General features: G+C 44.1%; 1 protein-coding gene across 2 annotated transcripts; it reads left to right on the plus strand.

Moving 5' to 3' along the window:
* The first annotated feature begins 13,652 nt into the window (after window positions 1-13,652).
* On the plus strand, window positions 13,653-58,572 carry MPPED1 (metallophosphoesterase domain containing 1). Of its 2 annotated transcripts, XM_075855989.1 has the most exons (8): window positions 13,653-13,836; window positions 15,501-15,565; window positions 26,054-26,321; window positions 39,669-39,850; window positions 41,582-41,807; window positions 52,131-52,246; window positions 56,383-56,496; window positions 57,810-58,572. In XM_075855989.1, the coding sequence occupies exons 3-8, from the start codon at window positions 26,170-26,172 to the stop codon at window positions 57,926-57,928; spliced, it is 909 nt and encodes a 302-aa protein (XP_075712104.1). In that variant the 5' UTR covers window positions 13,653-13,836; window positions 15,501-15,565; window positions 26,054-26,169; the 3' UTR covers window positions 57,929-58,572. The 2 variants fall into 2 exon arrangements, with proteins under 2 accessions (XP_075712104.1, XP_075712103.1); XM_075855988.1 differs by lacking the exon at window positions 15,501-15,565.
* Window positions 58,573-62,036: the final 3,464 nt, after the last annotated feature.

Consider the following 62,036-nt stretch of genomic DNA (forward strand, 5'->3'; position numbering starts at 1 on the left):
TGCATAATTGGTATCGTCGCGTCCGTAACGGTCTGAACTATAAAAACATAATGTAATTTATCACGCACGGTGACTGCCATAAAAAATAGAATACAAAACTATACCGGAATCGCTATTTTTATTTACTTCAGCTCCCAAAAAATGTAATAAATAGGGATCAAAAAGTTGCATGTACCCAAAAATGGTACCAAAAAACAATCCCTCACACAGCTTTCTTGATGGAAAAATAAAAAAAGTTGTGGCTCTTAGAATATGGCGACACAAAAACAAAATAATTTTTTAAAACCGTGATTTTATCGTGCAAACACCGGAAAACATAAAAAACCTATATACGTATGGTATCGCCGTAATCGCATCGAACCATAGAATAAATTGAATATGTCATTTATAGCGCACGGTGAACGCCGTAACAAAAAAGAATAAAAAAACAATAGAAGATTTCACGGCTTAATTACACTAAATTCAACAAAAAACCTATGGGATCAACATACTCACTATACCCCTAGATAAATTATTTTTAGGGCTGTAGTTTCCCAAATGGGGTCACTTCTGGGGGATGTCCACTGTTTTGGTCCCTCAGGGGCTTTGCAAATGCGACATGACACCCAAAAACCAATCCAGCAAACTTGAGCTCCAAAATCCAAATGGCGCTCCTTCGTATCTGAGCCCTACCGTGTGTCCAAATAGCCATTACCACATATGGGGTATTTCCGTAATCAGGAGAAATTGCTTTACAAATATTGGGGTGCTTTTTCTTCTTTATTACTTGTAAAAATTGATAATTTCTACGTTTTATTGGGGAAAAAAAAATTGATTTTCATTTTTACAGACTAATTCCACAAAATTCAGCAAAATACCTGTGGGGTTAAAATGCTCTGTACCCCTTGATAAATTCCTTGAGGGGTGTAGTTTGCCAAATGGTGTCTTTTTTCCACTATTTTGGCACCACGAGACCTCTTCAAACCTGACATGGTGCCTAAAAATATAGTCTAATAAAAAGGAGGCCCCAAAATCCTCTAGGTGCCCCTATCTTTCAGAGGCCGGTGCTTCAGTCCATTAGCACACTAGGGTCACATGTGGGATATTTCTAAAAACTACAGTATCTGGGAAATAAATATTGAGTTGCGTTTCTCTGGTAAAACCTTGTGTGTTACAGAAAAAAATGGATTGTCAGAAAAAAAAAAAAAAATTTGGTAATTTCCCCTCTACTTTGCTTTGCTTTAATTCCTGTGGGGTTAAGAAACTTTCTAAATGCTGTTTGAATACTTTGAGGGGTGCAGTTTTTCAAATTGGGTGACTTATGGGGGTTTCTAATATATAAGGCCCTCAAAGCCACTTCAGAACTAAACTGGAACCTATAAAAATAGGTTTTGTAAATTTTCTTGAAAATGTGAGAAATTGCTGCTAAAGTTATAAGCCTTGTAACGTCCCAGAAAAATAAAAGGATGTTCAAAAAACTATGCAAACATAAAGTAGACCTATGGGAAATATAAACTAGTAAGTATTTTGTGTGGTATTACTATCTGTTTTACAAGTAGATACATTTAAATTTAGAATAATGCTAATTTTTGCAAATTGTCTCTAAAATTTGGTGGTTTTCACAAACAAATACTGAATTTATTGATCTAATTTTTCCACTAACATAAAGTACAATATGTCACGAGAAAACAATCTCAGAATCGCTTGGATAGGTAAAAGCATTCCCAAGTTATTACCACATAAAGTGACACGTCCGATTTGAAAAAAAAATCGGCTGCGTCCGCAAGGCAAAAACAGGCTGCGTCCTGAAGGGGTTAATGTTGATGATTATGGTAACAGATAATGAAAACCCAAAATTGAGTCTCTCAGAAAATGAGAATATTGGGTAAAAGTAGAAGATTGTCGCCTCGTTGTGTGACACTCTAATCAGCGAATCAACACAAAACACCTGCAAAGGTTTCCTAAGCCTCTACAAGGACTGGTCTGCTGCTCAGTGTCCAGAGTCCTGTTCTCAGATGAAAGTAAATTTTGCATTTCATTGGGAAATCTCGGTCCCGGAGTCTGGAGGAAGAGGGGAGAGGCGTCAATCCAAGTGTCTTGTGGTCCAGTGTGAAGTTTCCACAGTCAGTGATGGTTTGTGAGCCGTGTCATCTGCTGGTGTTGGTCACTGTGTTATATCAAGTCCAGGGTCAGCGCAGCGTCTAGCAGGACATTTCCCAGCACTTCATGCTTCCCTCTGCTGACAAGCTTTATGGAGATGCGGATTTCATTTTCCAGCAGGACTTGGCACCTGCCCACACTGCCAATACCTGGTTTACTAGCCACAGTATCACTGCGCTTGATTGACCAGCAAACCCGCCGACCTAAACCCCATAGAGAATCTACCGGGTATTCTCAAGAGGAAGATGAGACACCAGACCCAACAATGCAGACGAGCTGAAGGCCGATATCAAAGCAACCTGGGCTTCCATAACACCTCAGCAGTGCCACAGGCTGATCACCTCCATGCCACGCCGCATCCATAACACCTCAGCAGTGCCACAGGCTGATCGCCCCCATGCCACGCCGCATTGATAACCCCTCAGCAGTGCCACAGGCTGATCACATCCATGCCACGCCGCATTGATAACACCTCAGCAGTGCCACAGGCTGATCACCCCCATGCCACGCCGCATTGATAACCCCTCAGCAGTGCCACAGGCTGATCACCTCCATGCCACGCCACATTGATAACACCTCAGCAGTGCCACAGGCTGATCACCCCCATGCCACGCCGCATTGATAACCCCTCAGCAGTGCCACAGGCTGATCACATCCATGCCACGCCGCATTGATAACACCTCAGCAGTGCCACAGGCTGATCACCTCCAAGCCACGCCGCATTGATGCAGTAATTCATGCAGAATCGGAGCCCCGACCAAGTATTGAGGGCAGATACTGGACATACTTTTCAGTAGGCCAACATTTCGGTATTAAAAATCATTTTTGAAATTGGGCTTCTATAATATTATAATTTTCTAAAACACGAAATTTGGGGTTTTCATTAACGGTTAGGGCCGGCCTTAGGGGTGTTCGAGCGCACAGGGCGCTGCACCCTCCCAGCATGTAGGGGGCGCCACTGGGCTCTGCCTCTACTCTGTACTCTGTTCTTAGTTACACACACGGAGTAAATAATAACGCAGACACGCACCAAACACTGATGACACAGAGAACTGAAACGCGCGCGAAACGCTGCGTTTTTTACGCACGTTAAACGCACACGTTCGTGTAAATAAGGCCTTAGGAAGAGAGGTAGGTGGTGAGCAAGGAGTCAGACTCGTTATCAGCAGAGCTTTTAAGTTGCGAGTTGGCGCTAGGGAAGTCTCAATATGAACCCAGTGTCGTGAAGTATCTCCCCTCCACAAGTATTTTAACTGAGAGATCGGAGTAGCTAAATAATAATGATGTATGTTCGGTAAGCTCAGACCTCCAACCTTCTTGCCTTTGTTCAGTATTCTAGCCGCGACACGTGGTTTACCTTTTTTTCCAAATGTAAGGCTGGGTTCACACGACCTATTTTAAGACGTATTGGAGGCGTTTTACGCCTCGAATTACGTCTGAAAAAACGCCTCCAATACATCGGCAAACATCTGCCCATTACTTTCAATGGGTCTTACGATGTTCTGTGCCGACGACCTGTCATTTTACGCGTCGCTGTCAAAAAACGGCGCGTAAAATAACAGCCTCGTCAAAGAAGTGCAGGACACTTCTTGGGACGTAATTGGAGCCGTTTTTCATTGACTCCAGTGAAGAACAGCTCCAAATTACGTCCGTAAAAGACGCGGTGAAAAACGCCAGTACATCCATTTTTCTCCTGAAAACAGCCCCGTAATTTCAGACGTAAATGCAGTTATCGTGTGCACATACCCTTCGAGTTAAGTAATTTATGGGCGTTAGTAAAGAAAGAGGAAGGTAGCTTTATCGGTAGTATACAAAATAAATATAATAATTTCGGGAGTACAAGCATTTTAAATGCTGCTTTTCTGCCTATCCATGAGACCTCATGAGACGCTAGACCCGACATATCCTGTTCCATTATCGACAGCAGAGGGAAATAATTCGCCTGATACAGACGGGAGGTCTTGGAGGTAATATTTATCCCTAAATATTTAATTTGGCTTTGTTGCCAATCAAGAGAGAAGCGGTTCTGCAAAGACCTCAGATCTACTGATGAGCAACGTAAAGCCAAGGCCTGCGACTTACCCCAATTAACTTTGTATTGTGACAGAGCGCTAAATTTCTCTATGAGAGTAAAAGCCGCCCCCAAGGATTGTTCCGGATTCCCCACGGTCAGTATTAGGTCATCTGCATATAAAGAGATGCAGAGGGAACGTTCTCCTATCCGAATACCATGTATCTCTGAATGGCTTCTAATGGCTTGTGCCAGCGGTTCTATAGAAAGGACAAAAATTAAAGGGGATAGTGGGCAACCCTGTCTGGTCCCATTAGTCATTGAGAACTCATCTGAGATGGTCCCATTGACAAACACCCATGCTGAGGGAGAAGCATATAGGGCTTTAATGTCATTTACAATAGAACCTCCAAATCCCATCTCCTCTAAGACCGAAAAGAAAAAAGACCAATTCACGCGGTCAAATGCCTTCTCCGCATCCAGTGTGACCACAACAGCCGGTGTCTTTCCATCAAATGATCTACAATATTAAGGATTCTCCTCGTGTTGTCCGGTGCTTGTCGGCCTTTCACAAACCCCGCCTGATCTTGGTGTACGAGGAAAGGTATTATGGGGGCTTAGGCGCCTGGCCCAAATTTTAGCAAAAATTTTTACATCAGAATTAAGGAGGGATATTGGTCGGAAGTTTTGAGGTGAATCAGGTGGTTTGCCTGGTTTAGGGAGCGTTATTATGACTGCATTCAACATTTCTTTAGGGAAGGAACCCTTTACTATGGCATGTTGTAAGGTATTATATAAATGGGGCAAGAGAGACTCTTCGAAAGTCCTGTAGTATATTCCCGAAAGGCCGTCTGGGCCAGGTGCTTTAGGTAGCGGGAGAGAGCGGATTGTCTCGGAAATTTCCGATTCGGTAGGGGGAAGGTTTAAATAATTTCATTGATCCGACGAGAGTCGTGGGAGATCTAAAGTAGTTAAGAAATCTTTAATGGATTGATGAGTCCTGTACGATTCAGTCACCCCCATAGTAATGGCGGCATGGTCTGACCATTTAATCAGCTCAATGGTAGAATTTTCAACCTTTTGTAATAAGGATCTAATATCACCAGTTCTCCCCGTTTTATCTTGGCAAATACCTTATGGAGAAAATGGAGCTGATGGGTGTTCGGAACATAAACTACCACTACAGTAAGCAAAGTGTTATTAAATTCACCTACTTGAATGATAAATCTCCCACACGGGTCTATTAAGGATGTTAGGGGGGGGACGGGGGACGACGACGCTACTGTGTTTTTAATGGCCAAGAGCACACCCCTGTGTTTTTTATTATGATGGGATAGAATAACCCTAGAGGACTGGGGGTGTCTGACTCTGGGGATCTCTCTCCAAAATGTGCGTCTCCTGCGCACAGAAAAGGTCACACTTCAGGAGAGCTTCCTTCCACATACAAGCCAGTTTGTGGGGGCTATTCAAGCCTTTAACATTTAATGAAGGAAACTTAATCATCGTGGAATATTATATAGAACGCTGTGAAATTAAAGTGTTCAATACAGTAACAAACATTTCCAGTATCATAATCCCGATGAGCATCCTTATGCCCTGTTCACACAGAGTTATTTTGCAGGCGGAAAATTCCGCCTGTAAAATCTGCTCCAGGCGTTTTTTGTACAGTGGTTTGACCAAAACGCGTCAAAACAAAACGTCAAGGCGTTTTATTTCCGTCTCCCATTGATTGAAATGGGGTTTTGGCGGTGGAAACCGCCTCAAGATAGGTCATGTCCTCCACCTCCCATTGAAATCAATGGGAGGCATTTTCGGACGTTTTTTGGCGCGTTTTCTCGCATCAAAAAACTCTGTGTGAACAGGGCCTAAGAAAGGGGACAGATATATATAATATAAGCTAACAAGGTAAATCTCCCACACCTTGTACACGAAGTCACAGTGAACCTCAGAGCAAAATATGGTAACATATGCCTAGCCGTCAAAAACATATGTAGTTAAAAAGACAGATATGACCCATAGGTACGGGTCGAACCAACAAACTGAACATGTAACACACATAGACAGCTCTATAAGCAGTAGAAAAAAAAAATGGAGTGTCACTTAGGGCTTGTTACCCAAAGACATGATCGAGCTCCCGTAGGCACTCACTGCTCGATATATCAGCTCTTCAGCGGTTGTTCCTTCTACGAGGCGTCACCACCTGCCACTCAGATTCCAGGCGCTGCGAAACGGTAGGTCCATCATCTGTGATATCTGGAAGCGGGAGATTCAACAACTTAAGAAACTTCTTCTTGATGCAGGACTATCAGTATGTTAGATGGAAATAAAACGTGGACACCACAACACTACTCCGGTTTTCTTTATAAATCTTTACTTAATTAATAACCGTATAAACAGATGAAATCAGCAACAGTATAAGTTCAACAGTCTATTTATCTTTAAATGGCTCCGCCTGATATCAGTCTCTGTCCTTTACGCGTCTCCGGACGCTACGGGGTAATAGCGGCGGGCCTGGCAGGGGTTCTGTAATCGGCTGACGGCTCAACTTGGCAGTATGCGCGGTGTCCAGTTAGTCCACTCTTTGGATCGTTGAGCCGAGGGTGCTTCTCGCGTGTAGTAGCAGCAGCCTGGTCACCGTTGCTCCCAGTCTCTCACTCAGGGTACCAGATAGCAGTCTGCTGGATAGGACTCCTAGGTTCTTCATTTACTCACACCAGTCTGGAGTTTCTTATCCTGCTGCTCTCTCTTTCTTGCTGGTTTACTTTAACTTTCAATATCTCTTCCCTGAGCTCATATCTCATGCTCCTTCTCTCTCTCCTACCACATGGCAGCCCCCTCTCCACTTGCTCATCCCCCTGTTCCGTTTTTAGCTCCTCCCCCTTTAACCCCACGTTTTCATGTCCAGTGTAATCTGTCCAGCAACTCACTGCAACTGCTCTACCACCATCTAGTGGTCACTAACGATAGAACAGGCATTATACAATAAGTAACAAACAATGCTTCAACCTCCTACACAAATAGGAGGAAGGGGGGGGGGGGGTAAGTAGACAGACACCCAAGGGCTGACAAAAGGGGGGAAACAAAAGGGGGCTGGGACCCCTGTGACCGACGTTGGGAAGGGGGCTATTACCCCTATCGTACAAGGGGGCAGGGACCCCTACGATATCGTGGGTATGATGGGGGCTGATACCCCTATCACCCAAGCGGGCTGGAACCCCCATAACTGGTCTGGTATATGTGGGGAGTGGGACCCCTTCCACAGCATGGGAGCTGGAACCCCTCCTACACACCTCCCTTGTGGAATTAGCCCAGTCCCCGGCACTACAATCAAAGTCTCTGTACCGGGCAGGTAGAGTTCCTCTGTTCTCTATACGGGGGTAACGACTTGGCACTTCTCTTCCAGAGACAGTGGGCTCTTCCTGACCTTCCTCGCCTGTTGCCAATGATGGGGCATCTACTACTGAGGCCACTACCCACCATTCAGTATCCGCTTCAGCGGTGGTGGTATCAGGTGGTGTGTCCAATACCACTTCTCTTGTTGGCTCCATGGGGAATGAGCAGGGCCGCAGCAAGTCTCGGTGCAGCTTCCGCACCCGGCCGTTCCCATCTTCTCATTGTAACTCATATACCGCAGGCTGGTTATCTGATCTCCAGATGACCACATCAGGTATTCGCTCCCACAGGGGTTCCAATTTACTAGCTCGTTGGGCTTGTTTGTTACAGACCAGCACTCGGTCCCCTGGATGGAAGGGTCCTACGCGGCGGCTATTAACTGGGGTCTGCTCTTGTTCTGTCGCTTCTTGGACTCGATCCCGAGCCCGCTGGATCCTGCGTCGGTGCTCTACTATCCACTGGGAAGGAGTACGGACACTATTTTCTTTGGGCTGTTCCATGAGCAGAGCCATGGGTAAGCGTCCCATTCGGCCAAACATGAGATGGTAGGGCGTGTGTCCCGTAGTACGGTGTATGGTGTTATTATACGCCCACACCACATCTTCCACATGTTCAGGCCACTGTTCATGGTGATCGTCACCTAAGGTTCTCAGCATGCCCAAAAGAGTCCGGTTAAAGCGTTCACATGCCCCGTTGCCCTGCGGATGATAGGGTGTCGTTCATGACTTCCTTATGCCGTGTAGCACACACAATTCGTGGATCAGTTATGACTTGAAGTTCGGGCCCTGGTCGGTTAACAGTCTCTGTGGGCACCCATAGGGCTGGATTATGTGCGTCCAGATCAGTTTGGCCGTGGTGAGTGCGGTCTGATTCCTGGTGGGGATGACAACTGCGTATTTGGAGAAATGGTCCACGCACACCAGAGCGTACTTGTATCCAGAGGTTACTTCTTGGACGGTAAGGAAATACATAGTCAATAGTTCGAAGGGCTCTCCTGTCTGTATTGTTTGTGGCACGGTGGTCTGTTCTAATCCTTTTCTGGATGGCATAACTGGCGCAAGTTCGGCATACCTGTTTCACCGTCTCAATTGGGGGCTGTGGAAATAACCTCGGATCAGGGCCTCTGTCTTTACGGCACAGAAATGTCCTCCTACCTCATGCAGGGTTCGACAGACGGCGTCTACTTCTCTGGCTGGTAACACCAACTGCCATATGACTTGCTGTTCTTTTGGCACCCAGAGACAGCCATAGATAACCCCATCACGAATGGCCAGCTGCTCTTGTTGTTTGGCAATCTGGTATCCCCTCGGGGTAAGCTGCATACGTTCGGCCTCGGTGGGCCGCCGTCTTGCTCTGAGCCATCCATGTAACCGTCGCAGGGCCTGGTCAGCCCGCTGTTTCTCTTGTCACTCTGGGCGACTGTATAACTCGCCCATTCCGGGCTCTCCACTTCTGGCCTCTAATCGTGTGGCCCTGCTAGCCACCCGTATTGGCGGAATCTCCACCTCTTCATCGTGATCCCCGATGGGGTCAGTTGTCGGGTTTCTGGACAAGGCATCTGCATTGCCATTTTTGCGACCAGGCTTGTAGCGGATGATGTAATCGAATAGGGCAAGGCATGCCACCCAGCGCTGTTCTAATGCACCCAGTTTTGCGGTGTGCAGATAAGCCAGTGGATTGTTGTCGGTGTAAATCTCGATTCGGCTACCTGTTAGATACTCTGCGAGTTAGATGGAAATAAAACGTGGACACCACAACACTACTCCGGTTTTCTTTATAAATCTTTACTTAATCAATAACCGTATAAACAGATGAAATCAGCAACAGTATAAGTTCAACAGTCTATTTATCTTTAAATGGCTCCGCCTGATATCAGTCTCTGTCCTTTACGCTTCTCCGGACGCTACGGGGTAATAGCGGCGGGCCTGGCAGGGGTTCTGTAATCGGCTGACGGCTCAACTTGGCAGTATGCGCGGTGTCCAGTTAGTCCACTCTTTGGATCGTTGAGCCGAGGGTGCTTCTCGCGTGTAGTAGCAGCAGCCTGGTCACCGTTGCTCCCAGTCTCTCACTCAGGGTACCAGATAGCAGTCTGCTGGATAGGACTCCTAGGTTCTTCCTTTCCTCACACCAGTCTGGAGTTTCTTATCCTGCTGCTCTCTCTTTCTTGCTGTTTACTTTAACTTTCAATATCTCTTCCCTGAGCTCATATCTCATGCTCCTTCTCTCTCTCCTACCACATGGCAGCCCCCTCTCCACTTGCTCATCCCCCTGTTCCGTTTTTAGCTCCTCCCCCTTTAACCCCACGTTTTCATGTCCAGTGTAATCTGTCCAGCAACTCACTGCAACTGCTCTACCACCATCTAGTGGTCACTAACGATAGAACAGGCATTATAAAATAAGTAACAAACAATGCTTCAACCTCCTACACAAATAGGAGAAAGGGGGGGGGGGGGGGGAGTAGACAGACACCCAAGGGCTGACAAAAGGGAGGAAACAGAATGGGGCTGGGACCCCTGTGACCGATGTTGGGAAGGGGGCTATTACCCCTATCGTACAAGGGGGCTGGGACCCCTACGATATCGTGGGTACGGAGGGGGCTGATACCCCTATCACCCAAGGGGGCTGGAACCCCCATAACTGGTCTGGTATATGTGGGGAGTGGGACCCCTTCCACAGCATGGGGGATGGAACCCCTCCTACAGGTATTTGGTATGTCCATAAATGCCGTCGTGACTAACGACGGTATATGGGGGGAGTAGCATGATTACTTACCTCCGCATCCTGAGGGATCTGATGGTGAAGTTTAGGCCCCTGCTTCGCAGTACTCACTGAGGAAGCCGGCCGCGTGGTGAGTTTGGTGCCCAAAGATTCCGTGGCTTCCGCTGCAAGAGGGCTGTATCTGGAGCCCGGGACCACCACAGATTTATCAGACCGAGGATGGTCTAAGACTGTCGGATGGCTGTCTCCTCCACGTGAATAGCAGGAGGAGAGTGGAGAGGCCGGTTTCCCCGGACTTGAGGTATGTGAGCGGGAAGCGGTGCTGGAGGTGCCATCATCCCCGTCATGGTCCTTATCGAAATAAAACTCCAATTTGCCCTGCTGTTTAAGGCTTCTCTTTCCTCTGGTCATCATTAGCAGTGGAATCAGCGTCTTCCAATGGCCAATTATGGGGATTTGGAGAGCCGTGCTGTCAAAATAGCTGCTATAGTGCCGGAGCTCGAGAATCAAGCGGCCATGTCTCCCGGCTGCCAAGCCACACCCCGTCATTTTTAATTTCACCTGTGGTGGCGCTGCAGGAAGTTTGAACACTTGCTGTCAGGTGCCTTCACAGATTACAGCTGATCGCTGAGGGTTTCAGAAGCAGAATATCAGATTATAATCAGGGGATCTTTCTAACAAGAAGGGATTGCCTAAAGCGGACAACCCCTTTAAGATGATCGTTGAAAGGATTACCGTTTCTTGAGATCTATCGATCCAACATATATTAAATCCTGCAATTTAGGGACATGCTGATCAGTTGCTGGACAGGAACATTTCAGGACCAAAGAGGGACAGAAGGATTAGGTTTAAAGGTTGGGACTGTAAGGGTATGTGCACACACACTAATTACGTCCGAAAATAGCGCCTCAATAGCGCTGACAAACATCTGCCCATTGAAAGCAATGGGCAGACATTTGTCTGTTCACACGAGGCGTAATTTACGCGCCGCTGTCAAAAGACGGCGCGTAAATAGACGCCCGCGTCAAAGAAGTGACCTGTCACTTCTTTGGCCGTAATTGGAGCCGTTATTCATTGACTCCAATGAATAGCAGCGCCAATTACGTCCGTAATGGACGCGGCGTTCAAGCGCCTGCACATGCTGTTACGGCTGAAATTACGGGGATGTTTTCAGGCTGAAACAGCCCCGTAATTTCAGCCTTTACGGACGCCCTCGTGTGAACATACCCTAAATGTTACCTGTAGGACGCTATATACGTAGTCATTCCATATGGAAGGTGCAGTACCACTGCTTTGTCAGGAGAGGGCAGCAAAGATGTAGAAAGCCTCTGATTTTCAGTCGTTTTTTAAGCATCTGGCGGTTTTTGATGCATTTTTTACGGCTGTTTTTGGAGCTGTTTTTCTATTGACCCAATGAAAAACGTCTCAAGAAGTGACATGCACTTCTTTTTTACGGGGGGGGGGGGCGTTTTTTTACACGCCGTTTTTACAAACGACCGCTTAAAAAAACGCCCCGTGGGAACGAAATGACGTTTTTCCCATTGAAATCAATGGGCAAATGTTTGGAGGCGTCCAGCCTCCGTATTTTTAGCCATTTTTGGGGTGTTTACGGCCGTGTAAACATACTCTTATTGTGCAAAAAAACAGAGACCCCTTTATATGTGGGTGACACTGATGGATCTCCATGACTCTGTGGACAATATCGGTGTCATCTGCTATGCAGGACTTGATTACCACACTACACCATCGGTTCCCAGCATGGGGGTGATGTTATAGGATAAGGTACTTGAGCTTTAAAGACTCCTGGGTTGTGGTAATGGATAAAGAATGAATGTTCCTCTAGGACAGCATAAAAAATCCTAAATAATATTTTGTGTCATGAAGTGTTGTGCCATATGACAATCTCAGCTCTGCTACATCTGACATTCTCGCATTCTGTTAAATAAAACCACACTATGGTAATTCACTCATTCTAGGTGCTGGGTGCACTTCACTTAAACGAAGATGAGCTGCAATACCAGACACAACCTTTGTAGAAGAGTGGCACTGTTTCTAATCTTCAATTATTTTATAATCTTTAATATAGTGTATCTAGAGGCACTGATAGTTCTGATAAATAAATGTATAAATAATCCAATACTTCTGTATATACTGACTTGTATGAATCGGGCTCAGGTACTGGAGTTGGATGTAGACCTGCGCCGGACACAATGCTACTATACAGTACCGGCAGAACTGTGGAATTACCACTGACTTCATCATATATCATCATTAAAACAGCGCCATTCCTGTCCTTGGGCTGTATCTGGCATTACAGAATTCATGTGACTGGGGATGAGCTGCAATACCATAAGCAGCCTGTGCACAACAGTGGCGCTGTTTCTGCAACAACAAAAAACAACAGAACTTTTAACTTTTTTCTGATCTTATACAACCCCTTTAATGATCTAACATATTCTTTTACGAAACTGGAAAGACAAGCAAACGGAGCAGTGTGACCCCCCCATATAAAAAACTGACTATGCAAAACCATAGGCAAAAAACCAACGAAGACGACAGATCAGCCCCGTAACACCTGGTCTTCATGTCGGTCATATGGAGCCCCTAACTACTACTCCCATAGTTAAAGGGCCACTAGGGATTGATCTGGACTTCCTGTCTGCCATCCAAGCAAAGACAACTACAGTCAGCCTGAAATGGCTGATAACAGCGAACAGTAGATTGAATTTACCTGCCCCATATTAAAGTGGCTCAAGTGAGGCAGGCAATGTGTTTCAGACTTCCTTGGGAGCTACGTAGCGGAGCTGTAGTCACGGATCATAGCTGTGCCCTAAAGGAGCAAAATAAAAAGTCCAGAACAGAAGGAGATCAGAATATCAGGTGCGACCCAAATTCTACTTCAATAATAACAATGACACAGACACAGACACAGACACAGACACAGACACACACGTAGCAGAGCTGAGATGGTCATTGGCACAACTCATGATGATATAGCAATGTGATAAAACTTCTCACTCAAGCACATGTGTAGCAGAGCAGATTTGCTAATTTGGCAGAACTCATTGTGATAGAGCGATGCGATGATATAGTAGAGCTGAGTTGGTCATTGTGATCTCCTGATTTTGTTTGCGCTGAAGCACAGATGTAGCAGAGCTGAGTTGTTCATGTAGCAGAACTCATTGTCATATAGTGACATCTTATAATTATCCAGACTTTTATTATGCAGCCGTAAAGGGCGCAGTCACAAATTCGGCTCTGCTGCATCTGTAGTTATGCCCACTGCTTTATTTTCCTTAACAAAAATCGATGTATCATATGCCCCCCCCCCCCCACACCCTGTATAAGTGAGCGGCATCTATTGGTACCATTGTGCTCAACTAAACGGGGTGCATTGGGACCGGTGTCAATCATTCCTGGCAGACACCCCCACCCCGTATACAGACGTCCAGCAGCACCGCCGGTAACCAGCGCTCTCCTCCAGCGCGCACATGAGACTATAGGAGCGCACACCGGCGTCTGTCAGCGGGGAGCGGAGCGGCTGTCTCGTCTCCCGGATCCGGCATTGTACTGAGGTCAGTGCCCAAGGGGGGGGGGGTCTCTTGTTTTATTGTGTCTTGGGTTGGGGGGTGCTCAGATCTGGAGGGGCCTCGAAATGACTTCATTCTTCCCGTAACCCCATTGTATGTGAGCAGCTCAGTGCGGGACATTCCAATACTGCCCGCATCCCAGAGGGTAATCGGTGCAATCAGGTCTTATGCCACAAAGTGTAAAACCGCTGCAAAATGACGGATTAAGTGACCGCGGGCAAAGTGCAGAATGTGAACAGTCCCAGAGAATTATTATGGCAGCGCAGGTCCATCCTGTGACTGCCCTGCCTCTAGTTTGTGTCTGTGGGTCATTGTCTTTACATGGGCACAGTGCGACGTCTGCCAGGAGAGGTGCCAGTCTGTAATTATATTATTTAAAGAAACATCACCCGAAATTATAAAATGACCTGGAAATGGGAGTCGTTCACATGTGTGAAATCTTGAAATATTCGATTCGGCTGTTTCTGAGTTATCTTGGTCTCCTGCTGACGGCCATTATAATGCTCATAGAGGTTGTCACCCAGCTTTCTTAGGACCCTGAGTGGCATCTGACTTTATCCTGTTATGTAGAGTTGAGTTTCAGAATAATACTAAATTATTTGTCTTTCTATAGCAAACTGTGTGAATGCCACTAATGGTAGCCTAGGGGTTGTCACTCATCTTTCCACAGACCCTGAATGGCACAAACTTCTGTATTATTATGAAATGTTACTCTGCATAACAGTATAAAGTTATATGCCATTCAGGATATGTAGAAAGCTGTATGACAGCTACTAATGGTTGCCAATATGATACTTATAGGTGTTGTAACCCAGCTTTCCATAGACCCTGAATGACATATAATCTGCATTTTAATGATATTCAATTCTATAAAACAATAGTTATGTCATTCAGAAAGCCGGGTGACAGCCACTAATTGTAGTTATTGCAGGGGTAATAAGTGTTGTCACTCGGCTTTCCATGAACCCTGAGTGGTAATACACTGTTACGTAGAGTTACATTTCATGAATATGCAGATTTATATGTCATTCGGACTCTGTGGAAAGCTGAGTGACAGCCACTAAGTCGCAACTATTACAGTTCTCACAGGGTTGTCATCCAGCTTTACATGGGCCCTGAGTGGCATATTACTGTATACTATTATGAAGATTATAATAAAAATGCAGATTCATGGCATTTAGGATCTGTGGAAAGCTTGGGGACAGCCACTAGGTAACCATTATAATGCCTATAGGGGTTGTCACTCAGCTTTCCATGGACCCTGAGTGGCATATTACTTCATGCTGTTGGGTAGAGTTAAATGTCATAAAAATGCAGACTTCTGTCATTCGGGGTCTGTGCTTTTACAGTGCACATCGGATTTGTCACCCAGCTTTCCACAGACCCTGAATGACATAAATCTGCATTTTTATGACATTTAAGTCTACCCCACTGTATAAAGTAGTATACCACTCAGGGTCCATGTAAAGCTGGATGACAACCCCCGATGATGCTTGAAGAGGTTGTCACTCGGCTTTCCGCAGACCCTGAATGGCTTAAACCCATATTGTTATGCAGAGTTACTCTTCATTAAAAACAAATGCTGTTTTATGTCATTCAGTGTATGTGGATAGCTGTCTCAGTAATAGTAACCACTATGATGCTTATAGGTTACCATCTGTGAGGAGTTGGACCCTATCAAACAGCTCCCCAAATCTCAGCTTCCTGAACCCCTGTAAGTGAGAGATGGCGATGAAGCAGAAGAATACCGAATATTCATATTTACCATTTTGTATAGTTATTACCGAAAATGTTTATCTTAGATTTGTCCAAAAAGTTTCCAAAATATAAAATTATATATATATATATATATATATATATATATATAAAATACCATAAAAATTCCCCTGGCATCTGGTAATCCAGAAGTCTCATAGTCCGGCACCTCTTGCACAGAGCTATATGATAATATTATGGACAATCACATGACCAGAATGACGTGACTTCTGCCTTGAGGTTCCCTGTCCTGACAAGTAACTTGAATGCACATGACACTTTTTCATATCTGTCCAATAATCCAGAACATTTGATAATCCAGAATTAAGGAATATTAGCATATACATGTATAATATAGTGCAGGTTATAGTATATGTCAACATAGTTGGGATGATGAGATCTTAGCCATCTTATTCGACTTAATTTTGTGGTGGGATTACTGTAATGTAGCAGAGCTGAATCTGCAATCAGAAGCACTTGTGTTAATAGTAGGATGTCAGATTGTAGCAGCTCTAGGCTGTTTTCTACCGAGCCGGTACAGTGCACCTCCCTGCTGCAGGGACTACTGAAGTACCCCTTCCCCCTTCTCAATACTGCGCTGGATCTCATACCGATCTCCTAAAGTCTATTCATATCTCATCAAGGTCATTCATATGTATGTTTCACTTTTTGTATTTTTGGAAATTGAATTATAAAAAAAAGGGTTAATACCGACATCCCTGGTGGTCTAGAGCAGTGAACGAGTTATTTTAAGCATCCCCAGTGGTCGATATCAGTAATGTGTTAATGTCAGCATATATGGTGGTCTAGGGCAGTAAGGGTTTATAGTTGCATCCCCGGTGGTCTAGGGCAATAAGGAAATTAACTTAAGGATCCCTGGTGGTCTAGGGCAGTGAAGGAATTAAAGCAAGCATCCCCGATGGCCTTGGGCAGGGAATGGGTTAATGTCAATAGCCCTGGTGGTCTAGTGCAGTGAAGGAGTTAACTTAAGTATCCCTGGGGGTCTACAGCAATAATGGATCAATGTCAACATCCCTGGTGGTCCAGGTCAGTAAGGGGTTATTTTGCATCCCTAGTGGTCTAGGGCAATAAGGGGATTGATTTAAGGATCCCTGGTGGTCTAGGGCAGCAAAGAGATTATAGTAAGCATCCCTGGGTGTCGAGGGCCGGGAAGGGATTAATTTCAAGATCCCTGGTGGTCTAGGGCAGCGAAGGAATTAATTTAAATATCCCTGGTGGTCTAGGGCAGGGAAGGGTTACATGTTAGCATCCCTGGTGGTCTAGAGCAGTAAGGGGTCAGTATCAGCATCTCTAGTAAGATACTAACGTGTCCAATCACAGTAAGGACAGATCTCCCTGCCAGAGGGGAACTGACGGTCACTGGTGGTCACATAATAAATCTAGAACTGGAAAATGATTGCTGCCGACTGAATTCTCGACTAGAAAACTGGGACACTCCTGGATTTGTAGGTCTGGGTGGTCCTTATCCTATCAGACCAATGTGAGCTGCCCGCATCTTGGGTAAAGGTAACACTGATCTCATCTCCCGTCTTATACAACATTTGTGGAATATTATACAGAAGATTGGTTTTACTTTGGTTAATATCTAATAAAAGTTTATTCATTGGGACCACCAAAAATCGCAAGACTGGGAGTTCCCTATCCCCAGACACCCGAGAGAAGTCTATGGGAATAGGGACAGGGCTGGTATTAAAGGGTAAACATAGTAAATGTCCAGGGCCTGTTTACTAGTGGGACCCCAAGGACAGGCAAACATAAACCACCCAATATTATTTTGCAGTGTATGGCGGTATTATTTGGGCATTGAATTGCAGTATTGTGTGGGTACTATAGGCAGTATTAGGTGTGCACTATATGGGAGTATTATTTGAATACTGCATATTATTTGCATACTTTATTATAGTATTATGTGGGCTCTATATGGCAGCATTACCATGGCTTTATATGGCGGTATTATGTGACCTGAAATTGGAAGAAAAGTGTATAAAATAGGGGAGGGCATACTTTGCTTGTTGCCCAGGGCCCAATTTTCTATAAAACTAGCCCTGCATATGAAAACAGTCGAGTGAGCATGATTCTCTGCTGGGCACCCCCGTTATCGGATGCCACCCATCATATCCATTTGTTACTATGAGAAAAAAGTTACTCACTGTGTAGACGCGGCGGCCATCATTGCATACCACGGTTTACATAGAACCCAGTGCTGCTAATTCGCTATTCTCTTTTTGGGTACAGACCTTTTACCTCCTAGTGAGAAGTTGAGTCCAAGGCAGGACTTAAAAACGACACTGAGAGAACGGCGGGGCCTATAGGAAAAAAACCAAAAAAATTAAAAAAATCTAATTTCTTTGAATGGTATCACGCAGTGTGAGAGAGCAGAGCTTGTGCTAGGTCAATCGTTTGACAGAACGGTTACACAACTTTTAATATTGCTCCCCAAAGGTGATTGTACATGCCGGAAATGTCATGTGGTTCCCCAAAAAAATGCCTATGTTTGGTCCGACTGGGGCGTAGTTGGGTTAATATCCACCTCCAGTGATTAGGGGGAAAAAAAGTGTTTTCCTATATTCCCAGTAGGCAGTCGGGACATCCTCGTCCCCATATTTGGTGTGAGGATTAAATGCTTTGTCCACCTTCGCAATCAATTATTTATTTATATTTTTTTTTTAAGGTCTCTAATGCATCTAAAATGAAAAATTAAGCATCTTTGAAAATAATTGTCATTAAAAAAAATCTCTACCGTTTTGTGTCTATAGCTGCTATGCAGATCTATGTGTCTCCATGGTAACAGACAACAAACAAATCCTATGTAGTCTGATACTACAGTTATACTCCCTTTCATCTGCCCCCTTCTTCTTCTTCTTCTTCTTCTTCTTCCTAACATACATTTAGTTGATTAGCAAGAAGTAGGAGGCAGATGGAAGGGAGTATAACTGCATGATCAAACTATACAAAGTTTGTTTGTTGTCTGTTACAAACTAGATGGGGCAGTGAACAACTACAAAGATGGTCTCTATTTTTGGAGGACCCGACATTTTCATGTAATCCACAGACAGCCTATTGATTTAAATGAGAATTGTGTAATACTTAGTTTCTGCTGTGGTGGTGCTGTAGGGAAAAACTGCTGCTGGTTTCCCCACAGTAAACAGCTGATCGCTGAGGGGTCCCTGTAATTAGTTTTTTTTTTTTTAGGAACTCTTCTCATAAACATCTAGTCAAAATTGAAGCACCCCTTTTAAGGAACATAATACATTGATAATAATCCACTTTCAGCTGAGGAGCAGCCACAAAATAGATGTAAGGCGTGAGGCCGGGTTCACACGTGGCGTAAACACTGCAGATTTTCCGCAACGGATTTAAATGCGTAAAACAGTAGCAGAGTGCATGAGATTTGAACAAATCTCATCCACACGCTGCATAAAAAACCTGCCAAAAAAACATTCATAAATTGATTGGCTGCAGTGGTCACATGGGATCAAACGTCACCCCAGGAGGCCGGGCTGCAGGACATCAGATGGACGCATCGTTATGACTACGGAGTAAGTATACACTTTTTTTTTTTACCTGCTGTTTTCCGCTGTGGACATCCCGTCGTTTTTTAAAAAATATAATCTATCTCTCACTGGTAAAATTAACCTAGCCTAAAAGTTCTAGACTGTTCATGTCTTTGACAGTGGGCAAACTTACAAAATCAGCAAGGGATCAAATACTTATTTCCTTCACTGTACATCCCCAGAACAAAGCTCATACATATATACAGCACCAGAACAAAGCACATTACATATATACAGCATCAGAACCAAGCTCAGAACACAAATACAGCACTAGAACCAAGCTCAGTACATATATACAGCACTAGAACCAAGCTCGGTACATATATACAGCTCCAGAACCAAGCTCAGTACATATATACAGCTCCAGAACCAAGCTCAGTACATATATACAGCACCAGAACCAAGCTCAGTACATATATACAGCACCAGAACTAAGCTCAGTACATAAATACAGCACTAGAACCAAGCTCAGTACATATATACAGCACTAGAACCAAGCTCGGTACATATATACAGCTCCAGAACCAAGCTCAGTACATATATACAGCTCCAGAACCAAGCTCAGTACATATATACAGCACCAGAACCAAGCTCAGTACATATATACAGCACCAGAACTAAGCTCAGTACATAAATACAGCACTAGAACCAAGCTCAGTACATATATACAGTGCCAGAATCAACCTCAGTGCATAAATACAGTACTAGAACCAAGCTCAGTACATATATACAGCTTCAGAACCAAGCTCAGTACATATATACGCTCCAGAACCAAGCTCAGTACATATATACAGCTCCAGAGCAAAGCTCATACATATATAAACTACCAGAACCAAGCTCAGTACTTAAATACAGCATCAGAACCAAGCTCAGTCAGTACATATATACAGCCCCAGAACCAAGCTCATACATATATACAGCACCAGAACAAAGCTTTGTACATAAATACAGCACCAGAACAAAGCTCAGTACATATATACATCCCCAGAACAAAGCTCATACATATATACAGCACCAGAACCAAGCTCAGTACTTAAATACAGCATCAGAACCAAGCTGTCAGTACATACATACAACACTAGAACAAATACAGCTCAATTTAGTGCAACCCGTGCCGTATAGCTTTTTTTTATGGTGTAAAACTACAGCTCCCAGCATGGCCCGAACAATAGTAAGGATATGCTGGGAGATGCTGTTTCACAAAAAAATAAATCATACCACCCATCATCTCGCTGCAGATCATAAATAACTACAGTACTGATTAGAGGCAGAATAAACATTTACATTAAGTGACTCATCGGTGACGTATCAGATTCTAGTTCTTTTCCTCTTTTTTTCTCCCTCCGGTCCAGACTTCTATGATGGATTACTCCCGGCCACGACCCATTTCTGCAGTTTTCCGCTCAGATGTCTTCAGCTTCTCACTTTTAAAATATTTCTGCACCTATAAACGAAGATAAAATTCTCAACACCTCTAAATATAATAGCGCCATACACTGTGTCCCTGATTATAATAGTACCATACACTGTGTCCCACACACACACGCACCGTGCCCCCTGTAGATAGTGCCCTCATAGCCCCCCTGTAGATAGTAACCCCGATAGAGCCTCTGCTGATAGTGCCCTACATAGAAGCCCCTGTAGATAGTGCCCCACATACAGCCCTCTGTAAATAGTGCCCACATATGGACTCCAGAGCTGCAAGGCAATAATGCTAACCACTGAGCCCCTGTGCTGCACTACATATAGCTTCCCCTATAGATAGTGCTCCACATTTAGCCCACCTCTGTAGATAGTGCCTCACATATAGCTTCCCCTGTAGCCAGTGCCCTACATATAGCCCCCTGTAGATAGTGCCCCACAGGTAACCAACACCTGTATATAGCATTATAGCATCCCACATACAGCCCACCCCTATAGTGCCCTACAAATAGCTCCCCCTATAGATAGTGCTCCACATATAGCCCACTCCTGTAGATAGTGCCCTACATATAGCTCCACCTGCATATAGTGCTCCACATCCCCACATATAGAACCCCCCCCCCCTGTAGATAATGGCACTCACAGTTTTAGTAGAAAAAAAAAGACACTTTACATACTCCCCCTGTTCCTGTTCCCATGCCGTCCGGTGGCAATGCAGATCTGCTCTCTTCTGAGCAGGTCTGCTGGAGCTGACCGATGCAAGCAGTGCGTCGTTGAAAAGCGCTGATTGGCGGGGCAAGTCATTTTGCCCTGCCAATCAGCGTCATTGTAAGGTGCAGAATGGTCAGGCACGGAATGTTGCCGGCCATTCAGCGCTAATTCATGTATTTGTACCTGTGTGCTATAGACGTAGGTACAAATATTGCAAGAGTGGGTGGCTGTCGTTAGCATCGGGGCCCCCTCCGGTGCGAGTGACACCATAGGGCATTAAAGGGCCCGTGCCGCTCAGCCCATAAACGTTAGAGGCTCGGCGGCACGTAGTAGAAGGTGTAATGGCTGCTAACGGCGCCACCGGGCATATGGGGGCGGGCATGGCCCCCTCCTGCCGCGAGCCCGTAGCAGCTGCTACGACTGCTACAGCGGTAGTTACGCCACTGAGTAATACAGTATCTGGCGCCTGTTTACACCAGTTTACGTGATCATTTTGATTAGTTGAGATTAATTTAAGCCTTGTCAAAGTCACGCAAGGCACGAAAAGACGAAGCACTTTGAGAGTTTTCCTTGTTGACAGAGAGGCCAGCGAATGTTCGTCTGATGTTGTCAGGAACGCGGCTGATCTGAAATTGAAAAGTGAGTGTGATTACTTTCTATGTGAGCGCCTCAGCATGTTCCTACAACAGAAGTAAGAATTCCCAGCCATAAATATCATGCGGTGACATCCAGCTATTAAAATCTCACTAACAGAAACATATGCTGCAGTTAATGAGGTCTGGGGGCTGTCTGCTCCTCCACCAACAGTGCGCAGAACAAAATGCCTTCCACCGCATAATCAGGAGAAAAATCGCACAGGTCAAGGGGGGGGGGGGGTTCTAAAAAACTGTCAAATCTGCAAAAATTCTCAAAAATTCTTTCCTTCATTTACTCTGTTAAATGTAGGTTTCTGTCCTCTGTGGAACACGTCGCAAATGAAAAATGGATATTTGATCAATCATAAATTCTGGATTTGAGAACCTTCTTTTCAGGGGAAGGATGGGGTGTCTCTCTATGATGTGGGCTCCATCTGATCATCAAGGAGTCCATTGTAATCATTAAATGTCTATGTACAGGGCATATGTATCATAGAGCTCAAGAGCCCCTATGGGGCCACATGGAGCGGAGGACCACAAGTTAGGTGGAAGCCATGTATCCGCATGGCTGCCCAGAGCCACAGCTAGTCTATTCTTCACCCGGTGCGAAAGTATCAGTTCGCTGCCCAAACCCCGTATCTAAATGCTCTAGCGGAGGATAGCTTGTTGAAAATCCTCCAGGCACCCAGGTAGCCCCCAGCTACGCTCCTGCGACTACCCATCCTCCCTCCATGGGTACCTCAATGTTAGAAAATAGGCAAGGGACCATCCTAAGGGTCATGCCACACTTTTCCTCTATAGGGGGGACAAAGGGGTAGTGCAGACAAACCCCCTTCCCATATTCTCGGTGGCATGAGCCTGTACCATTAGGGGCCAATTTTTGCAGTGAAATACAATCTCCTATATGCGCACCCCTTTAAACTATACTTGGCAGGTTAGATAAACTAAAGGCGTTGCCTCCTTTTATCGACCCCTTTCTATATGACACGTACAAAACAATGTGTTGATCACTGGTGCAACACTTCCTGGCAATCAGCTGTTATCACCATGTAATCCCTGCTGACTGATCATATCCCCTGCTGTAATATTGTAGCATTTTAAGCCACGCCTCTAATAGCACCCAATCCCTGCCCATACACACCCGATTTAGCCCACACAGTATCATGCTCCCATAGTGCCTCTCACATAGTATAATACCAAATAGTTGCCCCACACAGTATAATGCCCCCATACAGTATAATGTCCACACAGATGCCCCCATACAGTATAATGCCCCCATAGCTGCCCCATACAGTATGATGCCCACAAACCGTATAATGCCCACAAAGATGCCCCATACTGTAAAATGCCCCCATAGCTTCCCCATACAGTATGATGCCCGCAAACAGTATAATGCCCACACAGATGCCCCATACTGTAAAATGCCCCCATAGCGGCCCCTTACAGTATAATGCTCCCCATACAGTATAATGCCCACACAGATGCCCCCATACAGTATAATGCCCCCTAGCTGCCCCATACAGTATAATGCCCCATAGCTGCCCTTATAGAGCTAATGCCCCCTTAGGTGCTCCTAGTGCCAGTGCCCTTGTAGATGGTGCCAGTGCCCGTGCAATTGGTGCCCACGTAGAGAGTACCACAGTGTACCCTGTAGATAGTGCCCCTATATAGTGCCACAGTGTCCATGTAGATAGCGCCACTCCCCCCCCCCCCCCCCCCCCCGGTACATAGCGCCATTGGGACTCCTTCTTGGAGTGGAATCCCCAGCCAGAGCATAGGCTGGGGATTCCACTCCTAGAGGGAAGCCCTTATGTCACTGTCCATATATGGACAGTGACATCAGTGGCTACTCCTTGAGCAGAATGCCCGTTGCCTAATCTGGCCGAGGAATCCGCTCCAGGAGGAGCCTTTGACGTCAATGTCCATATATGGACAGTGACCTCCGGGGTTTCCTCTAAGAACGGAAACCCCGGCCAGATCATCGGCAACAGGATGGACAGTGATGTCAAGGGCTTCCCCCAGCACAGCGCTTAAAGTAGCACTGTGCCCGGGGAGTCCTCGGCGAGCGGAGGAGCTCCATCTGCTCCTCCGCTCTGAACTAATTCTGAAGCAGGGAGCTGAGGACTCAGATACAGTCGACAGCGGGATATACCCCCGTGCATCCGGGTCAGCGGGACACCGCCCGGAAGTTACGAGTTACGCTGTTTCCGTAACTCCCAATCATGTAATCAGGAAGTGGCCGGGAGTCAGCTAGAGCACAAAAAACTAGAATGGGGTTTAGGGGCCCCGTTCTAGAGATAGGTGGGACCCGCATCTATCTGACATTTATGACATATCCTGTGGATATGTCAAATGTCCTTTATGGGAAAACCCCTGTAATGTTATCTTGATCTCATCATTACCAGAGGTTGTACCTATTAAAGGGAACCTGTCAGCAATTTTGAGCCTCAAAACTGCTGATAGCGCTATATAGAGGAGGGGGAGCACATTGTAACGATACCCTTTGTCTCGGTCTTGCAAGTTGCATGACTGAGAATTCAATGTTTAATTCCCCCGATGCCGTGGTTGCAAGTGCCACTAAGGTGGGCCCTTGATGTGCAAGTGCTCCTTAGCTCTCCTCACTGCACGCTGCCAGCCCCAGTCCTCTGCTCTGAGTGACCGCAGTAGCGGTCTGCTGATTGGCTGCTAGAGCATTCATTCAGAGTAGAGTAGCACTTGCGAACGCAGCTCCGGGGAAATTAAACGTCTGTTTTTCGGTCATGCGAGACAAAAAGTAAAAGGGTATCTGCTGACAGATTTCCTTTAAATAAGTTGACAGGATTTAAAAAAAACGATGGCTGCTTTCTTCCAAAAACAGCGCCACACCTGTCCACAGGTCTTGTGTGGTATTGCAGCTCAGTCCCATTCATTTCAATGAAACTGAGCTGCAATTCCACACACAACCTGTGGACAGATGTGGCGCTGTTTTTCGAAGAAAGCAGCCATGTTTTTCTAATCCTGAACAGCTTTAAATAGATTGTAGCAATTGCCCCATTTACACCATTTAGGGGCCCCTAGTTTTCCTTCCCCACTTACAGCTTCCTTCATCTTGAACCTATGTCATGGCATTATCTATAGTGGGATTATTTAGGATGCGTATAGCACTATTTGGGCATTATATAGAGAAATTATAAGTTTACTGTAAAGCACTATTATATGGGCCACGTATAGCAGTATTATGTGGGCATTCTATGGCGGTATTATTTATGTACAATTTGAAATTGGGAAAATATGGGAGAAAACGGGAGCAGGTCTCCCCAAATTTAGACTTGGCCTGCAATGACATGTAAACCCTAGCTTCTGACATCTGGAATATTTGATGAAAATTTAAGAAAAAAATTCAATTTTGCTAAAACAAAATTAAAAACTATAATTAATACCAATAAAAATTCTGACTACTGACGCACGCAGTCACTTTGTTCCTGTAACTAAAAAAATTGGGTTGAAAAAAGAAAGCCTCAATTAGAAATCTGCTCCGGTTTTCTGTGTCTGGCGGTAATTATTTTTGCTTGGGGGGGGAGGACTTACCTTCTGTCGAAAAACACAAAGCTCTGCCATTTAAGTGCTGCTTTTTAGCAACATTTAAAGGCTTGTCGCTTGTCATGTGTGGGCATGTAAAATTAATTTTCTTTTTTATCTCGGCAGAAAAAAAAATAAAAACAATACCACCCATTAATACAAAGAGAAAAAAAGGATTGTTTATAGTGAGCGGCACTTAATAGAGGATTCAGCTTAAAAATACAAAAAAGGGATTTCATTTCTTGGAAACCGGAGATGAATTTTTTTATTCTTTTTTTTTTTTTTTTTTTTGCGATGTGTTAACCCCTTGATTTCCAGAAATATCTCTCATTGACAAAATTAACTAAGGGCGAACAAGAAAACCCCCAAAAAAACAGTTTTTGGGATAATAACAGGCCACGGCAATCCTACCAATATGGGGCAATCAACCTCCCCATCATAAATATATACACCCCCCTCCCGACTATTTCTCACCCCCCCCCCCCCTTTATTCTTCACATGAGTTATGTGTGAAACAGTTACATCTTCTTCATTTTTTTTTTTTAGGATTTCAAGGAGGGGAGTGTATTGTAGACAGAAAAGATGACATACTTGTCTCTCATCGGGGTGGGAAGATAGCAGGGACAATCGTATGGAAATAAAACCAGGACCACACTGCGACGATGGCGTACACCCACTCGCACATCATGGCATCAAGAAGGCATCCGCCGAGTCGTGTCATTATTGAACTAGACGAGTACAGCTCCAATCCTACACAGGCTTTCACGTTCTACAACATCAATCAGGGACGATTCCAGCCGCCCCATGTTCAAATGTGAGTAACCGTTCTCCGTTTATCGAAGAAGTTTATTCCTAACGATGAAGCTAAAATGAAGTTGTTAATTAGGATAATAATGTAGCACAAATGTCTGCTCTTACATAGGACTGCAGGTGAACCTACTGCATCGACTTAGAGAATTATTATGATGCGCAGTAGAAACATTTTTTACTTCTTCTAAACTCTGTATATGTCGTATTTACTCTGTTTCAACCGGACTACAGACCACTCAACTCACAAGCTTTAATGCATCTGACTTATGATGACCCAACTGTTCCTTAATAATGTTCACATGTTTTTGCAAGTTTATTAAGTTAATGTGTTAAATAATGTTTGGAAGTTATTATAAAAGATAGATAGATGTGAGATAGATATGAGATAGATAGATAGATAGATAGATGTGAGATAGATATGAGATAGATAGATAGATAGATATGAGATAGATAGATAGATAGATAGATAGTTATGAGATAGATAGATAGATAGATAGTTAGTTATGAGATAGATAGATAGATAGATAGATAGATAGATAGATAGATAGATAGATAGATAGATAGATAGATAGATATGAGATAGATAGATAGATAGATAGATAGATAGATACCAGCAGAAAAGACAGCAGCACTCCAACACAGTCAAATTGATATGTAAACGGGTGCCAGCAAGTATTCCAGATCCTTATGCTTTATAAACCTTGGATTGTATATGTATCACCATGCTTGAAAAAAGTCCTAATGTTGGACTGAAACGTCGCACTTTTTCTATGTTGGCTTGAATAAAAAAGCACAGTTTTTAATCTATTCTATAGGAGTGCTGCAAGTTTTATTTCTTTGGGATATAGATAGATATGAGATAGATAGATAGATAGATAGATAGATAGATAGATAGATAGATAGATAGATAGATAGATAGATAGATAGATAGATAGATAGATAGATAGATATGAGAGATAGATAGATAGATAGATAGGAGATAGATAGATAGATAGATAGATAGATAGATAGATAGATAGATAGATAGATAGATAGATAGATAGATAGATAGATAGATAGAGATATGATATGATATGATATGAGATAGATAGAATGATTTACTTTGTTTGTTTCATTTATAAGATGTGAGTAATTACTAAACATAAACCGTTATTAATAATATATAATGTTGGGCTTGTTCTGAGCCATAAAGGGAAACTGAGATGAAAGTTTATGTCTCTACTTTTGCCCATCACTTGTTCCGCTGTCTGAGCCATGAAATATAAAATCATCACCTGACAATCTAAGGAATTATTTCTATGGATGGTTTGAAAAATATTTATTATGTTCCATAAATATCTGTGAGCGCTGCGGTGATAAATACAGAATAAAGCAGAACTGATGCCGCTTGTCTGTGAAGATAAAAAGGAGAGGGATGGAAGGAATCAAACCAGGAGAAGCACTCTACCATTTATTTTTCTCTTTAGGAACATGTCAGCAATATTGGATATTATATATATTTATTTGGTAATTTCAATTTATTTAAAAAATATCTATAGATAGAGGGGGCCCATCGCATGGTATTGTAATCCTGAAAATAGGATGGGGGCACCAGGACGTCCAATCATAGTTGGTTAAGAGTATAGCAATGTCAAGCAGCAGCTGAAAAGGGCCTAATTATTATCTTTGCAATAGCCCTTCTGACCCCTATGTAAGCCACGGATATATATATATTAGGTATTGCTGTTAATGCAAAGGTAGATCTTATATGTTTCACTAATATGTACATTAGAGAATGTCTCATGACTAGTACAGTGAGACCACCTCTTTGAGAAGACCACTCTTGATCCAGACTAGATTTTTTGTGACAGATTTGTTTATACCGTATGTATATAGACGGTCTTCTTAAAGAAGACCACCCTCTAGAAGACCATTTTTCACAACAATTTGAAGTGGTTATTTCAATTGGTTTAATCTAGGCCTAAACATTTGGGTCACAGATGCTATTACTGTATGTGCTTTCCTTAGTTATGAGAAAATGATGGAACATTTTCTTGTTAGAACTCAATGTCAGGTAGAAGTGCTAAAGCTACTATAATTTTATCATTGCTGAAAGAATTGTGATGTTCTGTTTGACTGCTATGCATAGCCAACATCACATCTTATAAATAAGTAGCTGCAAAAAAGGAAAGAAAATAACTTTAAAAAGGAAACTGTTAGCAGTTTTGACCCCCTAAACTATCACATATATATGGGTTAGAGAAACATTTCTGAACACTCCCCCGTGTGCCAGCAATAATAAAAGGCTTACCTTAGAAAACCAAGTTGTAATCATTCCTGCCTTATATACAAATTACTTTAGAAGTGTCCACTGGGCGATTCTTCAGCAGGGAATTGTCCCGCGATCTCGGTGGCAACCCCTATCATCTAAGCTTGACCGACATCTTTGCAGGGGACAGTGGATGATATGGGAGGTGTCAGAGATTAAAAAGAAAGTCAGCCAAGGTGCCCCTATAACAGTTCCAGCCAAGATGCCCCCATAACAGCTCCAGCCAAGGTGCCCCCATAACAGCTCCAGCCAAGGTGCCCCCATAACAGTTCCAGCCAAGGTGCCCCCATAACAGAACCAGCCAAGGTTCCCACATAATAGTTCCAGCCAAGGTGCCCACATAACAGTTCCAGCCAAGGTGCCCACATAACAGTTCCAGCCAAGGTGCCCCTATAACAGTTCCAGCCAAGGTGCCCCCATAACAGTACCAGCCAAAGTGCCCCAATAACAGTACCAGACACCTTCTCCACTCTCCCATGCTGTTCTTCTCCTTATCATCCAGGAACAGAAAAATTGCATCCTACCACATATGTAGCGTATGAACAAGCTAGGACTGTCCCACTAACTCCAGGACACTTGAGAGTCGATCATTGGGGTTTTACTAAATTCAAATATAGCCAAAAAGTTCTGCGGCTTTCTATCGCAACCAGTCAGATTGCTTTTTTCCATTTTCGAATCTCCTTTAGAAAATGAGGACTCAAATCCGAATCGATCATGCGTGATCGGTGGGAGTCAAACACCTGGGTTGATTGGGGCTGACCTATGCAGGATTTCCCCTTTGTCCTGCTGTTTTGTTTTGGTCTCGGTGGTCAGACCTTCCCCCGATCACCATATCCTAAGGATAAGTCGTCAATGTAGTTTCCTGAAAACCCCCTTTAACACCCACCCCCCGCCTCTTTTTATATGGGTCTCCTAACCTCTGTGTTATGTGTCCCACTTAGGGTATGTGCACACACACTAATTACGTCCGTAATTGACGGACGTATTTCGGCCGCAAGTTCCGGACCGAACTCAGTGCAGGGAGCCGGGCTCCTAGCATCATAGTTATGTACGACGCTAGGAGTCCCTGCCTCGCTGCCGGACAACTGTCCCGTACTGTAATCATGTTTTCAGTACGTGACAGTTGTCCTGCAGAGAGGCAGGGACTCCTAGCGTCGTACATAAGTATGATGCTAGGAGCCCGGCTCCCTGCACTGTGTTCGGTCCGGTACTTGCGGCCGAAATACGTCCGTCAATTACGGACGTAATTAGTGTGTGTGCACATACCCTTAATCTCGCTGGTTTCTCCCTCTCTGGCAGAAGTCCTTGCCGCTCTTATTAATGAAACCCCTGCAGAGGTTTTATTGAATTCTTTTTAGGTGCAATGTAGGAATAAAGGTTAATCTTCTCGGAGAAGCTGTAATTAACCTCGTCAGTGCAGCGGTCTCCGATACTGGGGATTCACACTAATTAAAACCCAGTGCTCTATGTGATAACTGGAGTAAATTATCACCAATTATACCGCGATTTGGAGCATCTTCATCAACAGCCTCTTGTTAGGCGCAGCGTTCAGTCATTATTCGGGAAGCAATGCTTTCATACGCTGCCAGGCTTATTATATCTCTTAAAGGGGCCATCCCTCAGTTCTTTTCCTGGTAATAACTTCCTCTTGTAGTTGCATTTCCATGGAGAATCTGTAAGTCTGATACTCAGAAAAAGAATTTAGAACATTCAGGATTAGAGAACTTTAAAGGGCCTTTTACACCGGCCGACAATCGGTCGGTGGATAGAACGCCGATTAATGAGACATCATTGATCGGCGCTTGTTTGCTCCTGTCACACGGAGCTATGGATGGGGACGAGCGGTCGTTACTCCGATCGCTCGTCCCCATACATTATTATCATGTCGGCAGCGCGTCTCCCTATTTACACACCAAGATGTCCTGCCGACAACAATAATATTTCACTTTTTTAAAACGATACGACCAGCAGATGATGGAACGTTTGCTCGTCCATCTGCTGATCGCTGCCCTGTTTACACAGGGCAATTACCAGAACGAGCGTCATACGAACACTCATCTGCCCGATAATCGCCCAGTGTAAAAGGGTCTTAAGTCATAGTGATTGTTGTCTCTGGGTGACTACCAATATGATCGCTATTAGAGCTTCCATAGGGGTTGTAATCCGGCTTTCCCTCCCAACAGCGATAGATTATCCACTCCTATATCTATGCATAGCCAGGCAGATTTACAATTCAGGCGGCTGGAAAAGCTGGGTGTAGTCTGTGGGGTTTTTATTGGTTGTCCCTTAGGGTATGTTCATACGTGGCGTATAAGCTGCGGAAATTCCGGCCAAATTTTCAGTGCAGAAAATTCGCAGCATTTACCGTAGCAGCAAAATGGATGAAATTTGATCAAATCTTCTTCACATGCTGGAGTAAATATTCCGCACAGAATACGGGCATACATTGCCATGCAGTGCGGATTATAAATTCGCAGTATGTCAATTTTATGTTGCGGAATCGCAATTGCAGAATCTTAAAAAAAAACAGAAAAACTTTACTCACATGTCCTGGCGTTTCAATGTCCAAACGTCCCCGTTTCGCCGGTTGGTCTGTGTACAGGTGGCCTTCTTTGATGATGTTTCATCACGTGTGACCATTGCAGCCAATCAAAGGTGTCCGTCCATACACAGACCAGCCATTACATTAAAGGAGCCGAGACATAATAACTCTGTATACATATATTGAAGGTCAATACAGAGAACTCTCTCATGATATATTTATACACAGGACTGTACCTATAACAAGGTGTCATCCTCTACGTCTAGAGAAAAGAAAGTTTCTACACAAACATAGAAGAGGATTCTTTACTGTAAGAGCAGTGAGACTATGTAGATCTCTGCCAGAAGAAGTTTGGTGTAACGTCCAATGGGGTTGTGAATCCACTGGGCTACTCAGGCCGTAATGGAGTAACTGCTGGCCAGACATGTGTTAAGCAGTCACTAGATGGTGCCTTGGTGGCAGCTGGATACAGTCAGATTGCAGGTAGCGGGTACAAGCTGGTGCCGGATTACTGGAAGCAGGCCACAGGATACCGGGCACAGGATACCGACTGGTAACAGACAAAGGACACACGACTGGTCACGGATACAGGACTGGTCACGGACACAGGACTCAGGATCGGTCACGGACACAGGACTCAGCACTGGTCACAGACACAGGACTCAGCACTGGTCACAGACACAGGACTCAGCACTGGTCACAGACACAGGACTCAGCACTGGTCACAGACACAGGACTCAGGATCGGTCACGGACACAGGACTTCCACAGTGGTCACGTACACAGGACTCAGCACTGTTCACAGACACAGGACTCAGCACTGGTCACAGACACAGGACTCAGCACTGGTCACAGACACAGGACTCAGCACTGGTCACAGACACAGGACTCAGCACTGGTCACAGACACAGGACTCAGGATCGGTCACGGACACAGGACTTCCGCAGTGGTCACGGACACAGGACTTCCACAGTGGTCACGGACACAGGATACAGGGCTGGTCACGGACACAGGATACAGGGCTGGTCACGGATACAGGGCTGGTCACGGACACAGGATACAGGGCTGGTCACGGACACAGGATACAGGGCTGGTCACGGATACAGGGCTGGTCACGGACACAGGATACAGGGCTGGTCACGGATACAGGACTTGTCATGGACACAGAACCTTCGCAGGCTAACACTAAATTAGTAACCACGTTGCTCAGGCACTGGGCCAGAGGGCAGGTCCAACTACATAGCACGTTGTGTACAGGGATATGCTGGAGACACACTACGGGAAACCGGAGCAGGAGGCAGGGCGCGCTGGCGTCCCTGGGCAGGAGGGAGATGCCGGCAGTAAGTACAAACAAACTGACGGCCGCCAGAGGAGGGAAGATGCCAGCGGTTCCGCAGCCGTCAGCCATTTCTTATGGTGAATTTACTGAAAGAGGTCAAAAGGGGCCTGGATGCCTTTCTTTAGTGTAGTATTACAGGTAATGGTCCCTAGATTACTGGAGATGGGTCATTGATCTAGAAATTTAATCTGGTATAATTTTTGTAGTCTGAATTTTTTCTCCAAAATGAGGAAAATTGTCTTCTGCCTCATGGTTTGTTTTTGTCTTTCTCTGGATCAACATTACAGAATAATAACCGGAACAGGATGGACTTTGGAAATTTTTTTCAACCATACAAACTTTAGATAGATAGATATGAAATACAGATGTAGCCATCTTTATCTTGATTTTTAACACATTAAATACACAGTGGCAAGAAACTTTAACTTGACTTTTTCAATGACTTTTGGTGTGTGATATCACGCTGCAGCAAGTTATCAGTCCAGATAAACTTGGCTACATCTGTAGATAGCAGCTTGTGATAGGCTACTCACGTGTAGTTGGAAGAGGACACTTCACAAGATAGTGTGGCAGGTTAGTATGAAGGGGTTAGGCACTACTGTGACTACTGGATAGGGATCTGCTCTGATTTGTTTTAGGAAGGGGGAGAGGAACTGTTGTGACTACTGGGGAGTTAGAAAGAAGGAACTTCTGTGACCAGGGGAAAGTGAGGGGCAGTGTTGTGACCACAAGAGGGGAAAGCCCTTCAGTGGCTACTTGGAAAATGGGATGACAGATAGATCGATAGATAGATAGATAGATAGATAGATAGATAGATAGATAGATAGATAGATAGATAGATAGATAGATAGATAGATAGATAGAAGGAACATTTTTTTAAATGTATATTCTGAACTAAACATGGCTGTCTTTGTGTCTTGTGGATCTACAATAAATCTGACACCAATTTAAACTTTAGTAGGTAACATCTCAACTCTGGGCACCCTTTTGGAGTCAGACTGCTGAACGCTGCACTTTAAATATGTTACACTTCACGATTGTCAGACTACAAAGGGAAGTGTTCATCTGACAAGCCGAATATTCCCCTGTGCCTCTTCCCTGCTGCTCTGTGATTCTATCCCCTGCAATCCCAGAGGAGCTAATTATTACCAATGTATATCTATTGTATAAAATGGTGGAGGCAGTGACAGACAGAGGGCGGGGGAAGGGCTGATGAGCCTTGGCTTTTATATGAGCGTATAGATGAGACATAGTGTATACAATCTGGGGCTCTCAAGTCAGAGGTGGAGGGGCCTATGGTGGAGTTAAAGTTGGTCCTTCATGGTGCGGGTTAGGGCAATTATATCCCCCCCCCCCTGCTAAGATCAGCATCACTGCAATCCCCCCGATCCAGGAACAGAGGCGGAATATGGACAGGGAACAGTTGGCAATAGACATTCAATTCTTTATGGTGGATCCCTCTAACGTCAACAGGATCCACCAATAGTCTAATATCCCTGGGGACAACCCACTGTACCTTGACTTCTGGCTTTTGTGGAAAAGGATTGAATAGGTTGGATATCTATCTATCTATCTATCTATCTATACTACCGTTCAAAAGTTTAGGGTCACTTAGAAATTTCCTTATTTTTGCAAGAAAAGCACAGTTTTTTTCAATGAAGATAACATTAAATTAATCAGAAATACACTCTATACATTGTTAATGCGCTAAATGACTATTCTAGCTGCAAACGTCTGGTTTTTAATGCAATATCTACATAGTTTTATAGAGGCCCATTTCCAGCAACCATCACTCCAGTGTTCTAATGGTACATTGTGTTTGCTAACTGTGTTAGAAGGCTAATGGATGATTAGAAAACACTTGAAAACCCTTGTGCAATTATGTTAGCACCGCTGTAAACAGTTTTGCTGTTTAGAGGAGCTATAAAACTGACCTTCCTTTGAGCTAGTTGAGAATCTGGAGCATTACATTTGTGGGTTCGATTAAACTCTCCAAATGGCTAGAAAAAGAGAGCTTTCATGTGAAACTCGACAGTCTATTCTTGTTCTTAGAAATGAAGGCTATTCCATGCGAGAAATTGCCAAGAAACTGAAGATTTCCTACAACGGTGTGTACTACTCCCTTCAGAGGACAGCACACACAGGCTCTAACCAGAGTAGAAAGAGAAGTGGGAGGCCCCGCTGCACAACTGAGCAACAAGACAAGTACATTAGAGTCTCCAGTTTGAGAAATAGACGCCTCACAGGTCCTCAACTGGCAGCTTCATTAAATAGTACCCGCAAAACGCCAGTGTCAACGTCTACAGTGAAGAGGCGACTCCAGGATGCTGGCCTTCAGGGCAGAGTGGCAAAGAAAAATCCATATCTGAGACTGGCTAATAAAAGGAAAAGATTAATATGGGCAAAAGCACACCGACATTGGACAGAGGAAGATTGGAAAAAAGTGTTATGGACAGACGAATCGAAGTTTGAGGTGTTTGAATCACACAGAAGAACATTTGTGAGACGCAGAACAACTGAAAAGATGCTGGAAGAGTGCCTGACGCCATCTGTCAAGCATGGTGGAGGTAATGTGATGGTCTGGGGTTGCTTTGGTGCTGGTAAAGTGGGAGATTTGTACAAGGTAAAAGGGGTTTTGAATAAGGAAGGCTATCACTCCATTTTGCAACGCCATGCCATACCCTGTGGACAGCGCTTGATTGGAGCCAATTTCATCCTACAACAGGACAATGACCCAAAGCACACCTCCAAATGATGCAAGAACTATTTAGGGAAGAAGCCGGCAGCTGGTATTCTATCTGTAATGGAGTGGCCAGCGCAGTCACCAGATCTCAACCCCATAGAGCTGTTGTGGGAGCAGCTTGACCGTATGGTACGCAAGAAGTGCCCATCAAGCCAATCCAACTTGTGGGAGGGGCTTCTGGAAGCATGGGGTGAAATTTCTCCCGATGACCTCAGCAAATTAACAGCTAGAATGCCAAAGGTCTGCAATGCTGGAATTGCTGCAAATGGAGCATTCCAAGACCAAAGCAAAGTCTGAAGGAGAAAATTATTATTTCAAATAAAAATCATTATTTCTAACCTTGTCAATGTCTTGACTATATTTTCTAGTCATTTTGCAACTCATTTGATAAATATAAGTGTGAGTTTTCATGGAAAACACAAAATTGTCTGGGTGACCCCAAACTTTTGAACGGTAGTGTATATCTCATATCAATCTATCTAGTCTCATATCTATCTATCTATCTATCTATCTATCTATCTATCTATCTATCTTTGAACCTGCAGGTGAACAGGTAGAATATTAAGAATCAATTTGCTCCATTCCGGAGATAGATGAATCTACATTAACAATGAGCCAATCCTTCTCATACTATATAGCTCTCCTGCGATGATGGGGACAGTATCTGCCGGTAAAATATGCAGAGCAGCCTCTTCTTTCACAGGTAGATCACATTCTGTACTGCAGCTATTTTAATCTGCGACATCCAGGGAATCTTCACAAGGATTTCAGCTTGAAACAAATATTAATAGCAGATTGAGAGAGACGCTTGTGTCTCTAAGGCTCGATGACAAACTCAAAGGGGAAGAATTAAAGAACTACATTGTAGAACGGTTATTAAAGGGCGACTTCATTTCCAAAATGTAAATTGCAATAAATTGAAAGAGGTTCTGACAAATTTAGAGAAAAGTCTGGCTACAGTCCTGTTAAACCTCCTTGCCCCTACTCTGGCCTCAGATTTTCCCAAATTTTGTGAGGGACAAGTTGCTAGGGAAGTATTATAAACCTACATAAAACCTCAACAAGCCAAAGAAAAAGAAAAAGGGTTCACCACAATACAAGTAGACAATTTCTAAGTATTGTAGAAAATGTAGATATATTTATTACATGATAAATAATATGTATCATGTAATAAAGATTCCTATATTTTTTACAATACTTGGGAGTTCTATATATTTCTTTGGGTGCTGCGTTCCCTGTGTTTTTTTGCTTATAGGTTGTCTGCTTGGGAAGTATCGCCTGACAACCTTAAATTGTGTTGTAGTGTCAGTGTCCACTGCCGGTTTCCCTCCTCTGATACTAAATCATTTAGAAAAAAAATTAAAGATATGTACTTACCCTGTATTCAATGATCAAAGCTAAGTCCCGGCCTCCATCTCCTCCCTGGCAGATTGTAGTGCAAATAAGTTTAGCACTGTATGGAGGTATTATTTATGCAATGTACAGGGATATTATGTGCACCCCTATGGCAGTATTATTTGAGCATCATATGAAAACACTATTTGGGCACTGCATGACAACTTAGACACTTTATGGCAGTATTATTTGGGCACTGCATGACAACTTTATGGCAGTATTATTTGGGCACTGCATGACAACTTTATGGCAGTATTATTTGGGCACTGTATGACACTTTACGGCAGTATTATTTGGGCACTGCATGACAACTTTATGGCAGTATTATTTGGGCACTGTATGACACTTTATGGCAGTATTATTTGGGCACGGTATGACACTTTATGGCAGTATTATTTGGGTACTGTATGACACTATGGCAGTATTTGGGCACTGTATGACACTTTATGGCAGTATTATTTGGGCACTGTATGACACTTTATAGCAGTATTTGGGTACAGTATGACACTTTATGGCAGTATTATTTGGGCACTGTATGACACTTTATGGCAGTATTATTTGGGCACTGTATGACACTTTATAGCAGTATTTGGGCACTGTATGACACTTTATGGCAGTATTATTTGGGTACTGTATGACACTTTATGGCAGTATTATTTGGGCACGGTATGACACTTTATGGCAGTATTATTTGGGTACTGTATGAGACATTATGGCAGTATTATTTGGGCACTGTATGACACTTTATGGCAGTATTATTTGGGCACTGTATGACACTTTATGGCAGTATTATTTGGGCACGGTATGACACTTTATGGCAGTATTATTTGGGCACTGTATGACACTTTATGGCAGTATTATTTGGGCACGGTATGACACTTTATGGCAGTATTATTTGGGTACTGTATGACACTTTATGGCAGTATTATTTGGGCACGGTATGACACTTTATGGCAGTATTATTTGGGTACTGTATGACACTTTATGGCAGTATTATTTGGGCACTGTATGACACTTTATGGCAGTATTATTTGGGCACTGTATGACACTTTAGGGCAGTATTTGGGCACTGTATGACACTTTATGGCAGTATTATTTGGGCACGGTATGACACTTTATGGCAGTATTATTTGGGTACTGTATGACACTTTATGGCAGTATTATTTGGGCACTGTATGACACTTTATGGCAGTATTATTTGGGCACTGTATGACACTTTATCGCAGTATTATTTGGGCACTGTATGACACTTTATCGCAGTATTATTTGGGCACTGTATGACACTTTATGGCAGTATTATTTGGGCACTGTATGACACTTTATGGCAGTATTATTTGGGCACTGTATGACTTTATGGCAGTATTATTTGGGCACTGTATGACACTTTATGGCAGTATTATTTGGGCACTGTATGACACTTTATCGCAGTATTATTTGGGCACTGTATGACACTTTATGGCAGTATTATTTGGGCACTATCACACTTTATGGCAGTATTATTTGGGCACTATGACTTTATGGCAGTATTATTTGTGCACTGTATGACACTTTATGGCAGTATTATTTGGGCACTGTATGACACTTTATGGCAGTATTATTTGGGCACTGTATGACTTTATGGCAGTATTATTTGTGCACTGTATGACACATTATGGCAGTATTATTTGGGCACTGTATAACACTTTATGGCAGTATTATTTGGGTACTGTATGACTGTTTTAACATTATATGGTGGTTTTATGTAGCCATTATATATCACTTTTATTTGGGTGCTTCTTTGCACATAGGATTATTTCTGTTTCTCAGCCTATAAAAATCGGAATGTGGCAGCCAGAGTGGTGTGCTAAAAAGTGGTGTAGCTATAGGGGTCGCAATTCCAATCCGGCCATAAAGCCAAGCGGCCCCATGGCCATTCCGCACCAAGTGTATCCACAGTTACTGTAGTAACTGGAGCCTATGAAGTAAACTACACGGGCCCCTGTTACTACATTAACAGTATACTTATCCACCTCACTCCTGAGTGGGATCTGGGTGCTGCGCTGTGTCCTGACGCCTTTCAGCATCACAACTTTATGTGCATACAACGTTGGTGATGAAGAGGACTCGATTCAGGAGTGAGGAGGGTAAGTATAAGAATGCAGTCTGCTGTGCCCTGTATCTAGTTCCATCATTTCTGATGCTGTATGTCGGGTGCTGTATCTAATCCGATCATGTGTGATACTGTCTGCTGGGCTCCTGTATCTAATCCTATCATGTGTGATACTGTCTGCTGGGGTCCTGTATCTAATCCTATCATGTGTGATACTGTCTGCTGGGCTCCTGTATCTAATCCTATCATGTGTGATACTGTCTGCTGGGGTCCTGTATCTAATCCTATGATGTGTGATACTGTCGGCTGAGCCCTGTATTTAATCCTATCACGTGTGATACGGTCTGCTGTGCCTTTTATTTAAACCTATCATGTGTCATACTGTGTCCGGGACCCTGTATCTAATTCGGTCATGTGTGACGGTATCTGCTGCTAGACTGCTGTATCTAAGCCTATCATGTGTGATGCGGTCTGCGAAGCCGCAGTATCTAATCCTAAACAGTGGCAGAGTTATTGGGGTCATAGTCTTATAAATAGACTGTCTCTGATATATAATAAAAATGTTAAGGGGGCAAAGCATGTCTTGGGGCTTGTGCCCCTGATGTTTCAAGACCTCAGCCGCACCGCTGTCTGGTAGTCCTGCCGCGATGGGACACTTAGGACACCCAGCGATGCAGCTGAAAGCTGCGGGCCATCAGCCATGAAGAGAAGTTGGGGGGGGCCCAAGAAGGACTTTTGCACCGCGGCTCATGAGCCTTTAGCTACGCCGCTGTTGCTAAGTATCTGGCACTGCTCTTGGCATTTTCTCAATGTCTCAAGTCATGATCCAGACATCATAGCTCATTCATTTCGTATTATTGAAGTGGGTGACTTTATTACTTCTCCGTTTATTTTACGATATGTTGACGCTATACTATATATTGTATGTTTCTCCAGGGTAGATCCCGTACCCCATGATGCTCCAAAACCACCTGGCTATACCCGATTTGTCTGCATTTCAGACACCCATTCCAGAACTGATCTCATCCAAATGCCATATGGAGATGTTTTGATTCACGCTGGAGATTTTACAGAACTTGGACTACCGAGTGAAGTGAAGAAGTTTAATGATTGGCTCGGTAAGTGACAAAAAAGAAACCTAGAGGGTTTCCTAGGGGGTCACAGATTGAACGTGATTTGTGCGTCCACTGGATTTATGGTATCTGTATAGATGTAAAGTCAAGGAAGGCCTAAGCAAAAACCACTTTAAAAATGGTGGTAGTAAAATTGCCTTTCCATAAAAATGGTGCCGATCAAATGTGTACATGGAAGACAAGGGTCACCTTGGAAAATCCAAATGGTGTCTCATTCTGGCGCCAGTGTGTCATCACATTATGTATGGGAAAAGGAGGGTTTGGGGCTCAGACACTTTCCATGCCTTGTAGAAGAGAAGGATGGTACAATGCTCGGGCCGGGGCCTGTATAGAGGGGGAGCCATGCACAGGGGCTCCATCGAGGCCACAGGGGCTGCTTCTATGGTAGATACAGGCCTGCTTAGGTTTTACCTTGATGGGGTCTTATATTGATCAACGTCTTTAATTGCTTTGGCAAGTAGAACGTATCCTTGATCTACCCACATACATAGTCCAACACTGAGTTGCAGCTTTGTTTGGCCACATTCATGTATAGGGAAACAATGTAATGTATGTTCCTGGGATTAGGCCACTTTAAGAAAGGAATAGCCAACATTTCTTATCTAGTAATGCCAAATATTGCACTCTGCATCAACGATCATCTAAAAATGGGTGTATTTATGCACAAATATAAGCATGAAGTCACAAAATGGCACTTGTGTTGTAGGGTTATAATATAAGTAAATGTTTTAGAAGATTATAATAGCTGAAAAACAAAAATTACTAAAAATTGTATAACTTGGTGGGATCTGCTCTTCTGGGGGATTCCTTTGGCAGCCAATTTCATGTCATGACGAGTCTATATCCATTCCAGATATATGGACCACTGTAATGCTGGCTTCCTCTATGCTAATTTTCTGTAGTTAGCCAACAGGGTGTGAACTACCCTCAAGCTGCCTGGTGCTTATTGGTCAGCATCAGAGGCAAGGAAGCTAGCTCCACCCTGTTGGCTAACTACTGGAATCAGGTAGACAGCGCTTTTCAGGTCAATAAAGCAGTTCAACTTATATGACCTAGTGATAGGTTCTCTTTAAACTGTGTCCACCCTCTAGTTTGGAAAGGATTAGTAGATGAAATGTGACACAGGGGGCAAAGCAGCACTGGGTCCATAGTCACTAGAGACCCCATAAAAACCACATGGGATGCTTATTGGTAGGGACACCCATTGTTTCCATAATTATATTGGCGGTTGTGTATCAAATGTTGTTTGCAGGACTATTTGTTGCAAGACTGGCAAAAATGGGGAAATTTTCTACAAATATTGGAAAAATCACCAAGGAGTTCATAAACTTCTAGCCGATGGCACACCATTTTTGGTTCATAGGGTCATAGCAAGTCTTTTTATACCCAGGCAAGAATTTAGTTTATTGCCCTGGCCCTCTATCTAAGTACCCAGACAAAGGCAAAGTGGTTTATTAAAAGTACCCCGGGCACATACCCCATCAGCCACCCCCCCCCCAACTACGCCCTTGCAAAACGTCCCTACTAGATGATACCCAGTCATATTTTTGGACCTGATGCTTGTATTTTATACTATGGTGCATGTGTTCTATTTTCTGGTGTAATTTTGCTATGCTTCTACCATTATAATGATAATGTCTGTAATATCATCAGTATAAGGCTATTTTTACACATTTGCCCTTCTTATCTAACGCTGTCAAATATGTTCTCTCTTAGGAAGCCTCCCATATGAGTATAAAATAGTAATTGCCGGCAATCACGAGTTGACATTTGACCACGAGTTCATGGCAGACTTAATCAAACAAGATTTCTATTATTTTCCTTCTGTGTCGAAACTGAAGCCGGAGAATTATGAAAATGTTCAGTCTCTGCTCACAAACTGCATCTATCTCCAGGATTCTGATGTTACCGTGCGCGGATTCAGGATATATGGTTCCCCATGGTAAGACCAACTTATTAAAACCGGCAAAAGCTGACGTATAACAAACTGACATTTTGCATCAGGTAGAAATACAGCGAACGTGGAACGAGGGCGGTGGCGCTGATGTATAACTCATTCTGGTGTCTTAATGTATGGCATCGTAAAAATTCCGTATTCACGCTAGGCCGGCGCACCTATGGTTATGTTTATTCATTGGACGTATATTATCTTATGATTGATGCTGAATGTTAGCCGGTGAAATGCTATAATGTCTATGATGGAGTCAATGGTTGTCTCCGTGTGAACCAGAGGTGCAACCTACTCCTAGGCCCCAATGCAAAATGATAGGGTCCCTCACCTATTGTGTGCAATTTATAATACATGTGTCTTCTTATGGGGCGAAAGGGCCTTCCGTCCACAGTGCCCAGCAGCCTTTATATCTCTGCTACTGGATATGAGGAATCTACACTACTTCATTCCTGGTCACTATACCGAATGATGAATTTGTAGTTGGATGTTGAAGGTCATTATCTCAACATACCATGTTATATACACAGTCTATTTATATTATTGCTTTGCTAAGTTAATGAAATTGTTATGAAAGATAAATGTGAAAAGAAATTATGTAAACAGAACATAAAAAGCGACTTTAGCTGCTATTATACCATCATTCTGCATTAGAAAAGGCAGGGGAGGCACAGATGGTGTCTCCTCTGCATTACTGTGTCCCAGTAAGGATATTTTTTCATTTTGTGGTCAGAAAATAGATAAATAGTCTAGACTATTCAGGTTTTTTTTTGTGCCCTGCATGACATGGGTGTATATTACATAGCGGGTGTCCATGCCACAACAATTAATCCCTTCCCCCTTGTTTTTTTTCTTCTGCTTGTTTTGCCCTAGATACCATACATACTAGTTTCAGCGTGGTATCAAAAGAAGGCTCCATCTGTCACATAATGAGAAATTCGTATTTTAGTTGACCCAGAAATATGATCACATTTAGATAGCAGCATTACAAAAGGGGAATTTTGACTGGAGATTCCGAAAAATAAAACCATAAGCACAAAGTTCTTATTTTATAGCCAAGTGGAACTTCAGTTTCAATGACAATGGGCTGGCCATGCGGCACTCAGACAAAAGCCGAGCAGAGCCAACGATAGCCAAAGGGGCGTGGCGCAGGAACTCCTGTATGCCGCTGTATATCCTCCTGCACACAACTGTCGTGTGCATGAGGCCTAATCATCCAAAATCTAAGCAACATTCAAACATTCTAGCCTGGTCCATAACTTGTGTCGGTGGATGGAGATGACAACCCTCCCGGTGTCGAGATCCCTTCTCTGTCCCCCACAACCTGAAATCGGGTGGCGAAGGGACCTCAACACTGGGAGGTATCCTGCCAACATGTGCAGTATCGCCAGAAAGAGTGGAATTATAGGCAAACTTCACTAAAGGGGTATTCCCATCAGAGACATCTATGCCATGTCTGGTAGATGGAGTCCCACCTCTGGGACTAGCACCTATGTCAAGAATGGGGTTCCCCCGAACCCCATCCCACCGCATCCAGGCTTACACCTCCTGCACACGAGTGAGTTTGGGCCGTGAAAAACGGCCCGCATGTTGGCCGGATTTCCCGGCCTGTCCACGGTACAGGTTAACGGGACTCCTGGCATCATAGACATTTATGACTCCCCGTGGAACTGTTGTTCCGTACTGTATCATTTTGTTTAGTACCTTAACAGCAGTTCTGCGGGAAGGCAGAGACTCCTAGCATCGTAAAATGTCTATGACGCCAGGAGTCCCGTTCACCTGTACCGTGGTCGGGCTGGGAAATCCGGCCGACACACGGACCATTTTTCACGGCCCGAACTTGGTCGTGTGCAAAAGGGGTTAGAGTGAATGGAGAGGTGGGACCCGCATCTATCCGGTCCTGTGGATATGCCATAAATGTCTGTAATAGGAATACCCCTTTAAAGAACACCAGTAAATATAACGCCTTGAGTTGTCTTTTTTTATTAAGTTGGCAAAAATTCTTCTAATTGGTATCGGTGTTATTTCTGTTTCAGGAAAAGCCAAATAATAATCAATATGGAGGTCACTAAAGGTTTCACATAGGTTGTCACCCACTTGGGTTGTGGCCAAATGGACATTAAGGAGGCTAGAAAAAGTGGATGACCCCCCCCCAATGTGAGCTGTGATGGAGGCCATATTGATTCCCATGCTTTCCTGGAAACAATTGAATAGATTTTTTTTAACAACTTGTCCGAAGACGACTCTAGGGCTAGTGATGTTTTTGACTTTAGGGGAAAATGATCTTAAATCAGGGTTAGTATTTGTATTGTGTTTCCACTTTAGAAATAGATAAGTTATAATATTCGGTTGAATTTTTCCGTTCGGTTGTCAATTCAATTGTGTATTAGGGAAAAAAAATGACAAGAATACAAAAACACGGAGAGGGTGTCTGTTCAGACAAGCTGGTCCCTGTAAATACCGAAAAGATATGAGCCACCTGTAGTGCGAGCGTAATAAAGACAGGATTCAGCTATCTGGAAGTAAATTGTTTTCCAGATTACTTACTTCAAGAGGGAATCTGTTTCTGCAGGAGTTACAATGGCCCCGGTAGCAACCTGAGAATATGACAAATAAATATGGAAATGTAAATTATTTTTGTCCTTTTAAGACAAAAATATATTGCAAATTTACAATTTGATGGAGTCGATCAAATTCAGTTCCTGAGCCGTGATAGAGTTTTATATAGACATCGAGCAGGTTAGGCCGCCAGACCTTTAAAGTAGAACCTTGAGGCTACAACCGGTCTGGTGCTGACTGAGGTGCAGTCCAAGGGATCATCTTGGTCCTCACCAGGGACCCCCCGCTAGGAAGTTTGGATTTAAAGAAGTACTCCAGCAATTCTTTTTTCGGCTATATAGTGCAGAATAGGCATATAATTATAGAATGATGTAGAGGCTTTTATGTATGACTTGTGAGCGCCTGTTTTAGTTGATGGGCCATTTATGGTTTGTCTGCCATCTGGGTTCCTTCTTCCCCTCTAATATGGTTCCCCTAATGCAGACTACAATTCCCATGAAGCCTCTAGCTTTGCAGAGGGAGACAGAGGAGAGTCTCATCACATTGCCCTTGCTCAGAGTCCTATCCAAGTGCTGCAAGTGATAGATCAGTGACATTGAACTTCTGTCCTCACACTGCAGTCTGTGTATCCTATGTGATGCAGATCAGCCTGTCTCCTCTGCCTCCTGCTAGTGATAGGTTTCTCCATGTAAGTTTTTACACAGGAGACAGTGAGGAGCAGCATCTCATAGAAATATACTGGACTCTGCCCACAGCACTCACAGTTAGTATAGACAGGCAGTGTGAGTCAGAGGGTTTTATAACTGCAGATAATCATTGTATAGACTCAACTATTATATCACTGTACCATTGCTCCCTTTAGATAGGGCAGAAATGATCTTTTCAGAAGTACTCTATGCATGGTGGGGGAATACAGAGAAACAAGGAGGGTTGAGCTGGGTGGGGAGAGGATGGGTCTCAGAGCTGCCAGGAAGGATTTGATAGGTGATGATGTAATCCTGTAGTTCACAGTCAAAAATTATCTCCCGTCTACACATGATAGCGTGGTCTATTTTGGTGGTCAGAGTGAAATCACATGACATAGCTGCCCATTATGAAAGAGTTTAAAATACATGGATGCAACTGAGCTGGGAAGAAAGGAATGACACTGCTAGAATATTGCAGTTTAGTCCGCATTATATGTGCAAAAAAACAAAAAAAAAACGGTCTGATCCCCAGAGTAGTCACCAGTTAGCAGCAGCGATGACGGGACTTGTGAGTTAGATGGAGCCGTGGGTCAGAACCAGAAGATCAATTGGGTGCGACAATCTAAAAGGCGCTAACGAAGGCAGAGTCAGAGTTTAGGACAGGAGTCAAAACCAGAGAAGGCACGGAAGAGCGAGAATCCAAAGGGCAACGCAAAATCCAGGCAAAAGAAAGGTCAAACACAGGCAGACAATATATGTATATAACAGGCTAGAGGCAGTATCTGTATAGAAACGGATACTCAGGCAATGAGTGAAAGACCTGACTGGGTTTGAATAGCAGGCCCCGATGACATCATCAAAAGTAGCCCAGGAGACGGCCACTTGTAAACAAAGACCAGCAGGACCACCGAGCGTCTTCGCGGGAACGGCAAGGGATTGGAGGGGGGATAGGTAATTTTTTTTTTTTTTTTGTCATCTTATAACATTTGCGGCAGATGATCCCCTTTAAGGAGGATATTTGCTATGAACAGCCTCTTTTCATATCTTCTACTTGGCAGAGTTATCACTATAGGGGATGCAGGGATTGCAGCTATACCCAGCCCTCGTGCCTCAAAGGGTCCAACGACTCATCTGTCGCAGTACTATAAATGGCATGTAAGAGTTGTGGGGCTAGTGTAGCAAATTTAAGTATGGGTTGATGCCCATTAATTCCAGAGCTGGTATTGGTTCTGTTATGGGGGCACTGTTATAGTTTCTCTTGCTGGCTCTGTTATGGGCAAATGTGACTGACTCTTTTATGGGGCGTTACAGAATGTGCTTTGGCTGGCACGGAGAATGCTGTTATGGGTTGACTGTGACTACTACTGTTATGGAGGAACTGTGGCATTATCGTTGGTTCATGGTGTCTGGTTTGTTATGGCACTTCGACTGACACTACTTTGGGAGCACTGTAATTTGCTTTGTAACGGGGGCTTGGCTGTTACTGTTGTGGGGGCACTGTGCCTGGTACTGTCATGAGGACACTGTGGTTGGTAACATTTTAAGTTTTTACTATAATGTTTTTATGTCGTTTTGTACGATTCTTTAGATATTATTTTTTTTAATCTCCCTGGGAAAAGTTACACAGTTCCAGAAAATAGTTTTCAGATTGATGCCTTAAGAGGAAGTCGGTGATCGCGTTCAGTATTAAGGCTGCCGTTCCTTCTGAGTGAATGACAAATCTCATTTATTCTGAGCGCGCTGCCTGCAGCCAGCCGCACACAGCAGGAATTATGTCATGATTACTGTGGTTTTACCTGCTACATGTGGGAATACCGTGACACTCGCATTCCCTTCACTGTTATATGTATATATGTACAGTAATAAGAAAACACCTGCCATGTACAGGACTTGAGAGGTCATTGTATGCATATATTAAAGTGGAAGTCAATTTAGATTAAGCATAAATTATGTGAGTAATGGGATAAAGGAGAGGGGGTAACAGCACTGGATAATCTTTTTTAAATTTGACAGTACTTTATTAGGCCCCCTGCTGCCACGACAAACTATCGGCACCCCGTGATTGCGTCGCATTGGTGCTGCTGGGCTGAAAGAGGATGCCCCCTCCTTGTGTCTACCTCATTAGATGATGCAGGTCACTATGTTTTTTGACGCGGAAACCGCTCCGCAAAAAACGGCCGAAAATGCTGGTTGATTTCAATGGCAGGCGGAGGCGGTTTTCTCCCGCGAGCGGTAAAACAGTCTCGCGGGAGAAAGAAGCGACATGCCCTATCTTCGGGCGTTTACGCCTCTGAACTCCAATTGACATCAATGGGAGGCAGAGAAAGCGTATTTCGCAGCGTTTTATGCCCGCGGCGCTCAATGGTCGCGGGCAAAAAACACCACGAAAATCGGCGGTCAGGGAGAGGAAAATCTGCCTCAAACTTCCAAACGGAATTTTGAGGCAGAATTTCCGCCTGCAAAAAAACGGTGGATTCACACGAGCATGTTCGGTCCGTAAAGGACGGAACGTATTTCAGCCGCAAGTCCCGGACCGAACACACTGCAGGGAGCCGGGCTCCTAGCATCATAGTTATGTACGACGCTAGGAGCGCCATACATGAATTAGTCTGTGCTAACATTATGTCCACAGATGCAAATATTAACACAAATTCAACTTTGTTTGCTTATAGGCTATATGATTAAAAATGGTAGTGTGCTGATAAAGTTGCAGGATGGTGTATATGAAGAGGTGACTATTGCCGGTTATAAGAATAACATAATTATCAGTTAAAAAGTCTCCTGGCTGACAATTACATTGCCGGCTTCCCCATTAGAGGGGTTGTCTAGTTTAGATAAGAGCATTCTAAGTTAATAGAGGGGAGTCCCAAGTTTAGGACCTCTATCTGTCAGCCAGAATGCAGAGTCTACAAGCAATGTTTCTCTCTGGAAGACCCCGCACGTCGCGCGTTACACAGACAGCCCGGTGATTTCAGTGGATGCCGTGTAGTGTACATTCCTGAATCCCCCGTTTTGGACACATGTAAAAGATATATGTTGTGTGCCGCAGTATATAGTTCACATAACCCTTTTTGTGGTGGCCCCAAAGTTCCTTATAGTAAGGTATAGATGTCCTCACAACACTGTGCCAGCCACAGATACCCCAATAGTAGTGTGCCAGCCATGCATTACCCCATAACAGTGTGCGCTAAACCACAGATTACCCCATAACAGTGTCAGCCACAGATTACCTTAAAGCAGTGTCAGCCATATATTACCCCATAACAGTGTGTCAGCCACAGATTACCCCATAACAGTGTGTCAGCCAACGATTACCCCATAACAGCGTGTCAGCCACAGATTACCCCATAACAGCGTGTCAGCCACAGATTACCCCATAACAGTGTGTCAGCCAACGATTACCCCATAACAGCGTGTCAGCCACAGATTACCCCATAACAGCGTGTCAGCCACAGATTACCCCATAACAGCGTGTCAGCCACAGATTACCCCATAACAGCGTGTCAGCCACAGATTACCCCATAACAGCGTGTCAGCCACAGATTACCCCATAACAGCGTGTCAGCCACAGATTACCCCATAGCAGCGTGTCAGCCACAGATTACCCCATAGCAGCGTGTCAGCCACAGGTGTTCCCCTAAGGGTATGTTCACACGGCCTATTTACGGACGTAATTCGGGGGTTTTTGCCCCGAATTACGTCTGAAAATAGCGCCTCAATAGCGCTGGCAAACATCTGCCCATTGAAAGCAATGGGCAGACGTTTGTCTGTTCACACGAGGCGTATATTTACGCGCCGCTGTCAAATGACGGCGCGTAAATAGACGCCCGCGTAGAAGAAGTGACCTGTCACTTCTTTGGCCGTAATTGGAGCCGCTATTCATTGACTCCAATGAATAGCAGCGCTAATTACGGCCGTAATTGACGCGGCGTTCAAGCGCCTGCACATGCCGGTACGGCTGAAATTACGGGGATGTTTTCAGGCTGAAACATCCCCGTAATTTCAGCCGTTACGGACCCCCGCCGTGTGAACATACCCTAACAGTGCATCATACACAAATGTCCCCATAGCAGTGTGTCAGCCACAAATGTTCCCATAACGGTCAGCCATAGATGTTCCCATAACAGTGCATTATCCGCAGATGTCCCCATAACAGTGCGTCATCCAGAGGTCTCCACAACAGTATATCATCCACAGATGTGCCCATAACAGTGTGTCAGCCATAGATGTCCCCATACCAGTGCATTATCCACAGGTCAGGTGTCCCCATAACAGTGCATTATCCACAGGTCAGGTGTCCCCATAACAGTGCATCATCCACAGGTGTTCCCATAACAGTGTGTCAGCCACAGATATCCCCATAACAGTGTGTCAGCCACAGATGTTCCCATAACAGTGTGTCAGCCACAGATGTCCCCATAACAGTGTGTCAGCCACAGATGTCCCCATAACAGTGTGTCAACCACAGATATCCCCATAACAGTGTGTCAGCCATTAATGCCTAAAGAGTAGGTAAGCAACAGATTACCCCATAACAGTGAGTCAATCAAAAATGCCTCCATAACAATGTCAGCCACAGATGCCCCCATAAAAATGTATCAGGAACAGATGCCCCCATAAGTCTGAAATCCACAGATGCCTTCGTAAAACTAGTCCGCCACGGAAGCCCCAATAGTAATGTTTCAGCCACAGACACCCCTATAACCGTAGGTAGGTTACATATTCCCCCACAGTCACATCCAGGTGCCTCCAGTGAATCAGAAAGGGATTTTAATGGTAAAAACTATAAATAGTGTAAACCTATAATAAAAGGTTCAAAAATCAAATTTTAGGTTGCGACAGGCTCTATAACCCCTGCAAATAATGCAAATGGTCAATGGGAATTCAAAAAATTCCCATTGGATAAGATTGCGTTGGACGACTGCGGTAAAATGCAGCTGCGAGTGAGTGCGACCTGTGCTGGGAATGACCACCTAGCGATTGTTAGCGAATTAAGAAGTAATAGGGGTTAATAATACTTTGCTGCAGGCCATGTAGGATAACGAAGGCTTCCCAGGAGCGATCATTGGGGTTAATAGACAATAAATGAAGGCTACCAGACGAGGAGAGATATTACGCCGCAGTCGGACAAGGACCGGTACATGTTTCGCTTGCTGACGCCACCGCTATATAGGAGACCTCACACTATAGGTAACGTTTGCATTAATTTTCCCCAGGGTTTGGTTTTTTACATTATAATTTTCTACTAAATGAGACATCTGTTTCTGAGAAGAGAATTTTTGATGGTTTCCATGGTAACCATCATTCTGCGTACGAAATGAATTCGTATGATTACCTCAGAAAAGAAAAGCAAATTTCCTAGTGTGAGATTGTGAATATTTAGCTTCTTGTGTATTTCCTACTTGGTTTAAGGTCAAATTTTTTAACTTTTTTGGCCGAAATTAATGAAATGTAATTCTGCGCCACGCTATATGTCAAGGTGATTATGGGTTTTTACGTATTGGACATCGAATGTGGAGGCATTGTCCTCAACAACCAATCCGGTCGCCGCTTTTGCCTTCAAGCCTATAGTAGATCGTGAGATACGGAATCTGATTGGTTGTTGCTGTGGTCAATGCCGATCCAAACTATTTTTTTTTTACCCCGGGATTCTCCACATAAGAAAAAGTCGTTTAAAAGCTGAAACGATGGGAGGGGTCAGTAACAACCCAGAAAAATGTATAGATCAAGTTATAATAACATTTTCCTTCCAACATTTTAATCCCAACCCCAATCTGCCCCGGAAGGCCCACAAAATATACCAGAAGTGCCCATTTTGGGTACGTTTGAAAGAGCTCCACCCCATTTAAGATGCATTTTGCCGAACTATTCCGAAAGGAAGAGATGAACCAGACAATGACTAGTCATGGTATTTTGGGGTTCGTGTCGTCCAAGTGCAGGGTTCAAGGGGGCAGAACAGGACTCCAGAATTCTTTAGTTGTACTTTGAATTCACGTGTCATGCTCCGCCCCCTCAGGCCCTGCACTAGGTATGACACTGACCCACATTTAGAGGAGGTAGTTTACGTGATTTGCACCAAATTTATTAAAAGATGCATGCCTCTTAATAAATGTGCCTCAGTTTGCAGTCGGAGAGGCATAAATAAAAGTCTTTGCCTGCCAAATTCGCCATTTTTAGGATTTCTACTTACTAAATTTGGCTAAACTATGTCTTCTTGAAAACCACGACTACTTTTCTCGTCACTTTCCAAATTTGGCGAGGGATGAGAAAAGTTGCACATTTTGCTGCAAATTTGTCACCGATTGCGATTTTGCTCTTTTTTTGGTCACATTTTAGGCATAAATCTGGCGTAAATTGCATGATAAATGTGGGCCATTGTGTCAATTTTGACTGGAGTATTCCTTCCATTACTGTCTGGGGCCACATATACACAAGTAACAGACCCACCCCCCCCCCCCCCAACAGAAGTAACCACTACCAGCTCCGGCATACGATCAGCCCTAACTAGGTGATGTCTGAAGTTTGTGTTTTCCTAGACAGACTATATGCAGGATCATAAAGAAAATGATTGAGGGGCATTTTTTTTTATTGGCTCCATAAATTACTTCTTCATCTATTCAACAGCTGAGTGGTGCCCTTTAATGAGGTTCTGCTCTTGGGAATCCCCTATTTGTTGGAAGGGTCCCTTGACAATATGCCGATTACATATTGTTAAGGGTGCCCCTGCCGGGACCCCCAGTGATCAGCTGTAATCTGTAGGGAAACCTGGCAGTAACTGTTTCATTTTCCTGCAGTGCCACCACAGGTGAAATTAAGTATTACACATTGTCCAGTTATATCAATGTGTCTGTGTAATGCAGGACAGGACAGGTCCTCCGGTGCGAGAGACGCCCTATGTAACCGCTCTCCACTCCAAGAGATGAAGATCCTGAACAGAGGAATACCTCTACCAACTCGCAGCTCCCTAATAGGGCGTATGATAATAATTTTTCCAAACTGGACAAGCCCTTTAAGAAGACTTACTATTGATAACGGTGGACTATTACTGACAACATCTCCCTTTCATTTACAGGCAGCCCTGGTTCTATGGATGGGGATTTAATCTCCCTCGTGGGCAGGCTTTATTAGACAAGTGGAACCTAATACCTGAAAGCACAGACATCCTTATAACGCACGGACCGCCCCTTGGTAAGATATACAGAAGGCTGACAAAAAAAACAAAACGTTAAATTTCAATTTTTTCCAAGGGGCATAGCCATAGGGGGTACAGAGGTAGCAGTCGCACCGGGGCCCTGTTGCCTGAGTCCGAAAGCCCTTCTGCCATATAAGAAGACACCAGTATTATAAATGGCACATGGTAGGTGGGGGCCCAGTTACAGATTTAACATCAGGGGCCCAGGAGCCTCTGACAGTAACTTTTCTAATCCCGGAGATCCTTGCCGATACCTTTCATATTGTGTCCTATTCAGTGGAACGTCATGTTAAAATAAATCTGTCTGATCGTTTCTCAGCGGGATTGGCACCAGAGCCTTCAAATCCCCCGGACCTCTTGATTTCTGAAACAAGGAAGTGGCATTGAGGGAACGGTTTTATCTTTTTGTCTTCCTCTCGATGGCAGCTGCTCGTGAAACAGATGATAAATTTGGAAGCGCAGAAAGAAAACCAATGAGATTCATTTTATAGGATGGAGACTGTCAGGGAACAATTATGCTCGTATTTACTGGATGTAAAAGACATTGATGAAATTGCTCGTCGCTGACGGACTGTCTGTCATCCGGCATATTGTTATAGTTAACCTGTTCACTGCTGACACAGACTGTGCGAAAGATTTTCAATGAAAATGTCATTCTGAATTCTCAAACCCTGTGTGTGGGCCACATAGAAGTCCTTTGAAAAGCATGGGCACGGCAAAATGGCGCAGTCGTCTTAGCCATGAAACATATTAATAAAAATGCCCCATAATGTATGAGGAATATATGCCATGTGAGGCCACTTATTTGGCGTGGTACAGATGTAGCCATCTTTATCTTGGTTTGAAACGTTTTCTGAACTTTTTCAATGGCTTTTGTGGTGTGATGTCACACTGCAAGTTATCAGAGTAAAGTTAAACTTGGCTACATCTGTATATTTCTAGGAATTTTGTGTACTTGAAGACGCCACAAAGTCGCACAATGACTGATGCGATTTTAGTCGGCCATATCAGAGCGTGTTTTTTACTGCTTTAAATCATACCGGCTAACCTGTAAGAAGGGACATCAGGGAGAGCGTCGGAAGATGGCAAATTATTTTCCGTTGTGTCCGGCCCATTTTTTTAGGATACGCCCCCAAAATACGGCATTTAAATAATAAATAGTACCAATGACCCATTAATTACATCCAAAATGAATACAGACCCCAGACATAAACAAATACAGACCCCTAAATGAACAGACCCCAGACCAAACCCCCTCAGCAAATACAGATCCACTAAATACATACAGACTCCAGACCAGACCCCCTAAAGAAATACAGATCCCAGACACCCTATACAAATACAGGTGCCAGATCGAAACTCAGAAAAATGACCCCCTAAACAAAGACCCCTAAAGTAGTACAGACCCCTAAGTACATACAGACACCAGAACCTGTAAAAAAATATAGATCCCAGATCAATCCTCATAACTAATAGTCGCCAGACCAGAACTTCTATACAGATACAGACCCCAGATCAAACCTCATAAACAAATTTCAGACCCCTAAACTAATAGACCCTTAAACAAATACACACCCCCTAAATACATACAGACCCCAGACCAGACCCCTTAAACTAATACAACCCCAGACCTCCTAAACTTACACAGACCCCATTTCAGATCCCCTAAACTAATATATACCCCAGACCAGCAGATACTTATCCTCTCCCCCGTTCCAGCAGCTTCCGGTCCTGTTCACGTCCCGGCGTCAGGACGATGTCTGCAGTGGTGCACGGGAGTGAACAGGGAGAGTGGCGTATGAGGTGAGGACGTGAGGCACGCGGGAAATCTCCCCTTTTTTTTCCTATGGACGGCCTAAATGACATTGTTAGGGCGGATTTACACAAACGTGATATACGTCCGTGCAACGCGCGTGATTTTCACGCGCCTCGCACGGACCTATGTTAGTCTATGGGGCCGTCCAGACAGTCCGTTATTTTTACGCGTGTGTCCGCTGCGTAAAACTCACAACATGTCCTATATTTGTGCGGTTCTCGCGCATCACGCACCCATTGAAGTCAATGGGTGCGTGAAACTCACACGGAAGCACTTGCGTATGACGCGCGTGATTTGCGCAACTGCAGTAAAAAGTATGAATGAAAACAGAAAAGCGCCACGTGCTTTTCTGTTTACAAACATACAGAGTGTCATAATGATGGCGGCTGCGCGAAAAGCACGCAGCCACGCATCATACGGGGCTGACACACGGAGCTGTTAAGTGCCTTTTGCGAGCGCAAAACGCCACGTTTTTTGCGTGCGCAAAACGCACACGCTCGTGTAAATCCTCCCTTATACAATGTCCAGATAACTCAGATTAGGTCCTAGTTTTCAAGCAGACATCAGAAACGGGAAGTTAGGTCCGGAAGTGAATCATCCTGAGGGTGGTGGTGAAGGGCATTTGCCCCTTGATAATCTTGTCCTTGACATCCTACGTTTGCACTGCATTGAGCCGCACAATGGGGTAGATTTATCAATACTAGTGAAAAAGAGGAGCAGTTGCCCATAGCAACCAATTCTCATAGGTCCTTTGAAAATAAAAGTAGCGCCCTGGTTGGTTGCTATGGGCAAGTGCTCCAGTCTAACCAGTCTGGGCAATGCTCTGCGAGCTAAATACATCACAGCAGCTGCACAAGTCTCTCTGCTAGTTTTGCTACAATGTATCAGTCTGGAGTCCAGGCTGTTTAGCTCACAGAGCATGGTCTAGACTGGATACAATTGTATCTACTTCTCCGCTGCGACTTGATGTGTTTACTGTATCACAGGCCATAAAGTGAACGTGCTGCTGTAACTCCAGTTCATTGAGACCAGTAGCAGAGTATTTTTATTATTACTATTATTATACTAGAAAAGGATTCAGGCTGCCAAGTATGTAGTGACTTATAATTTACCTGCCATTACATGATAAAATAATCACCATTCGGTAGCCATGTCTTATAGCCAGAGCTATAACTCTGCTGCCTGTCATCTGTAATCTCCCAAGAATCCTATGCAATACATTGTAGAAAGTGTAGTAGAAACTCATGTTAACCCTACATCTCCAGCAACAACACATCACAACAGAATGTGCTCTATACAGACACTGAACCAGCAGGGCAGAGGCGTAGCCAGCAGAAGCCCTGGGCCCACTGAGATGATGGGGCTCAGGGGCAGGCTCGGCTGCAGTGGCATGTCCCTGTCTCAACTGTATCTGCGTCCTCAGGATGCAGATACAGTTGAATCCAATGCTGGAGGAGGGAGCGATAAGCTCCCTGCTTTAGCATTCACGGTGTCACGCTGGTCATGAGCGGCTTGGCACAGACAGGGCCCGATGCAGTGACGTCATTGCGCCGAGTCACACATACTGGAGGAGCAGAGTGATCTCCTTCACTAGTCATGTGAACGGGGAAGGGTGAGTAATTATTTTTTTTATTAGGCACTACGGGGACATTATAATGTGTGGGGGAAGCTATGGGGGCACTAAGGGTCAGTATACTGCATGTGGAGTAGCTATAGGGGCAATTTACTGTATGGGGAGGCACTATAGGGGAAGTATGCTGTGTGGCGCAGCTATGGGGGCATTGTACTATGTCGGGCAGCTATGGGGGCATTATACTGTCAGGGCATTATGCTGTGTGAGGAGGTACTATAGGGGCATTATTCTGTGTTTGGGGAGGCTCTATAGGGGCATTATATGGTGTGGGGAGGCACTATACTGTGAATGTTTCTGATTACATAATTCTGACCTCCCCGGATGCGGTTCTGTAGTTGTGAACATGCATTGGGGGACCCACTGGGTTTGGGCCAACTCAGATGTGTTTTGCCCCCCCCCCCAGTCCTGAACCCCTAGCTACGCCTCTGCAGCAGGGGGTGCAGTGAGATGTGAGGTAACACTGATAGAGAACTAATCTATAAGTCAGAAGTTATACTGAACTTTTCCCACATAACTCTATATGAATCTGCTCAGCTCCCCTGCCCTATGACATGTGGCCAGCCGATAGGACAATATATACAACACGAAGGATCCACTTTATTGTTCGGACATCTTGGTACTGATCACAACTGATTATGACGTCGTTTGCCATACAGCATTATTATATATCATTTTTATGACAGGATTTTTGGATTGGGTGCCGAAGAAATTACAGCGAGTGGGATGTGTAGAATTATTGAACACAGTGCAGAGGAGAGTTCAGCCGAGGTTACATGTGTTTGGTCACATACATGAAGGTAAGTTACATCCAAAGGGAAAATGAATCGGGACCAGGTGTACCGCCATATTTGTTTCTACGGGCTGCACGGTCTCTTTATATAAGGCAGGGTAATGTTACGTTGTGCTTGAGCGATTCTAAAGTCGAGTAAGGGCAGGATTATACCGCCATACAATGCTAAATACAGCACATAGTGTAGCTATATAATAATGCTGACATACAGTAATGACAGAGTGGTCTGCGCCCCAAGCATTAAAGGTCATGGGCCCCTTACCAAACCCTAAAGTTAAAAAAAACAAAACTTTAGTTGGGTTACAGTACAACACACATGTAGTGTCGACTCACTTCCCTTCCCGTTTGCTGCTGCCGGGCTCAAAAACACAGCGGGAAACAGGAGATATGCAATAAAAATCTATTGTTGGAATAACCCCTTTAAGGGGATGTATCAGAATAAAAAAAAACATGGCTGCTTTCTTCCAGAAACAGTGCCACAAGACGTGCGTGTGGTATGTCTGGTATTGCAGTTCAGCTAAATGAGGGTTAGCTGCAATAGCAAACACAGCCTGTGGACCACAGTGGCGCTGTTTCTAGAAGATAGCCATCATGTTTTACTAATCTCACACAATCCCTTTGAGGTTTGCTGTAACTGAATTAGGAGGTGCCCTAATGACCCACCCCTGAATAATAATGCCATGCTGCTCTATGGGTGAGATATGTCCAGCTGATCGCCACAGGTCCCTCTCCTGGCAAACTGTAGTATTACATAGCAGCCGTGTAATATATGGATGGTTTAAAAATTGGAGCCACTCATTCAGAGCGTCTCTCCGTTCTGGTTCATAGAGGGGCCTCGTGAGTGGGGGACACCCTCTCCAATGTCCATATGCCCTAATAGGGCGTTTGTCTTCATGAGATAACTCCTTTAAAGGGTAACTAAACTTTTAAAAAACCTTTGACATGTCAGAAGTTTTGGTCGGTACGGGTACGAGCACTGAGACCCCCACCGATCGCTATGATGAAGAAGCAGATGCGCTCAGGTGAGCGATGTGCGGCTTCTTTTCTGATCGGCTTTCCGAGGAAAGCCAAGTAAACGGAATCCATACCCATAAACTTTCTATCGAGCCCGTACAACACTCGCTCGGCTTCCTGAGGAAAGCCGATCAGAAACTAAGCCACACATCACTCACCCGAGCGCTTCATTTTAAGGATCGGTGGGGGTCTTAGTGCTCTGACCCCCACGGATCAAAACTTATGACATGTCAAAAGTTTTTAAAAAGTTTAGTTACCCTTTAACAGTATACAGCCCCAATGAATATTGTATTTCTTATATTGTAGGTTATGGAGTCATGGCAGATGGAACCACCACATACGTCAACTCCTCGGTATGTACGGTCAATTACCAGCCGGTAAACCCACCCATAGTTATTGACTTGCCAAACCCAAGGAACACGTGATTCATACATGGGCATCATCATCAGCTGGTCCATGGGTGCCACATACATGTGTGATGTAAAAACCAGCTCTCAACACTGATGACTACCATAATGAAAACCTATGGGCTTTGCAGGACCGAAGGTGGATATTTTTGTGCAAGCCTGTAGTATGAAAATCATTACCAAGCTGAACCCGATATCAACCAGTCATTCATTTCCAGCAAGGTTGAGAGACGTGTGATGTCATAATGATGTCATCAGGCCACACCTGACTCAACATCGATGGTCCTACATACAGTGATTTATGCTGCTATTGTTTAAAAGCACAGTAACTGCAACATAAAATCTAAAAATAAAAGAAAGTACTTTTTTCTTACACTTCCGACTAAGCAGGAATCAAGGAAACGGACATTAAATGCCTCAAGATGCCGAAGAAAAAAAATAAAAAAAAACTTATGTTCCCTGTACCGGCAGCTCGTCTACAAATGGGTTAACTATAAGGAGACTGTTTTATATCTGCTTTGATAAGTTGATTATTTCTGCTCTGAGTCTCGCCGGCGGCACCGATGATCTCGCCTCTTTTGCAAGCACAATTCACGTTTGTTGTTTTGGGCTGAAATATTCTTTCATTTTGAATGCAAAAAAAAAATAAAAAATTCTCGTTACTGGTTTTTTTTCTGTATATAAATAAAATAATTCAGCGATAATATAAGTAATTCTGTTTTATACCATTAAAGGGATTGCAAAGGAATAGGCAGTTTTTTTTTCCAGAAACAGCACCACACTTGTCCACAGGTTGTATGTGGTATTGCAGCTCAGCCCCTATTCATTTAAATGGAGCGGAGCTGTAATACTATACACAACCCATAAACAGGTGTGGCAATGTAATTGGAAGAAAGCAGCCATGTTTTCCTAGTCCTGCATAATCCCTTTAAGCATTAGAAATGAGATATTTGTATATAATTGATAATACTAGATTAAAAGAATTCTAAATTATTAACAGGACAATTTCCATAGTAAATGAAAAGATATGTCCCTTGAACATCATTAGAGAGTTTAGAAACTTTGTTAATACATAACATTACTTACCTTATACTGCGTTACAGACTGTATTATGTTCCAGAGCTGAATTCACAATTCTGCAACTTTTGAGCTGTATGTAGGAACAATACAAGCAAAGATAAAATGCTGTACTCAAAGAACTTACAAGACCTGCATAAGAACACATGCCCCAAGTAATGTATTATAAGGTATTATCAGTAATACACGGGTGATGTAGCAGATGTAGGAAGTTGATCTCTCCACCAGCAACACATTCCTCCTGTTTTTCATTCTTCTGCCAGATATGCAGTGTCCTGGACAGAGGGCAAAGAAATAACTTTTTTTTTTATATATTACACACAACGAAGAACTTTAGACTCCTATACAATGGGGATTTTCATGCGCCAGTCTTTAATAGACCGAAAAGTTGGAGTAAACTCCAACACATTTATTAAGAGGCAAAAGCCTCTTTAAATGTGACGCAAATGTCAGCAGGACAACGGCAATACGCCAAACACCCCCCACCCCACATCGGCCAAAAAAAAACTCACATTCATACTCGCCTCAACGCTCCTCTTCTCCTCCTTCATCCTTCTAGTGCCGCTCATACATGGACCTGACGCGGAGCAGCGACGGGCCCTTATATGTGACTCAGCACTTTAACGTCATCAGTGTTGTGACGCATCCTGATGTTGCCCGGCGCCAAGTCCTTGTATGAGCGGCGCTGGGGTGATGAGGGAGCCGGAGGAGAGAAGAGGAGCAGAGAAGTAAGCATAATTTTTTTTCTATATATATATATATATATATATATATATATATATATTTTTTTTTTTTTGTTTATTTAACGGTCTAAAGGAAGGGGCAGGGGGTAGTCTGAGAGTGGCAAGATAGGGGCCCAGCACGGGCCTCTACCTTGCTACGCCCCATAGAGTTAAATCTACGCCAGCTAGGAGCTGGCGTGGATTTCCTCTATAATTTACGCCGTTTATGTATATGGTTTCATGGCATAACTAGAATAGCTCTTGAAAGCGTTCAGAGTAAAAAAACAGCTTTTATTATGAGTAACCAACACAGGGGGATTTTATTTGTGTTTTTGTAGCCTGGGCTAAGTGAGAGTTATAGTAAATTACTTAATTTTGAACAAAGCTCGTTCAATTGTCATTCTACCTTGACTAGAGAGAAGATAGATTACGGTTCAGTGTTTCGTTGAATCTCTGAATACGTGAAGGAGAGCCGCTGGGTAGAATAGAATAGATTGTACAAACACAATTCCACGCTCACTATACAGACACGGAGGTTAATTTGGTGGTCAAGGTAGACTACTAGTGCCTCTTTCTAGCAGAGGTTAAGAAGTGACATTACCCATAATTCACTGGTTTTAGAGTAAATCATTTCAAGTCAAAAACAATGAAAAAAGCCGGAGACAGAAGTTTCAAAAAAGTAAAGGGAGGTGAAAATGTAGTTCCAGTAGTAGACACAATGGCACACCGGCAGCATAACCGGGAACAGCTTGTCCTATCCTTCCCAGTAGATGGTGAGAACTTATGAAGGTCTTCTATTCTTCTCGGTTTCTAGAACAAGACGAAGGGAACTGGCCCAATGTAAATGCCATCTGTCTTATGAAGACCGTTTTACACGGGCCAATGATCGGGGCAATGATCAGCTGATGAATGAGCAAACGCTCATTCATCGGCTGCGCTGCTCGTTTATGCGGCTAATAATATGGTCATTAGTCGGCAGCACATCTCCCTGTGTAAACAGGAGATGCGCTGCTGACATGATGGAACTGTATGGGGACGAACGATCGTAGTAACGAGCACTCGGGGATACATAACCAATCATTGCTCCTTGTGAAAGGAGCAAAGGACCTCTGATCAACACGGTCTCTTTGATCGGCACTGATTTTCACGTCCCATGTCGGGTCGTGTAAAAGGACCCTAAGCTTCATGCAAAGCTTTGTATTGGTCTGCTGTCCTAGCACCACAATCACTGGAGCAGGTTTATTATAAGGCTAGGTTCACACGAGCACATTAACGTCCGTAATGGACGGACGTATTTCGGCCGCAAGTACCGGACCGAACTCAGTGCAGGGAGCCGGGCTCCTAGCATCGTAGTGATGTACGACGCTAGGAATCCCTGCCTCTCCGTGGAACTACTGTCCCGTACTGAACACATGATTACAGTACGGGACAGTTGTCCTGCAGAGAGGCAGGGACTCCTAGCGTTGTACATAACTATGATGCTAGGAGCCCGGCTCCCTGCACTGAGTTCGGTCCGGGACTTCCGGACTAAATTCGTCCGTCCATTACGGACGTTAATGTGCTCGTGTGAACCCAGCCTCACAGTCTTAAATTTAGACAGCTTCAAACTGGACCAAGCAGACAGAAGATGCGCCAAATTTATCACAATGGTGCACACCGTAAGATAAATTTGGTGCATCTTGCTAGAGATATTTTTTTAACTTTTATGTCACCTCCTACTTTAGACCAATATTTTAGCGAAAAGCCACGTCCTTCTCGCTAAGCTGGGTCTCTTTTTTCAAAACGGTCTAGGGAGGCACAAAAAGTGTCTAAAACACCTAATAAATCCGCCACAAGGAAGGTACATCAGTTTTTTGGGCCGGAGCCTGCTGTGAAAGCCTGAGGAGATCCAGGAGGAGAGAAGCGGAGCGGTGAGGTCTGTAATTTATTTTATGTACAATTGGGGGAGAGGGGGAGCAAAGAGGGATAGGGGCCGGCAGTGGTTGCGGGGAGTGGATGGGAGGGATAATTGTGGCACACAGTTAGCCAAAAGATGTGGCACATTTATTAAGAGGCATTTATGAAGACTGGCGTATGAAACACCAGTCTTAATAAATTTCCCCCATAGTTTGTTGCAGAAATTTCTGCGACTTTGCCATTAATCTGAATGGGGTTGGCAGAAGTCTATGCACATGTTGGAATTTTTGGTTGCAGAAATTTCTGCAACGAATCTGCTGCGTGTGAACATAGTAGTAGAGCATTGCATTCAATTTCAATTGCCTGCTGCTACCTTCCTCTACTGCATATTAGTGATTTCAGACGACCATTTTCTGATTGGCTCGTCGTTC

This window comes from Rhinoderma darwinii, chromosome 3, assembly GCF_050947455.1.
Source record: "Rhinoderma darwinii isolate aRhiDar2 chromosome 3, aRhiDar2.hap1, whole genome shotgun sequence".
In the NCBI taxonomy this organism is placed as follows: domain Eukaryota; kingdom Metazoa; phylum Chordata; class Amphibia; order Anura; family Rhinodermatidae; genus Rhinoderma; species Rhinoderma darwinii.

What these genes read in the sequence shown, in the direction of transcription:
- MPPED1 (XM_075855989.1), top strand. Translation starts at nt 26,170, where the DNA reads ATGGCGTACACCCACTCGCACATCATGGCATCAAGAAGGCATCCGCCG. An exon ending in GAAGTTTAATGATTGGCTCG is followed by an intron (nt 39,851 to 41,581) that starts GTAAGTGACAAA and finishes GTTCTCTCTTAG; the next exon opens with GAAGCCTCCCATATGAGTAT. An exon ending in GTTTGGTCACATACATGAAG is followed by an intron (nt 56,497 to 57,809) that starts GTAAGTTACATC and finishes CTTATATTGTAG; the next exon opens with GTTATGGAGTCATGGCAGAT.